At 51.6% G+C, this 68,133-nt stretch overlaps 3 protein-coding genes across 3 annotated transcripts; all 3 read left to right on the forward strand.

The window, feature by feature from the left end:
• Positions 1-21,285: 21,285 nt before the first annotated feature.
• Positions 21,286-39,982, forward strand: LOC125334972 (centrosome-associated protein CEP250-like). The gene is made up of 23 exons (XM_048322212.1): positions 21,286-21,709; positions 22,597-22,644; positions 22,791-23,038; positions 23,494-23,647; positions 25,094-25,287; positions 25,648-25,775; positions 25,966-26,135; positions 26,871-27,050; positions 27,660-27,794; positions 28,071-28,214; positions 28,671-28,951; positions 30,150-30,309; positions 30,886-31,189; positions 31,786-31,940; positions 32,883-33,149; positions 33,654-33,782; positions 35,188-35,360; positions 36,659-36,786; positions 36,977-37,146; positions 37,882-38,061; positions 38,671-38,805; positions 39,071-39,214; positions 39,671-39,982. Exons 1-23 carry the CDS (start codon positions 21,695-21,697, stop codon positions 39,953-39,955), a joined length of 3,927 nt encoding a protein of 1,308 aa, XP_048178169.1. The 5' UTR covers positions 21,286-21,694; the 3' UTR covers positions 39,956-39,982.
• A 1,150-nt stretch (positions 39,983-41,132) lies between these two features.
• On the forward strand, positions 41,133-50,968 carry LOC125334973 (centrosome-associated protein CEP250-like). The gene is made up of 12 exons (XM_048322213.1): positions 41,133-41,312; positions 41,889-42,192; positions 42,789-42,943; positions 43,886-44,152; positions 44,657-44,785; positions 46,201-46,373; positions 47,672-47,799; positions 47,990-48,159; positions 48,895-49,074; positions 49,684-49,818; positions 50,084-50,227; positions 50,684-50,968. Exons 2-12 carry the CDS (start codon positions 41,889-41,891, stop codon positions 50,966-50,968), a joined length of 2,070 nt encoding a protein of 689 aa, XP_048178170.1. The 5' UTR covers positions 41,133-41,312.
• Positions 50,969-52,146: 1,178 nt separating this feature from the next.
• LOC125334974 (golgin subfamily A member 6-like protein 2) lies at positions 52,147-56,791 on the forward strand. The gene is made up of 6 exons (XM_048322214.1): positions 52,147-52,325; positions 52,902-53,205; positions 53,802-53,956; positions 54,898-55,164; positions 55,669-55,797; positions 56,678-56,791. The coding sequence occupies exons 2-6, from the start codon at positions 52,902-52,904 to the stop codon at positions 56,789-56,791; spliced, it is 969 nt and encodes a 322-aa protein (XP_048178171.1). The 5' UTR covers positions 52,147-52,325.
• Positions 56,792-68,133: the final 11,342 nt, after the last annotated feature.

Genomic DNA, 68,133 nt, shown 5'->3' on the forward strand with positions numbered 1-68,133 from the left:
AGAGAGTGCGAAGAAGGATTTGGGTGGAAGCGAGATAAAACTAGGAGACGGAGATAGAAACAACAGTGGCTAAGCAGGGAGGGAGGTCGTTACCCCCATCCCTCAGTAGCTATATGGTAAAAGCATAGCCCCGACTCTTTCTGTTCATGTGTCCTATCTGCATGAGTGATAGGAGGGACTCCCTGCTTTGTGTGTGTGGGGGTAAGAAAACTCCAGCCCCACACCGGCTGTGGGTCTTAGCTCAGTGCGGATTTTGTGGAAGTCGGAGATGTTATAATTCTATTTATTTAGCAAGCAGAAATCTGTGCCCAGAGTGTTGGGAAGGCAAGGAACATTCTGTGTTGAAACTTTTGTGTGGCAAGGAGCATCACATTCCTAAAATAGTGTGCTAGAAACAGATTGGGAGGAGATAGTAAAGACTTTTGAAGAAATTTCAAGTTGCAGCAAAGCAGGCTTGGCAGAAGGCATAGGAGAATTTATAAAGAGTGTCTTAAACACTATACAGGTGACCCGAAAGGGGTGGCACGGTATTTGAGTAAACTCAAACTCTGAATAGGATGGGAACCAGACAAAGTAAGGAAATTCCCAGAGCAAGCCCGCTGGGCTGTATCTTGGCACATTGGAAAGAGATAGTAGGAGCTGGAGGCACAGAAAATAAAAAGAACCCTTATAAAATATTGTACCCAGTGGTGGTCACTGTATAAATTAGAAAAGGAAGCAAAATGGCCACCTAATGGAACTTTAGATGATAATACCTTGCTCCAGTTAATGCTGTTTCTGAGACGGGAAGGTAAATGGGAAGAAGTTTCTTACACTGATGCGTTTTTCTCCCTCCGAAATCACCCTGAATGGCAGAGAGATTGTGGAATCAAACCCCCCAGTGATCCTATGGTGCTAGCTCTGGAAAAAGAAAATAAAAAAGGCCGAGGAAGAATTAAGCAGTGTTGTTCGTCATGCAGTATAGATCAGAGATGTACAAGTTCAGACAAAGTCTATCAAGCAGCAGCCCAGGGACAAGATGATGATGAACTAACAGATTTGCTTAAGCCTCCCCTTAGGAGACAGGAAGAGGATGCAGACTCGGAAGGAACACCAACGCCAACCCCCTCTCCCCCGGGCAGTCCTGTCTCGTCCCGAACCAGGAAACAGGCACCTCTGAGAGAGGCAGTGGCACCTGATGGGAATACAATGTTGATTAGAGTACCTTTCTCTACTGCTGACCTAGATGCATGGTATAACGTTGCCAAAAGTTACCGAAGTGATCCAGCGGGTACCGCTGAGCGCTTGCGACTTACAATCAAACAGCATAATCCAGATTGGGCTGATATACAATTATTACTGGGTGGACTAACAGAGACAGAGAGACAGTTAGTTTTGAAAACAGCTCGAGACTTGGCAGAGGACTATTACAAAACGCAACAATTAGATATAAAAGATTACTTCCCACTCCAGGAACCACACTGGAGTCCTAATAGAACAGCCGAATTAGAGAAATTAAAAAGTTATCAAGAATGGATAGCAAAAGGGGTGGAAAGGGCCATTCCCAAAACCCTAAATTGGTCAGCTTTGTATGCAGTAAGACAGGGTCCTTTCGAGTCACCATCCGAATTCCTGGATCGTCTGAGGGACGCAATGCACTGTAACACATGGCTGGATTTTGAGACCGAGGTAGGGGTACAACAGCTGGTATCTTTGTTTCTCAGACAGGAGATATCAGACCTAAATTGCAAAAACCTCAGGGGCCAGAGGGGAGGGACCTGGAAACTCTATTAGATGCAGCTTGGAGGGTATTCAGTAATCGAGAAGAAAGTTACAAGAAGGGATGAAGAAATTGGCAGCAGTAGTAAAGGAAGGAAATAGGGAAAAACCCAGACAAGGACCCCCCAGACAGGGCCCACCCCGGCTAAGTAAAGACCAATGCACGATTTGCAGGAGATTCAGTCATTGGAAGAACCAGTGCCCAGAAAGAAGACAAGAAGACCACCAGAACAGGGGAAACCAAGGAAGCGATATGCCAAACCCCGAAACCCCAGACAGTGAAAGAGTTACGGACTTTTCTGGGGATGACAGGATGGTGCAGATTGTGGATTTACAATTAAGGGCTGCTCGTGAAACCACTATACGAGCTCATTACAAAGGAAAGCAGAGATCTCCAGTGGACAAAGGAGGCTGTTGGGGTCCCTCCCCTGCCATGGAGCCCTGGGAGAGGGGCCCTGAGGGCACAGACACGGGGTTTCCCTGCCCCTGCTCAGCCTCGTTCCCATTGGTTGGTTTGTGTTCTCTGTGCGGGCAGAAGGACCCTTGGTCCGGTGACTGGAACAGTTCCTGGGCAGAGCTCCGGCCATGCGGCTGGAGAAATAAACATCTCTCTGAAACAGCTATCAAGAATCTGTCTGTCCGTATATATTTCCTTTCCACGGGACTCCTGGTTTGATATATGCACGTTGCAGGATCCCCACTGCAACATAATGGTGGAGAATTGTGAGCAGAACGATCCCCGATCCCTAAGCGACTGATTTGTGTGAGTAAACCCTGGAAACTTTGGATTCCTCTTCTTGGTTTTGCTTTGCTATTCCATATCTAAACTATGGAGGAACGGTGGGAAGACTCTTGGCTCTCAGAGCCGCATATGGACATTTATCTTAAAATGATTCTTGAACAACGATTTGTAAATTTTAGCTTGATTCAAGCTCAAAAAGAACTGAAACACTTCCTGGCATGGTTGTTTAAGAACTTTTTCTATGTTTCTTGGGATTTAATTCTTACCAAGGGCTTTTGGAAAACCGTTTGGACACAGTTAATACTGGAGTCAAAATATATGCCGATGGAAGAATATTTTTGTGAATATTATTTAGTTACCGAGAGTGTTGAGCAATGTCAGCTGTGTCCTGGCGAAGGGAAGCCTGGTGCAGGGACCGTGCGGCCCAGGCCACGTGCACCGAGTGCTCTGCGAGCAGCAGCGAGGCAGTTCCCGCGCGCGGGCGGAGCCACGCGAGCCGCAGTGTCGGTGGTGGAGCGAGGCGTGGCAGGAGCGGCGGGACCCGGCGGTGCCCACCCGGACCCGCGCAGCGCGTGGTGGAGCGAGCCCCGTGAACGCCCGGCCGAGAGGGGCGGCGCGCGGGCAGCGGCTGGCGGAGGTGGCGGTGGAATGGAGCCGCGCCCAGCCTAAAGGCGCGCTGGAGCAGGGCGCGGGGGGGTCGTCGCTCGGGGGCCCGGCCGAGACGTGGGTACAGCGCCTGGCAGCGGCAGCGAAGCTGCGACCAGAGGAGGCGACGCACGGAGAACTGAGCGGCGCGGCCCGGCCCGGCCCGCGCAGCCCCGAACGCGACCCCGGGAAGAGCGCGCAGGCACCAGCAGCCCCGACAATTCCAACACGGGAGCGACCGAAAGAGAGAGCAAAGACGCAGCGAGACAGAAAACAGCAGCCACTCGGAAAAAGGAAAAGATCATAGTAGCTAAGATCTTAGGGATAGTAAAATGGTATAATGTTAAGCAAAACTATGGTTTTATAACAAGGTGTGACAACCAGCAAGACATATTCGTGCATAGAACTGCTATTAAAAAGAATAACCCTGAAAAATGCATCCCAAGCTTGGGAGATGGAGAAGTCGTGGAATTCAAAATTATACGAGGTAGAAAAGGGTTACAAGCATCGCAGGTCACTGGGCCTGATGGTGTTCCTGTAAAAGGCAGTATATATGCAAAAAATCGTAGTCATGTTAGACAATATCTCCATTATAAGCCCCCCCTACAGTCTCCCTTTCCTAATCCCACCTTTCCCTTTTACCCCATGTCCTATTACCCCCAGTGTATTCCTAATCCGTTTTTTCATCCATGGTTTCCCTCACAAAACCATGCTTTTGCCAATTGTTTCCCCAAAAATCCCTTTCCAATGCCGAGTGGGGGGTGAAAAGGGGGAGGGAAGAAGTTAAACCCTCTCCTGCCTCAGTTTCCCCACAAAGCATGCTCAGAGAGTTCTGTCCCCCTTCTGTCAGCCCTAAGATGTTCCACAGAATCTGATTGGACATTTAAAGACTCAGGAGGGTGGCTTGTTTTGTTTTGAAACTGTTCTTGTTATGTTTATCCAGTTGTTTTCATTCTCCTTTTATTAAAATAAAACGGGTGAGGTGTTGGGGTCCCTCCCCTGCCATGGAGCCCTGGGAGAGGGGCCCTGAGGGGACAGACACGGGGTTTCCCTGCCCCTGCTCAGCCTCGTTCCCATTGGTTGGTTTGTGTTCCCTGCGCGGGCAGAAGGACCCCTGGTCCGGTGACTGGAACAGTTCCTGGGCAGAGCTCCGGCCATGCGGCTGGAGAAATAAACATCTCTCTGAAACAGCTATCAAGAATCTGTCTGTCCGTATATATTTCCTTTCCACGGGACTCCTGGTTTGATATATGCGTGTTGCAGGATCCCCACTGCAACAGGAGGCCACGCGGGCCTTCAGCCAGCTAAAGAATGCCCTCATGTCAGCTCCAGCTCTAGGACTTCCAGACGTGAGTAAGCCATTCTTTCTATTTTCCCATGAGAAACAAGGGATCGCCCAGGGAATACTAGCACAGGACCTGGGCCCATACTGATGGGCAGTTGCCTATTTCTCTAAGCAGCTAGATGCAGCAGCCAAAGGATGGCCTGGGTGCCTCAGAGCTGTTGCAGCAGTCGTGCTAAACATCCAGGAAGCATGCAAATTCACCTTGGGTCAGAAAATGACTGTGCTGGTGTCCCACACGGTGTCCGCGGTGCTGGAAGTGAAAGGTGGGCACTGGCTCTCCCCACAAAGGCTCCTGAAATATCAAGCCATCATGGTAGAACAAGATGATGTAGAAATAGTGGTAACTAACATTGTCAACCCAGCTTCCTTTCTCAGCGGAAATCAAGGGGAACCGGTACGCCATGATTGCCTGGAGACTATCGAAGGCACCTCTTCCAGCCGCCCGGATCTACAGGATACCCCTTCAGACAACACAGAGACCTGGTTTACTGATGGGAGCAGCTACGTCATCAGTGGAAAGCGACATGCTGGGTATGCAGTTACCACCTGCTGGGAGGTGATAGAATCCGGACCCCTGCCAACAAACACCTCTGTGCAGAAGGCTGAAATAATCGCCCTAACCCGTGCCTTAGAGATGGCAAAAGGAAAGAAAATAAACATTTATGCAGACTCAAGGTATGCATTTGGAGTTGTACACGCACAAGGGGCCATTTGGAAAGAGAGAGGACTGTTAAATTCGCAGGGAAAGAACATCAAACGTGCACAAGAACTAATGTGGCTGTTGGAAGCAGTCCAGCTACCTGAGAAGGTAGCAATCATGCACACAAGGCACATCAAAAGGTGAGCTCAGAACTGGAAGAAGGAAATGATCTGGTGGACAGAGAGGCAAAAGAAGCAGCAAAAAGTGAGGTAACAACAACTGGAGCCTTGATCCCAGATGGACAACTTTCCCTAGAGGGTAAGCCAACATAGAACAAAAGGGACAAGAAATTGATTAAAGATGAAAGGGGAACATTTAACCAAGAAGGATGAGTTATCACTGCAGAAGGAAAATTGGTTATTCCCTCCCATTTGCTATGGTTACTAGTTAAAGAAGAGCGCCAGAAAACACGTTGGGAAACAAATGCCTTATATAACTGCTAAATTGGGAAAATTATTGCTAGATATTTATTTGAAACCATTGTGCAGGTAACCCAACAATGTAACCTTTGCCTTCAGACTAATCCCAAAAACACCCCCAAACTAAAAATGGGTCAAATTGGAAGGGGCCATGGGCCTGGACAGCAGTGGCAAATTGATTTTACAGAAATTCCAAGAAAAGGGGGGTATCGATATTTACTAGTGCTGACAGACACTTTTTCAAGATGGCCAGAAGCTTTTCCTACTAGGACCGCTAAAGCTCGGGAAGTAACCAAAGCGTTACTACAAGAAATAATACCACGCTTCGGAGTTCCAGCCACAGTATCCTCAGATAGGGAACCACATTTTATTTCAAGGGCGGTACAACAAACCAGCCGACATTTAGGCATAGATTGGGAACTCCACACTCCATACCACCCCCAGTTGAGTGGCCAAGTAGAGAAAATGAATCATTTGATTAAACAGCAAATTGTGAGACTAGGGCAAGAAGCTAACCTACCCTGGCCCCAATCTCTTCCACTTGCATTGTTATGAATTTGGACCAAGGCCAGAATTAAAAAAAAACCTAAGTGCCTTCGAAATACTTTATGGGAGACCATATGGGGTCCAGAAAGGAATATCTACCTAAATTGGGGAGGAGACCTTAACCACCTATATGATTGCTTTAGACAAACAGCTTAGAGAAACTGAAAAATGTGGCTGGAACCCGAAGTTGAGGCTTGGACAGTCCTGTACATGACATTCAGCCTGGAGATTATGTATATGTTAAGTCTCTTACAGAAAAACCTCTGGAACCACAGTGGGGAGGACGATTCCAGGTGCTTCTCATCACTTACACCGCGATTAAGATCAGAGAGCAGAGTGCATGGATTCACCGTACTTGGGTAAAGAAGGCTCCAGAGGCCCCTTGGAAAGTGACCCCTGGGGATGATGAACTGAATTTGAAGTTTACCCAAACAAAATGAAAATATTACGGTGGCACACAAGTATAACCCAGAAAATTGGGGTTTTTTCAGTCATAATTATAGCCTTAAGCTGAAAAGTTATTCATAGGAGAGAAGACATATGGTCCCAAGCCTTTATGCAGTTTACTGGACTCCTGGGGAAATATTCTGATTTAAAGGATTTTAACCTGCTGACTGTGGTCATGCATGGGAACCAAGTGTATATAAAGCAAGAATGGACAAAACAAAAAACTTGGCAACTTCAGGGAACTGTAAGAGAAGAAATCAAAATAAGATGCTGAATGATTAACGGAACTACTCATAAAAAAGCAACCCAAATCAGTGTCTCAACTACTCCTACAGACAAACATAATGAAATCTGTAGTCATTCAAGTGAAGTAGATTGTCGGTATAATTTTACGTTCGCACAGACCGTTGAAGTAGTTTGTCTTTGGGCCCAGGACAGTAATGGACTCTCATTCAAATTCCAGATAAATGCCATGGCTAGGCCTACTACGACCTACTCTGGCAATCAGATCCAAACCCAGGTCACATCACTTAAATCTGAGCCAAAGGTTTATGAGATTGGCCCTTATGTAGTGAGAAACACAGGCCAGCAATTACTGCTGTTTAATCCAGAGTGGTCTCTTAAGCGTGTAGAACTACTAATGCAAATTAACATTTCTGAGATCCAACCAGCCTGCTCCCCTTTAATTCAAACATCCTTTGAAGGGTGGACAGCCTGGCTGCAGGAGCAAAGCCCCCTCAAGGGCAGAATGCGGAGAGACCTGACTGGCATGCTGGGGACAGGACTGGGAGTCGTAAATGGGATTTGATTCAGAGATACTGATGAATAAATTGGCCACAGCAACCAGTGACCTGACCAAATTAAAACAGCCCCTACAATCTTCCCTATTAGCATTGGGAAACAGCCAGTGGCAAGTCTCAAAAATACTGCCAGACCTCGCAAAATTCAGCGACCTGGACCACGAATGATACTAAACACACTTGGCACGGCTCAGGACAATGTCTCATTAGCCCTTAGCTGCATACAAGCTCAATTATGGATGCAGTCCGCAGCTTCCTTAATCATAAGAGAAGGTAATGAAGGTGTTTTTCCTATTGAAATCCGAGGAGCTGTTTGGGACAATGCTACTAAATTAGAAAGAAAGCTCCAATCCTGGTGGACCTTGGTAAATTTCACCTATGACCCAATGACTAACATAGCTACTGCCTTCGTGCTTACGATACGGAATGCCACAGTTGATGTAATTCATCCTATTGTCGCATTGGGACTAAACCATAAAGGGACAGTTTTTTACCCCTCCGAACACAGAGTATGGGCTCGGATGGTGAGAGGAAAGTGGCAAACGGTAAATTTAGAATCTTGCATCACACGGGAACAACAAGGATTTATCTGAGCAAGTAATACACTTGATGCCAGAGACATATGTCTTGATGCAGAACAAGGCATGCGTCACTTTGAGATCCACCCAGACACTTCACCAAAACCAGTACTTGTATAGATTGGCCAAGGTTGTGTATGCTTAAGAACTATCTGCACTTTTATGATGATAGATGACAGTAAAATAAATGTAGCCACCAGGAATCACTCTAATTTTTGTATTTGTAATTTTACCAAGATTGTTGGGTGTGACTTACCGTATTTAGCATCGGTTGTGTCTCATCAATTGATAAGGTCTAACTACACCATATACCATAAATTGCTACCCACCCCTACTGGGATGGACCTCACATTAGTAAAGCAATTAGTGAAACATCAGGACCTAATTGAGATTTTAGAAGAAATCTGAAAGAATGGGAAAAAGACCTTAGTCACCATCCATCATGACACACAAGAAATAAGCAGAATCTTGCAAGGAGTAAAACAAGATGCAAGTCATAACTGGTTGTCCTAGTTTGAAAACAAACCAGTGGGAGACACCAAGTCAGAGTAACAATTTAATAGGGAAATAAAAGGAGGGAAAAAAAATAAAGGCAGAAATCACTGGGTTAAACTGACAGAGTCAGGATACAACCTGACACCCTGTTAATCAGGGTGGTGGTAGCAGTCCAGCAGAATGGTGGCTGCAGTCCTCTGAAGCGGTGATCCTGTAGAAAAAAGGGTCTGCTCTTCCTCAGAAGGTCCAGTGGTGGCTGTGTAGCTCCTGTCCTCTGGAAATGCAGTGGAAAGGTTGTCTCTGGTGTTCAGAATCTCAGATTATATCCAGGATGGGATGCTTGGTTCCTCCCTCTGGGTGGAGCATCTCACAATGGGGTCATGAGTCATGAGGCCAAGTGTTGATTGGGCTCATTAACAGAAGATAGTCTGGAGGGAGTTATCTCTGAGTCATTCGGCAGGACAATGATGGGCCATGAACAGAAAGATAGTCTGGGGGGAGGAGGCAAGGAAACACAGCCCCACCTGATTTCAACAGCTCATGAGGATGGTAATAGGATACACTGCAACCCAGGACAATATGGTATGTTCAAATATTTTTAATCTCAAATATTTCCAGGGTGCTTCTGTTTGGATTTTTCCAGGTGCAATCAGTAATCCATATTTGTGCAGAGCCTTTAAAAGCTCTGGCTGTATGTTTTGCAAATCCTGTTTGCAAGGAGATACTATCAATGTGTCATCTATATAGTGACGCAATAACTGTTAGGGAATTGTTCTCTGATAGGCAATAGAGCTCGGGCCACATACATTTGACAAATAGTTGGACTGTTTTTCATACCTTGTGGTAAAACTTTCCTTTGATATCGTTTTACAGGTGCAGCATTGTTAACAGCTGGTACTGAAAATGCAAATTTTGGTCTGTCATCAGGGTGTAAGGGAATTGTAAAGAAGCAATCTTTCAAATCAACAACCAAAATGTCCCACGTTGCAGGAATCATGGTAGGAGATGGCATGCCTGGTTGCAGTGCACCCGTGCTTTCCATGACTGCATTAATGCGTCTCAGATCGTGCACCAATCGCCATTTGCCTGATTTCTTTTGAATCACAAATACAGGAGTATTTCAAGGGCTGACAGACGGCTCTATGTGGCCTTGCAGTAACTGCTCATCAACTAAATTGTTCGGGGCGGCAAGTTTCTGTTGTGTTAGAGGCCATGGTGCCTGCCACACGGGACGGTCAGTTAACCATCGTAGAGGTGTTACTGGGTAGCAACCGCCCTGCTGCACAGTGACCACTATTAAAAATTTGTGCCAGTTGTAACTCCCCAAGTGGCCAAAACATCACATCTCATAAATTTAGAGGCGCAGCAGTCACATATGGGCGAACTGCAGCAACCTGGCTGTCTGGATTTTTTATGAGCACAAAATGCATACTTAAATAACTTTGTGTCATTCCCCCAAGACCCGCAATTGAATTTCCCACTGCAGTGACAGGCCACGAGTTTAGCCAGTCGTGATGTGAAATCACTGTGACATCTGCTCTCGTATCAATCAGCCCCTTAATCTTAACAGTCTGTGGCTGTGCCCCCTTCAGTGTTAGCTCACAAATCAGTTGCGGTCTCTGCTCGGAAAGTTGTTGAGTCCAAAAACCCTGAGGTGCGCCGGTAGAACCGAAGCCTTGGTCTCCTCTCTCGTTAAATCCGATCCTGGGAACACAAGACTTGAAAGGTACAAGTTAAGCAATACGAGTTTGAGCAGGTGTGACTGCAGGAGGGGTGGGTGTAGAAACCATTGCACAGATTTGTCCTGTAAAGTCTGCATCAATTACTCCCAGATGCACAAAAATCCCTTGCAAAGTAGCACTGGATCTTCCTATTAGCAAAGCACTTAAATTTTGTCCTATAGGTCCATGTGCATCCAAAGGCACTTTAAGAACTGCAGGAGAGTCTATAATCACTGTGCTGGCGGTGCAAACATCCATCCCTGCTGAGCCTTTTGTTCCACCGGCAAGCCGTTCACACAACCTCTGCTGGGCGCAGCGGTTCCTGGGGAAGCATTTTTGTCTGCACACACTGTCCCCTCGTGTTCGGTCGGCAGTTTCCCTGATTTTTGAGAGGCTGCCCATTGGCACGGAAACAGGATTTACATGGTTTTGTATAATGTCTTGGTTTACCACATCGATCACACAGAACTGCTCCCAGAGTTACTTTGTTATTGGCACCTTTGTTAGTTGCTCCAGAGGACAGAGTTCTGTGCGGGCACTGAGATTTAAAATGACCAGGCTGTCCGCAGCTGTAACAATTATGTGTCATTTTAATAGCTTCAGCAACAGCCGTAGTAACAGACTCAGTTAGCATAGCCATTTGATGTGGTGCAGTCCCTATTTTTGCACATGCATTAATCACATCATTCAGTGAGGGCTTTTTCATATGTAGCTTTCCTACATTCCTCATTTGCATTGTCTTGTGCCATTTGCAAAATTAAAGCTTCTTTTACATCTGCATTTGCGATTTGTTTTTCTATCGCATCCTGAAGGCGATCGAAAAAGGCCATAAAAGTCTCATTAGGGCTCTGTTTAATAGTTGTGTAGCTTTTCCCAGGAGCTGACATGCTTACTACTTTAAACAAAGCTTGCAAAGCATGGTCATGGGACTGCGCTAGGATTAAAGGGTGTAGGAGAGCCTGCAGCTGAGGCTCGTCCAAGGGGTGCAACCCCATTAATTGAGGCAAACTTGCACCAAACCGAGGATCAGTCATTGACAATTGCATATTATTTAAAGCAGTTTCTTCACAAAAAGCTCTCCACTCTGTCTCAAACATGGTATACTGAACAGGTGTACAAAGCAATCTAGCAATCTGCTTTAAATCAAAGGGAGTTAACTCTTCACTTCTTATGGATTTCAGCATTTTTGTCACAGCAGGGGACCCTAAACTGTAATTAGTAGCAAGTTGGCGTAGCTCAGATAATACCTGCCAGTTAAATGGAACATGCTGATCAGGCACTTGACCCCTGCCTCTGATAACTGGGAAAGCAGAAATTACAGAGTCTTGTGGCTCTTTTGACTCTGGTGATTGCTGAATGATCTTAAGTCTTTCTGCGGCTTCAAAATCTCTATCAGATAGCGCTTGGAGTCTGATATCTCTCAAACAGCAGCAGGATCTTGCATGCCCTGAGCTACAGATACAGGTTGCAACATTAAGGTATCTCTATAAAGCAAGCTATCATTTTGAACCCCTGGCACGGATTCCTTTGCACCTTGTACAAAAGGATTAGTAGCAGCAGACAGTGGAGGTGCAGCAGCAGGCAGCGGGGGTGCTGATGGCACGCTCTCATTTTCACCTTTTTCATCACTGTCACCCCTCCTGGCGGGTGGTACAGGTAGGTCAAAGGGATTTGTAGGGACGGGGGGGAGAAGGGGAGCGAGAAACAGGATCCGAAAAGGGAGGAGGCAAAACCCTCCGTGGCTTGGATACTGGAAACAATACAGGTTTTTCCTTGCCAGCCTGTGCCCTGCCACCCCCTCCCGCTGCAATGTTCCCAGTCCCACCAGCATTATCTGTCTCTGTTCTCTCTGATGTGCCAGCTGCTGCAGCGTCTTGCTCTTTTTTCAGTTCTTTCAAAGTGTCTAAAACTAACCTCCATGTCGTCATAAATTCTTTAACAGTATCATCTGCCCTAGAAGCAAGGTCGAGAATATGCCATCCCACTGCTTCCCATATATAATATATATTCCCGTATACTAAAAGTGTTGACACATGTGGTCTCAATCCCTTGACTTTTGCACCAAAGCTACAGTCTTTGCAATGTCAGCTTATCATATTTTATGCCACGTCGTTTTAACATCCACATTCATATATTAACTACTGAATTTTCCTCTTGGGATGTATTTGCTCCCATTCTGTTATCAACGGGGTCACCTTTAAAAGGTTGCAGTCCGATCTAGATCTTGGTAGCTCTCCTCGCTACTCTCCTTCCCGTCGAGTCCCCTGTTCTCCACGCAGGCTTCCTGCTCTCCAGGCAGGCTCTTTGGATCACGTCTCAGGGTCACCACATGTGGCTTTTGTCGAGGTGGACATAAAAGCACACACTAGTTGTAATCCATCGTCGAGAAAGGTAGAAGATTTTTTATTTTCTCTACTGCTATTCTTATACCTCTTCACAGTGCCTGTGGCCTAATTTAAGATTGGCTGCTTAGCTAACAATGACAAGGCTGTCTAACAAACAATGACCATTCAGGCAGTAAACAATCAGCTATACAAGCAAAAGTATAGTTGCTACATATTATCCACGAGCTCTTCCTTGTACACTCTCAATGTCCCATAACAAGAACATCCTCCCCTCGTGTCCAGAACATCTTCTCTCATTGATTACTTTCTTGTCCTTCTCTGTGGGTTTCACTAAAATTGCAAAATTTCACTGTAATATTCTCACAGGTAAATTCTGACTGGTTTCAGGTCTGATTCTGGGAGATTGTCAGTCCAGCTGTCAATCTCCTCAGGTCCCCCCTTTTTTTGTATTACAAAGGCAGCGTTTATTGACTTTCGCAGGGCCCTTTGCAAAAAAGACAATAAACACGGCACAATGAGCAGGATGCAAAAAATAACCAGTAGGATCAGGCATCCAATTTTGAGCAGATTTTTGACCCATCCCACAATTTGCCAATTGCCAAACAAACTATTGAGCCAATCAGATTCTGATTCTTCATGGAATTTGGACACACTTGTTTGTAATTTGTTAATGTGGGCATGAATAGATTTTGAATGATCAGACAAATTCATACAAGACATTCCATTGAAATCCTCACATCCATGTCCATGTGCTAATAACAAAAAGATCAACAGCAGCTCTATTTTGCAGTGTAGCGTGCCTTACTGAACCAACATCTGTTAATACTCCGGCTAAAGCAAGGGAAGTAGCGTTAGTCTGCCGAGCTAACCAACATCCTAACTTAACAGTCCCAGTGCTTTAGCAGCTGCTACTTGTGGAGAAAGGAAGGAGACAGTCCATCGAGTACCTGGTGGCCAAAATTTGGTGTTGTCATCGCAATCAGGGGCAAATGCATGGGTGCTGCGTTTTCTTCCCCATGGTTTATGCTGTAAAATCATAGATGTGTCAGGTGTTAACAGTGAGAGTCGTCCTAAGCTGCAAGGACCTCCCTTGATGTGTGATGGAATCGCAGCCCGTGCTCGGTCTCTGCAAATAAAAAACACCCCTGGTGGCAAAGCCAGAGGAATAGTAGTAGAGTGTGAAATATGTGGTGAACTGAAATTGCACCAGGCACTTTCACTGGCAAATATGGGTTGGTTAGGAGAAACATCTTGTCCTTTGGACTGATCAGATCCAGAGTAATTAAACTTAACCCAAAGGTCCATTTTCACAGATTCTAAAAGCTCTGTTTCGTGCGGCTCAAGAGTTGCAGGGGGAAGGTATGAAACCCACGGACCTTAAGCATCAGTGTGATTGTGTGATTGTAAAAGCTTGCGTTAACTGTCCTAGGCTTTGGCCAGTCACCTATCGGCAAGCCAACAAGGCCGGTAGAAAGAGGATTGTCAGGAGTAGCAGTGGCTAAGCACAGAGTATCTTGCCCCATCGCATTGGCCAGGGTAACTCACCTGTTGGTTCTCGGCTGACTGACAGGCCAAGCAGAAACAGCAGGCACTAAGCTCAGCAAAACTGACAAGGACCATATTGGCACCTGCATTTTTCTGTTACTCGTTGCCATTTGCACTCCAGTGCATCCCAGTGCAAGCCAATACCCTTGATCACAAGGATATACAGTGCAATACAGTCCTCCTTGGTCACCAGTGCTCGATGCTCTCTCTGGTCGGAGGTAGCTCGAACTACGCTGCCAAGGTCATCAGCCTGTGTTGCTGTTACCCTCAGGATCTGGCCGAGCAGGTGATGGGATGTTCTGCTGCAAATCAGGACGCACACACCTTGCTGGCACCCACCGTGCTCCAGTACCTGTGGAAACACGAGCGTATCCACGCCCCCAAGTGACAAGGTCCCAGGGGCCTTCCCACTGGCTGGTAAGCAAATTCCTTACCCAGACTTTAGCTCGAGGCAAATGTGTTTCACTGGTGGACTGCAAGGAATAAAAATGATTTAAAATTGAGGGATTGTTTGAATGAGCCGGTATGGTCAAGTGACTTATGGTATCTACAGCTTTCAAAAGTCTGGACTGTGGGGTTTCCCCTTGCATTCTCCCTTTTTGTTTTTCTAAAACAGTTTTAAGTGTGTGGTGAGCATGTTCAACAACAGGCTGACAGTGGGAGAATGAGGAATACCAAATTTGTGAGAGATGCCCCACAAACATAAAAGATTCCTAACTTTCTGAGAGGCGTAGGCTGGCCCATTGTCAGTTTTCACACAGGCAGGTGTGCCTAAAGCAGCAAAGGCTTGCTGCCGGTGCAAAATTACATCACAGGCCTTTTCTCCAGCATGAGCAGAAGCCCATATAACAGAGAAAAAGGTGTCAATGCATACATGTACATATTTAAAACGACCAGATTCTGAAATGTGTGTGACATCAGTCTGCCAAAGCTGTAGGGCCAAAAGACCACGGGGATTTACTCCTAAGGGTAAAGGTCCGTTAAAGTTATGACAATCTGGGCAGGCACTAACAACAGCACGAGCTTCTGTAGGCATAAGTGAAAACTTTACACAATGTGCGCGCATTTAGATGAAAAAAGGTGTGAGATGTTTTAGCCTGGGCTAGTTTATCTGGCTGAGGAACTGCCCAAATAGGATTAGCTAATGCATCAGCACAGGCATTACCTTCTGCAAGAAATCCTGGTAGGTTTGTATGGATTCTAATATGCAAAACATAAAAAGGATACATGCCTTGCAAAACAGCTGTCCACAAAGTGTTTAGCAAAAGAAACAATCCAGCATTATTAACTTCTTTCAAAAGGGAACAATCTACTCGTTGTACAACATCTGCAACGTAAGCTGAGTCAACAATTAGGTTAAAAGGTTCATTAAAATTATGAAAGGCCATAGTAACTGCTTTTAATTTGACCAATTGTGTGGATCCAGTACCCTGACCCTGCAAAGTCTGCCATCCCTCCTAATTTTTCCAGGTGACAATTGCTGATTTGTTTTTCCTGACCCATCTGTAAATACTGTAGGCCCATCTACAGGAGTACAACTTAATTTAGGTTTTGCTGATAATGGGGTGATATTCAGTGATTGTAATAATCTATGTCTGGGAAAACGGTAATCAACTTGTCCTGTGTAGCTCTGCAGTGCAGAACTATTGGCCAAGGACCATTCAAAATAATCTTGCTGAATAGGAACAGTAAATTTAGCAGGATCTTTGGCAGCAATTTGCAGGCATTGGTATCTACACTTAATAATTAACTGAGCAATCAATTCAAAAATTGTAGTGACTGGTTTTTTAGGTTTATGAGATAAAAACATCCATTCTAGAATATGCAATGGGTCAGGGGACCAATGATCAGACCATTGTGCAATAATACCTGCTGGATGAAATTCTGGAATTACAACAAAAACAACGACATCAATGTCAGGGTCCACATGGTACACATGGTGATTGGAAATAGTTTGTTGCACCTTATCTAAGGCTTGTTGAGCTTCAGGGGTAATCTGTCTTGGTGAGTTTAAATCTGGATCTCCTGCTAATATATTGAACAAAGGAGAAAGTTGTGCAGTGGTGAGTCCTAAATAGGGTCGCAGCCAATTAATGGTTCCTAACAATTTCTGTGCATCATTTAGAGTGTGCACTGAAGTGTCAAATTGAACAGACTGAGGGCATATGTGTACTAGTTTGAAAACAAACTAGTGGGAGACACCAAGTCAGAATAACAATTTAATATGGAAATAAAAGGAGGGGGGAAAAAAATAAAGGCAGAAATCACTGGGTTAAACCGACAGAGTCAGGATACAACCTAGCACCCTGTTAGTCAGGGTGGTGGTAGCAGTCCAGCAGAATGGTGGCTGCAGTCCTCTGAAGCGGTGATCCTGTAGAAAAAAGGGTCTGCTCTTCCTCAGAAGGTCCAGTGGTGGCTGTGTAGCTCCTGTCCTCTGGAAATGCAGTGGAAAGGTTGTCTCTGGTGTTCAGAATCTCAGATTATATCCAGGATGGGATGCTTGGTTCCTCCCTCTGGGTGGAGCATCTCACAATGGGGTCATGAGTCATGAGGCCAAGTGTTGATTTGGCTCATTAACAGTAGATAGTCCAGAGGGAGTTATCTTTGAGTCATTCGGCAGGACAATGATGGGCCATGAACAGAAAGATAGTCTGGGGGGAGGAGGCAAGGAAACACTGCCCCACCTGATTTCAACAGCTCATGAGGATGGTACTAGAATACAGTGCAACCCAGGACACTGGTGGGACGTGCTTTTTGGGTGGTCACCTACCGCAACTGGCATTCTGAATACGTTATGTCACCCCATAATTGTTTTATTAATTTTGGTGAGTGCTTGCCTTGTGCTGTCTATTATGTTGCTTGCTTGGAAATACAGAGTGCTAAAGAAGTTATCAGTTTTAACTACCTTGTCAAATGCACACGGAAGAGCATTAAGGGATGCTTATTGTAAAATATTATTAGAAAAAGAATTTGTGTATTCGTAAAAGAATTTACTAACTCTATAGAAAAGGGGGAACTGAATCAGGGGGAGGAGGGGGAAGCAGAGGTTAAATGAGTTGCTAAGAAGCTGTTTGTTAAAAACAATGGATACAGCTTGCTCAACACTTATTGTGCCTACCAAAGCAGGATGAGAAGATAGAAGACTATTGATAATGGGAAGGAATCTTGACCAAAGATCCTGTTTTTGAACCTAAAACTAACTTAAACCAGCCTTGAAGTTTGGACTTGGGCCAGGAACACAAAGAGCATGCGCAGGGAAGCAAGGTGAAAAGTTCAGAAGGAGGAAGACCCTTTATTTTGTCCCAGAGACCCCTGCCCACAACTACCAGACGACACTGCGCAAGCGCAACGCGGATGTAAATGACTTTTGGGCTCATTGTAATAGGAGGCGAGGCTAAGGGGAGCTAGGTAACGAATATGTATAGGTGTACTGGGAAACTTAATGACTATGGAGCTTGTAACCTGATAAATACCAAGCTGAATGCAGCTGTCGGCACGCATGGTTTTGGAGGAGCTATCCCCCGTGTGTCCCAGCGCTGGAATAAACATACCTACTTTCCTACATATTCCAGCAGCAGAGTCTTTTCTGTATATCACTGGAGACATTGTGGGAGTCTGTGGGAGGTGAGATGGGAGTTTGGGGGGACTCTAATTAGCTTTTTGTCCACACTAGGCAAATACATTAATATTCATAATCCTATAAAGTCTTTGTTCTTCTTCCCAAAGTTCAGGACTAGCATGACTTTGGCTGAGCAGCAGTGCATGCCAATTAGTAAAGCTTACTAAAATAAATCAATTGATTTAGCTAATTGTAATGATCATGGATCATGTGTTTTACAGGGGCACATGGATAGGCAGATCAGGAAGTCCCAAGTACCTTCCAAGTACCTCCCAACAGGGAAAGGGAAGGAGGGGAAAATGCGGCCGGGAAATGAGGAGAAAAGAAGGCTACTTGCTCCAACTAATTGGGAGAGACCCCCTTGGACACACGCCTGACGGACTCTCTCCCTTTCTCCAAATCAAGGGACTTTTACAGGACTCCTCTGTCTCCTTTGTGGACACGAACTTCTAGTGACGTGAATTTTACCCACTGGGGGGTGGGGGGCGCAGGAGCTCCTCTGCCTGGGGAGGGGGGAGGAAAAACCAGTATAAACCAGTCCAGACTGGGGCAGGTGGGGAAAATTCAGAGTCACAAGGGGCCAGTGGCAGCGAGGCAGGGAGGGGCGGGAGTGATTGGCCGGGGAGGGGGAGAGGGGGAAATGCCAGCCTCAGCCGGACCCCCCTCATTGATTGACAAGTGGGGAGCGGCTCCCGCCCAACCGGCGGGCGGGGAAAAGCGCCCTCAGTCATTGGCTGGGTGGGACAGGGGGCGGGGCAAGAGCTGTTCCCGCCTCAGCCGAACTCCCCTCAGTCATTGGCTGGGTGGGACAGGGGGCGGGGCGAGAGCTGTTCCCGCCTCAGCCGAACTCCCCTCAGTCATTGGCTGGGTGGGACAGGGGGCGGGGCGAGAGCTGTTCCCGCCTCAGCCGAACTCCCCTCAGTCATTGGCTGGGTGGGACAGGGGGTGGGGCGAGAGCTGTTCCCGCCTCAGCCAGACTTCATTCTGAGATTGGCTGGGCGGGTACCGGAAATGACCCAAAGAAGCGTCAAAACCTCCTCGAAATATCAGCAAAGCTGAGGAAAATGGAAGAAATTTAAATAAGTATGAAAAATATAAGGCTTTATTTTAGTTACATTTAAGCAATGGAGGGTTCAAAAGGTGGATTGTGCACTGAAACGTAGCAAAACCAAGAAAACTCCCAAAACCCCTTTAAGAATCCCTCGAAATTAAGTAAAATTGAGTGGAAGCGTAATAAATATGAAGAAATATGAAGAAGTTAAAGCCCTTTTTAACGTATAATGAAAAAACAGGGAGGTGTGAAAGGGGCTTTGGGTGCTAAAATGCCTCAAGAAAGCACCAAAACACGCCAAGCACCAAATTCCCCTCATGCCAGGGCTGGCTGTCCAGCAGCTCAAGTAGGAGAGTCCTCCAGTAGCTCAGGGGAGCCGCAGCCCTCGTGCTGAGGCACAGCCCGTGGAGAAAGGGGTCAATGGCCCGAATGCATGCTTTGGGAATCAGAGCTGGGTTCCTAAATCCTGTCGGAACTCTCTCTCCCAGACCTCTGGTGTCTGAGGGTTGTATGAGGGAAGGGTTTGCCAGCCATGAACTGCACTTGTCGATCATCTGAGCTCCGTTCAGGGGCAGTGTGGGAACCTGTTCCTTTCCCCTTCCCCAGGGGCAGAGTGTTGGTGAGGGCTGGAGTTGGAGGCTGTGTCTGCCCCCACAGCCGGTACCGTGGGGCTGCGGATGCTCCTGCCCGCGTGGGCTTGACTGAGCTGGGCTTTCTGCCTCTTTCAGGTGTCCTTGCTGCAGTCACAGCTGGCCCGAGACCAACAGCACTGGCAGAACTACACTGAGAGGTGTGCAAGGACCAGCCAGGAGCTCAGACCTTCACGGGAGCTGTCCTGCTCCTTTGCAGCTGTGCTCAAGGAGCCCAAAGCTGCTGTTCTGGAAGCAGAGACTCGAAGCTGCATCGGTCTCTGAAGCTTAACTTGGCAGTGACATCCCTGGGCCGTCAGTCTCTGGAGAGACGGGCCCTGGAGAAGGCAGGTGACGCTCTTCTCTTCCCCAGACCATTTGTACCCTGCCAGAAACCAATTCCTGTCAACTGAGGCACAAAAATCCTCCCTAGGACACAGACGAATGTTCTCAAAGATGAGGGAGAAAAATATCTACCAAAGCTTTTCCAAGCATTTGGTTCTGGAAGGTCTGTTCTAGCGAGGTGTTCCGGTTTGGCCAAATTTAGAAATATATCCTCGGAGAGAAGGCACAACCACCCCTCCCCCACCAGGTTCGGGAAAAAATAAATTTTCCTCGAAGGAAAGTGAAGGAGATAAAACTATTTCTTTAACAAACACACGGGAAAAGGAAAATAATGCTAAATAATAAAATCTCTCACTGTGGAGAAAAAACCTGGGAAACTGTTAGAGTCCTCCTGTTGGTCTCCTCGGAGCTGGGGCTTGGCACAGGGCCAGGCCCTCTGCACTCGGTGGAAGGTCCTCCTGATGTGTTCTAATATTGTAGCAGTCCAGTGGAAAAGGGAGAAAGTCCGAAATTCCAGGGAAGGAAAAAATAATTCAACTCTCTCTCCGGAGAAAAAGCAGCTGAGCAACTGGCCAAAAGCTGACCGGGAAGCCGCAAGCCGGGTGCCTCCTCCCTCCCCTGCTGCAGCTGGAAAAAAACCCGCTATCTGTGTGTGACCTTGAACAAGCTGCAAACTGCTTTGAAAAAGTTGTGCTCAGTTTAGAGGCATAGAAATTAATTTCTGGGCATAGGCAGCGATATGGGATACACATCATAAGGTCACCCCAAGACACGAGGAATCTTTGAAATAAGCAGCAAGACTTTTCTTCTGCCTAGAAGACCTAGTGATATATTGCCAAACAGAGAGCAGAGAAAAAAATGCACTTGTGTCTGTCTTGGGATTCTTAATCTCTTTTATGAGCCTTAAACACTGCAACTCTTGGCGTTTCTCTGTAGGAATTTGAAAAGACCCTGAAACACCATTTTTCCTCCTCATGTGGCTGTTCTAGATGCAAAGCTTTACTTTCCATGAATATTTGTAAGCACCAAGAACCTTTTTAGGCTTTTTCTTACACCTCCCCTTTGTCAGGGGAGACAGACGAATTCCTGTGACTCAGGAACTAAGCGCATCCCTAAAGAGCATGCGGGTCTCAGGAATGCTGAGCCTTAAAACTGATGCTGTCTGGGCCAGCAACTTTGAACTCATGTTACGAGGCAGGTCCCTGCCCAGCTGCCCAGCTGGGCTGTGGGGATGTGGGGGTGATGGTGCAGGTGCCGGGGCAGCAGTGAGCTGGGATGGGTGGAGAGCCAGGGGAGGGCCTCTCCAACAGCCCCTGGAATGTTGGGGTTTGCACCGTGGCAACCATCAACAGCCCCTGCAATGTTGGGCTTTGGAGCCTGGCAACCATCAACAGCCCATGGAATGCTGGGCTTTGCACCTTGGCAACCATCAACAGCCCATGGAATGTTGGGGTTTGGAGCCAGGCAACCATCAACAGCCCATGGAATGCTGGGGTTTGCACCGTGGCAACCATCAACAGCCCAAGGAATGTTGGGGTGTGCAGCCTGGCAACTGTCAACAGCTCCTGAACATTGGGGCTTTGACCTTGCAACGGCCAACAGCACTTTGATCTTGTGCTCTTGACCCAGCAAAGGCCAACGACCCTTGGATATTGGGGTTTGACCCTGCAAAGGCCAACGGCCTTTGGAGATTGGGGTTTGACCCTGTGAAGTCAAACAACCTTTGGAGATTGGGGTTTAGACCCTGCAAAGGCCAAAAGCCTTTGGAGATTGGGGTTTAGACCCTGCAAAGGCCAAAAGCCTTTGGACACTGGGGTTTAGACCCTGCAAAGGCCAACAGCCTTTGGACACTGGGGTTTAGACCCTGCAAAGGCCAAAAGCCTTTGGACACTGGGGTTTAGACCCTGCAAAGGCCAACGGCCTTTGGACACTGACATTTGGTCACTGCTCGTGCCAAGGGGCAGATGGAGACCCGGCGGGTGAGTGAGAGAGCTGCTGCCCTCTTTGTGCCAAGCCCAGCAGGGGCCTGGGTGGGCCTGGGCTGTGCCACTGGGAACAGTTCCCTTTGGGAATAGCAAGGGATTAACAGTTGGCTGTTCCGGAGCTGGCAGCAGCTTTGGTGCTGGCCGTGGGGACAGGCCTGGGAGGGAATGGGGGGGCTCCTGGCCATCCCAGAGCACACCCACATCTCCTCCTCCGTCCTTGTCCCACTGGAGGGTGTGGGCACAAACAAGGGAGCAGCTTTCATTGCCTTCCCCTCAGCCCAATTCACAGCGCAGCCTGAGCGCTTCCCGGAGACAAGAATGGGTTTCTCCCAGACATCTCCAAGATGATCCCTGGTGGGGCAGAGGAGGCCACGAGGATGACAGGAAGATGCTCCAAGGGCTGCAGCACCTGTGCCAAGGGAAAGGGATGCAAGAGTTGGGGTTGTCCAGCCTGGAGAAGGTTCCAGGGTGACCTTCCAATGCATGAAGGGGCTGGAAGAGAGCTGGAGAGAGACTTAAGCCAGGGGCCTGCAGGGACAGGACAGGGTTTAATGGGATATTGGGAGAGAATTCTTCCCTGTGAGGCTGCTTGAGGCCCTGGCACAGGTTGCCCAGAGAAGCTGTGGCTGCCCCTGGATCCCTGGCAGTGTTCAAGACCAGGTTGGATGGGGCTCTGGGCAATTCCCCTTGTGGTGCTCTAAGAAGTGATGGGACACCTTCCAGCATGTTTGTTTGTGCTGCTGTCAACCTACTGGGCTGAAAATATTCCCAAGGAGGGGAGGAAGGAGCTGAGCTGGAATTCCAGGCTGGGAAGCATTTAGAGGCAACTGCCTCAGGGGCAGCCATGCAGTCTGAGTGTGCTCTTCCCTGTGCTCTTCCAGGGAGCTCGAGGCCTTTCTCACCAGGGACGTTTCTCCAGAGCCCCTGAGGTGAGTAAACTGCGCTGAGCTGGCTCGGATTTGAAACTGGTCCTCCACGAATGGACACTGGTTCTTGTGGAATCAGAAGAGGCATCTCAGTGGTACTTTGGAATAGGAGCAGAGTACCTGACTAACAGCTGGATGTGGGCTTTCAGGTGCTGTTAGACGGCAGTGGCAGCATGGCCAGTTCCATCACCGGCACTGACCGTTCCCAGCATGCAGCCTCCAGGAACAGCCTCTCAACTCTGACATCCACTGATGCACAGCATCCCTTTAAATTGGTTTGGGAAGCCACAGAGAATTGTGAGCGCTTGCAGCGAGGTTTTGAGAAAATGGAGGAGCAATGCAAGAAGCTCCGAAGCCACCAGGAGCAAATAGACTCTCTGATGGAAGAAATCAGAAGGTGAGTGTTTCTTCCTCCTCCTCCTGCGTTCCAGAGGCAATCTGCGTCCAGGTCTGGGCGTTCAGAGGTGTTCTGGGCGAAGAACTCACCTGCCCTACCATGTGTAGGCCTCAGTGTGGCTCTCGAGCATCGTCCTGTCAGGGCTTTTCATGCTCTACTGTGACTCCCAAGGCTGCCTGGGAGATGCACAGCGATGTTGGAGTCGAATACTCCTTCCTCTCACTGTGCTGCTTCCCTGAATTCTGTTCTTTGGGTGCCCCTGTCCAGCCACTGCTTCTCACTGAAGGAAGGCAAAATCCTGCCTTCCTTTCCCTTTGCCTCTGAGGATTTCCTTGGGAGGGAAAGAGCAAGGTCTTCCTTAGCCCACTGCCCCCAGCTCCATCGTGGAGGGTTGAAAATGGGATCGATGGCTCTTCAGGCCTCTTCCTTCTTCTGACTGAGCCTTGTCTCTGCAGTGACTGTGAAAACCTTGAGAAGTCCAAGGAAAATGTGCAGCAATGCACTGGAATCCCGGCAGCAGGAGCCTTGAGTCTGCGCCAGAAGAACAGCAAGCAGCTGAAGGAAGCGTCAGCCCAGGCGGAAAAGGCGGTGCAGCAGGACAGGATGGAGGTTGGTTTTGCAAATGAGGCTGGTTTTCCATTGAAAACTTGTCTTGCCCCTTCTTGTACAGTGGAGGACTTGGTGCACTCGAGGGAGAAGACCCATCACTGCAGAGGGAGCTGGAAGTCAACAGGCAGGCACTGGAGGAATTGCAGCTTCAGAGGGAGCTGCTGGAGCAAGAGGGGCGTGATGTTACCGTGGCTCTGGACACCTTATTCCTAGGCAGCACCTGTGAGAGTGGCAGTTGTGCCAGCCAGATCAGGCCAGATGCTGTTTCTGGCAGGAGAAGAGAGGGACACTGCTGTGCACACCTGGCTCAAGATGGCACACGCATTTATTAGCCAGGCATATGCATGTTCATCAGCAAAGGGTTACATGCTTCTGCAAAATTTGTTAGTTTGGGCAGCCCCAGAGCCTCTAAAACAGGGAACGGAGCTGGGGAAGGGTCTGGAGCACAGGTGTGACAAGGAGCGGCTGAGGGAGCTGGGGGGGGGCTGAGCCTGGAGAAAAGGAGGCTCAGGGGGCACCTTCTCGCTCTCTCCAAATCCCTGTGACAGGAAGGTGCAGCCAGGTGAGGGTTGGTCTGTGCTCTCAGGGAGCAAGGGACAGGACAAGAGGAAACGGCCCCAAGTGTGCCAGGGGAGGTTTGGATTGGGTGTTACAGGAGAGCTGTGAGAGAAGGGTTTGTTTCTGATGGTCTCTGTCAGACAGTCTCAGTTCTGGAGTATGTGGTAGGTTTGGCAAATACACAGCAGAGGTTTTGCTTTTGAAGACAAAAGCTCAAAACCACAGTGTAGTCTTCAGGCTTGAATACCAGCAAGGGCCATGAGACACCTTCTTTGTGTAAGACAAGTAAATGGTATTGTTGGTGTGAACTGCTGCACAAATAGAGTCTGCTTTGGCCACATCAGCCAGACTGCCATCAGTCACTAAAGGACTGCTCACCACAAGAGCCGTTTCCCTGCCAGGCATGCCCTCGTTGCAGAGAGCTGCTTTGCACACTGGAGGAGGGGACACTTTGCTGTGGGTTTTGTCCGAGAAGGAGAAACCCTGTGAATTTTCACTTGCTTCAGCAAGCAAAATTGCTTTCCTCAACCACCCTGGAAATGTCCAACACTGGAATAGATCCTGATAGACATTTTGTTCGCCAAGTGGCAGTTGTGGAAGATGCAGTATTTTTGGGTGACAACACGGAATTTGGGGCAGGGATGTTTTTTGGGAAGGAGCAATCTGGTGCCAGGCAAGCCAGCAGGGCCTGACACAGCACTTCCAAGGAAACAGTGCCAGAGGCTTTTGGCAGCCCAGGGTATGGGAGCTGCAGAGGGCAGATGCTGTGAAACTTTGAGCCCAGAGCACAGGAGCTCCCTGTCCTCTGGCTGCCTGCGAGGTGGCACTGGCTGGCTCTGCACAGGGCTCCTGAGGAAGGGCTTGAGCTGTACCTTGTCCTGCTTCCAGGTTTCCCAGGAGCAAGAGTCGTCGAGCAGGGCTCTGGAGCAGCTGCACCAGGAATCCTCTGGCCAAGGGCACGCCCTGGCCCAGGTGTGCAGAGAGAAGGAGCTGCTGGGCCAGGAGAAGGCTGCCCTTGAGGGCCAACTGGCAGCCATGGAGCGTCACAAACAAGACCTTTCCAAGCAGCTGGCAGAGACCAGGTAAAGGCAGGGAGGAGACCCTGGGCGGGACAGGGCTGAAGGGCTGTAATGATAAAGGTGGTAAGCACTGTGCAGGGATTTATTTTATCGTCTGTGCTTTTCAGATGTAGACTTGGCTGTTGAGGTCACGTTGGGCTGGGCTGTCTGTGCTGTGCCAGGCCATAAGGAAGGCCTGGGCACTCCCTCAGAGGGCCCTGCTTTGCTATTGAAATGGCACAAATGGGCCTTCTCTGTACAAGTTTCCATGCGAGCCATTTTGCATTCTCAGGCCTGGGGACCTTGAGCCACGTTGTCCTGGAATAACTGCCTGGGAGTGTCAGGAGCGAGCAGCTCATGTCTCTCCGTATTTGCAACCTGTAGGTCAGCGAAGGAGAGCCTGGAATCCAGCCTGTTTGCTGCTCAGCAGCAGATATCTCAGCTGGAGATCACCAGCAACCATCTGGAGGCTCAAGTGCTCACAGTCACACAGGCCAAGGAGGCGCTCCAAGGTGAGAACCTCGTGTGCTTTGTTTGTGGTGCCGCCCCTGCCTAGAGAAGCTGCTGTAAAGCCTCCTCTGTCTGCAGGGCTTCTGAGGAGCGGTGGGGCTGGAGGCAGGGCCCTCCTACGCTGACACTGGAAGGGCCTGAGTCAGTAAAGGCAGTAAAGACTCTGAATCTTGCTGTTGGTCATGTTTTCAGGAGAAGTGCAGTGCCTCCAACGTGAGCTGGAAGCAGAGAGAGCTCTCAGGAAGCAGGAGCAGGAAGACACAGCGCAACAGCTCTTGCAGGCAGAGCAGCAGCGTCAGGAAAGCCTCAGGCTTCAGGGAACTGCTCAGCAGGTGGAAATAAACAAGCTCCTGCAAGACCTGGTAGGTGACAATAGGCTTCTGAATTGTCCAAGCCGGCCCTGGGGGCTGGTTTAGCACCAGCAGAGCCTGAGGGTGTGAAAGGGCAGCAATCCTCTGCCAGAGGCCTCCCACTGCTGGGCCGGGCAGGAGAGGCGGCGGCTCGGACTCGGAGGCGCGTGAAGACCCCCAGGATGGTGCTGGGCCAGTAAATGCAGCCACGGCTTCCGTGAGGGCGTAAGACGAGTTCCAGAGCAGCTTGGGCAGTGCCCACCCAAAGCGTGGCAGCCCAGGGCAGGATCTTCCCCGAGTCCCACCTGCCACGGAGCAGATGCCAGCGTGGAGCAGATGCCAACAGTGCTGCTGGCTGCAGGCGTGGGAACTCGGTTCCTGTCTTGCTGTGCTCCCACGGTGGACAGAGGGATTAGCTTTGGGCTGGAAGCAAATGGAACAGGCCCCGGTCCTTCAGTGCTTGTGACTGGGGCATCAGGGTGCCAGAAGGTGACACCTCCTTTTCTGAATGGTTGGACTCAATGCTGGTGCAGGTCTTTCCCAACAGAAATGATTCCATGGTTCTGTGATTCTTGCACCTGCTGAGCCTCCTTTTAAATTCCCTGACAGGACACGGTTTCTGGAGAGCAGAGAGCCAGTGCTGTTGTCTTTTCAGGTTGGGGTTTGTGGGAGGGATGAAGCTTCACGTTTTTCAGCGAGGAGCTTGCCTGGGGACTGCAACCTGAAGATTTTTCCTCCCCTCCGCAGGCAAGTGAGCGGGAAAGGCACCATGCAGAGATGCAGGAGACGCTGCAGCAATGGGGAAAAGAGAAGGCAGAGAGAGAGCAGGAGCACGAGAAGGTGCTGTTTGAGATGAGGCAGAAAGTTGCCACCCTGCAGGCTCAAAGAGAAGAGGAACGAACTAGATTTGAAAATGCCAAGCGAGAGGTAATGATTGTGCAAGGAGAATTGGTGTGATTTTTTGCAAGGCTGGAGCTGTGGGAGATGGCAGGCTATGGGGCTGTGTGGAGCATGCCCTCCATGTCTTCTACATTGAATTTGGGGAGGTGAAAGGTGAACAGGGCTATCTTTGGGCCCAGGAATGAGCCCTCTCCTAGGAAGCCAGGCAGAAACATCAGCTTTCCGTTGGGATTTTTGTGCTGCTCTTGTGCTCTGTTTTTCCAAGACTTACCTCGGAGGATCTGCACTGTTCTCTTACGGGTCCTCTTTTGGTGTGTACTGGTCGGTGTCCATAGCCAAACGGAGTTTGTAGGACTTTTCTTTTGTGGGCACAGGGAGGGCGCAGCAGGAACGCTGACAAGAGAAAAATCTTTTTAAAGACTCGCCTGGAGTATTTCTGAACAGCAACCCAGAGATGTCTCCTGGGCTGTGTTCTAAGTCACTTCGTGGGAAGCTGTGTCCCCCCCAGGGCAGACAGTGGCCCAGGGGAGCAGCAGCCGAGTGCTCTGAGAGCGCGTGAGCCCATCAGTCTTTGCCTCTTGGCACACAGAGTTTGCAGGGCAAGTGTCAAGCCCTCTGCTCTTTCCTTCTGTGCAGGTCCTGCTGGAAAAGCAGAAGGAGAAGAATTCTTTATCAGAGACACTGCTCCAAACTCGGGGACAGCTAAGCCGAGCCTGCCAGCAGGTGCAGCAGCTCAGGCAGGAGGTGAAAGAGCAGCAAGAGAAGGGGCAGGTAAGTCTGAGCAGGCAGGGAACAGAGTGCAGGGCAGTGGCAGGGGCACAAAAGGCAGGTGCTGGGAGTGAGGAGGCAAGGGCTGCTTCAGGCCCTGGCAGCAGAGAGCCTGGCAAGCTCCAGAGCTCAGGCCCGGGAAGGAAGGCTTGCAATGGAAGCAGAGCTGGGTAGAGAAGCCAAAAGAAGTCGCTGAAGGAATGGGATTTTGAGACAGCAAGTGGGAAAAGCTGAGCCTGAGGGCAGGTCCCAGGAAGTTGCTCTGCATTTTGTTGCCAGACCATCGAGGCAAAGCTGCAAGCTGAGCTGCAGGAAGCTCGGAGGGAAATCCAGGCAGCGCAGAAGAGGCACGAGGAAGAACTACGAGGCATCAAAGAGGAAATGAATCTCCTCCTTGTGGAGAGGGAGGCTCTACAAAAGCAGGTGAGTGAAACAGCAGTGGCACTGCAGCATCCAGCAGGGGGTCTGTGCCCTTCTTGCTTTTCCATGGCAGAGCAGCAGCTGCTGGGGTGGTCCCTGGGGCTGCCTCGTGCTCTGGGCTCCTTGGCAGCTGCTCTGCAGGACCCTCAGTGCTCTGCTGAATCTCAGCTGCTGCCCTGGACAGCTGGGCTAGTCCTCTGGGCTGTTGGCCAGCAACCATCAGCATGGATTCCTGCTGGCCTCTTCTTGCTAGCCTTGGTGTGGGAGGTGCTTTTTCAGGTGCCCTTGGTGGGCCACGTAGAGATTGAAACAAGTTGTGTGTATGCATTGTGAATCTGGTGCTCTGAGGACAGGGAGAAATGGAAAGTTGGCCTTTGCCTTTTCTCACAGCCTCTGCTGTGGCTGACAGTGACAGGCTGTGGCTGTAGCCTCTGACTGCTTTGTTCTGTTTGACTGGAGGTGGGAGAGTTGACATCTCAGCTGGCAGCCTCCAGAGAGTCCCAGGCAACGATTGTTCAGAGAGCCCAGCAAGATGTGAGCTGGGCCCAGGAGCAGTCAAGGCAGAAGCTGTTGGAGGTTGAGCACCTCCAGAAGATGCTGGAGGAGGCAGAACATCAGAACAAGGAGCTGCAAGTGCACCTGAAGAACTTGGAGCTGGAAGGGAGTCAATGGGAAGAAGTGGCACGCCAAAATTCAGGATTTCGGGCTTCCTTGGACGCCCTAGAGAAGGAAAAAGCCAGGTAAATGAAAGCCTGTGGGACTCTGCCTTGTGGGAATGGATTCCCTCTTTGCCATCTTTGCACCTGCCAGGGGCTCTGGCAGCATCTCCTACGTGGCAGAGTTCTGAACTCTCCGTGCAGACGCGTCTCGTTGTCTGGATGTTGTGTTTCATTTTCTTTTCTTTCAAGCCTTCAGTTAGAGTTTTTCTGAAGACAAAGGCTTTTGGAGTAGCTCTTTCCCTCTGGGGGTGTGTTCTGTTGTGAGGTGGGTGTGCTAACACTGCCCAAGCTGCAGTGTAAGGAGCTGGACACATCCAGCAGCTCCGCCTTGGGTCCTGTAACTTGAAGCCTTTGGCATCTGGATCAGCCTGGCAGCCTGATGCCTTTGCTTGGCAGAACCATCTCAAGGCCCTGATTGCTGACCTAGGCCAGATTCCCCTCAAAGGCACCCAAGAACCAAGAATGTCTCTGTTGCATCGTTCCTCAGAAAATGCCCCCAGGTGCCTGGAGGGGCTCAAGCAGGGTCCCTGCCACCCTCCAGAGTCACAGGCAATACTGACTGTGCAAAGAATGCAAGAAACAAGACCAAGGTTGGCGGGGCTCCTCCAGCTGACCAAGTCCTGCCGGTCTTCAGTGCCGCAGGATTCTTCTTCCAAGAAGAAGACAAAGAAAAGGCAGGGCACTCTTGCTTGCCTGCAGGTTGCTGCATCTTCCATCAGGTTGTGCTCCAAGGCTCTGTTGCCGCTTCTGCTATTGGCCTTTGTTTCTCCAGCTGGAAGTAGGATGGGTGCTGGTAAATCTTAGGGATCTTCCCCGAGATCCGCTGGCTGTAGGGTGCTGCTCCTCCTACCTGGACATACAAGATGGGGCAAGGAAATGTCTCTTCCATGTTGACCAAACCTTTCCCCCTTGGAGCCTGGGTAGTCAGAAGAAAACTCTTCCTCTCCCCTAATCTCTTCATTGCAAGACTTTGTTAGGTCTGCATTCACATTCCCATCTCAAGAAGAAGGTGGGACATGTAGGCAGGAACTCCCCATTCTTTCATGAATAAAAGCAGAGTGGGCACATGCTGGGCTGTGACTGCAGGGGGAACAAGCAAACAGCCACGTTGTTTAGACAAACCTCATCAGACAGAGCAGTTTTCCCCGAGGTGGTGCGAGTCCTAAGAGTTCCTAAAATGTGATACCGTGTAGTAATGAGTTGCATGCTTCCCTTTTAGGCTGGTTCTGTCTCTGGAGGAAAAGAACCTGTGCCTCAGAACACTGGAAGAAAAGAACCAGGCACTGAACAATCAGGTGTCTCAGTTTCGTTCTGCTCTTCACGAGGCCGAGCAGCTCTGTTCAAACCGCACAGGACAACTGCTGGCGCTCAACATCCAGGTAATCTGTGCCCTGACATCCTCTTCTCCAGGGACACACATCATCATTTTTGGCTTGGAGGCCCCAACTGCTTTCCCCTCCCAGCAGCATCCACTGCTGCCGTGTTCTGCCCCGGGGTGCTGCTGCACCCACAGGCCAAGGCTGGATCTGGTGTCTGCTGCCGATGTTTTCCCCCGTTCTCTCCCGGGTCCCAGCAGGAAATGTGGGAGGAGAAGCAGCAGCAGACTCCTCTGGAGCTTCTCCATCCCTCTGTTAGCAGTGTTGTCCCAGATGGAGTTGGTGCCTGTGCTGGGCACCGAGCAATGTGGGCACACAGACGTGGCTATGGCAGGCTGGGGAGGGCACTTCCACCACAGCCAGTTCAGCTGGTGTTCGGAGCTGCAGCCTCAAGGATGCGCATTGGCTCCCTTTCCCTGTTTTCAGGACATTTGTTTCCATTGGAATCCTTGGCTCTGTGCCTTCTGTTTTGGGCGTGGTTTTGCCTGAAGTCATTTCTCCTTTGTTGCTTGCTCTACTGCCTGCTCTGCTGCCTCAGGAGCAGCACTGTCCCTGAGGCTCTGTGCATCCATCTTCCAGATGTGGACCCTGCAGGATGCCATGCTGGAGATGGAGGCTACCCAGGCAACTCGAGAGAAGCAGCTGCTGCAGGAGCTGGAGGAGTCCCGAGCAGGAGAACGGAGCTTGAGGGACTCTGTGCAGGTGCTGGAGGCTGAGGTGTCTGAGCTGCGTAGGAAGCTCCAGAGCTCTGATGACAAAGCACTTTCATTGGCCATAAAGTTTAACACCTCAGAGCTGGAGCTGAGGAAGACACAGGCTCAGTGGGACAATCTCAGAGCCTGCAACCAGGAGCTGCAGCAGGAGTTGGAGGAAAGTGAGCAAGGTAGAGCTTCTCCTCTCGCACCCACTGCCCCATCCTGTCTCGCCAGCAGGGATCTCTGATCCCATGCAGAGCAAAAGTGCCCAGAGATGGCAGAGGGGAAGAACAACCAGCAGGAGATTTATCCATCCAGTGCCAGTGAAAGCGTTTTCTCGAGAAAGATGCCGTGGCTGGCAGTGCCATCTGGCTGTGCTATGGCTGATCCCGTGCACAGGTGGTGCCTTTCAGGTGCTGTGTCTGTGCTGAGGAGCTGTAGCTGGATGCCTCAGCTCGATTCCCCCCAACTCCAGGCCCTGCCAGAGCCTCCAGGCTATTGGCCTCTCTGGAGCAGGGCTGCACAGGCATCCCCGCTCCTTTGTCTCTCTTGGATTGCTCACTCTGCACAAGCCCAAGAGCAAAGACACTTTCCTATTCCTCTGAACCTTACCCCTTTGATTCCTGCTTTTTTCTCCTTCATTTCTGTCAGCTTTGGAAGCCCTTGTGGCCTTAGGGCCTGCAAACACAGGCAGGCCAAGAAGACAGTGCTGTTGTCCCTGCAGGATGCACATCAGTTTGCCTTTGCTTTGCTGTTCTCATTCTCCTTCTCCTTCCTGCTGCAGCGATGTGGAGGGCAGAACACCAGAAGACCTGTCAAGAAACTGCCCTGGAGAAAGAGGCCATTGCCCTGAAGGAAGAGGCTGTGACTCTTCATCAGGAGGTGGCATCTCTGCAGAGGAAACTGGAGAGCCTGGAGAAGGAAAGGAAGGATGTGCTGGTGAGAACGGCAGATGCCATGAAGGGCCATTTCCTAGCTATGTTTGGCCCTTGTGTTAATAGTTCTAAGGAGCACCTCTTTGCAGTTGAACTTGTCAAATTGCATTCTTCTGAATAAGGAGGAAAAGATGTCGTAGTCATGTCAAAGCCAGTTAGTGCTGAGGCTGCTGGTTCTCCTCCATGCTGGAGTTTTGTGCCCTACAAGCTGTAGTTCTCAATGTCCACACTGTCTCTATGGACATTGCATGGGTTGGGCAATTCCTCATGTCCAAACCCACGTTCAGATTTCAAATACCTGGACCTGGAACGAGGGGTGAGAAGGCCAAGTTTGCTGTTAATAGAAAGGTGTTTGGCCTTGGCCATCAGAGAGCAGCCAGTGGGGAGAAAAGAGAGAAAAGCAAAGTGCTGATGCAGATAAGGACGTGTGCCTGCAAGGGGAGAACTCGTCCTGAGTGGCAGCAGAGAATGACAGACTGATGTGGCCGTTGCTGCTCCAAGAGAGGGCAGTGGGGCTCTCGGGGATGGTGCCATGGAAACTCTACACAGGAGAGCTCAAAACCCACTCCTGTCAGCCCAACTGCAGGGAATGAATTGCTGGGGGTGTTTGCTCTTCCCTTTCTCCCTGATGGAGAGCACATCCTCATTTAGGCACTGCCTAAATCCTGCTTAGCATGGGCTTGGAATCCTGGCTGCAGTTCTGGCAGCTGCTCCCCAAAGGAACACTCGAGTGGAGCTGCAAGAGGTCGGGGAAGGGCAGAAAGGGAGCTGGGACGGGCTGAGTGAGCTGGGAAAGACTCAGCGTCAAGGGTGGCCCCAGCAAAGGTCTGAGGCATCCCGAGAGGCAGAGAGAGAGGGGCAGCCTTTGCCTGCCTGTGGCAGGAGTCCCGATCTGGTATGAAAAGCAAACCCAGAGAGGGAATGAGTGACCTCCCTGTTTTGGCAGCGTGAACGGGAACTGTATGAGGAGCAGATGAGAGATCTGAAAAAGAAGAATGAAATGAAAACACCTGAAATTCCAAGAAAGGAAACAATGCAACAATTGGACACTGAAAATGAAGGAAAACAGGAAGAGTTGGAGCATATGGCTGCTGCTTTGAAAGAAGGCAGTGGGAACACTCAAATCCTGTGTGCTCCACTGGCCAAGGGTAAAATTGCCAAAGAGGCTCTGAAGAAACGCTTGGCCTTCCTGAAGGGAAAGAGTCATCCCCAGGTAGGCACTGGCATTGATCTTCAGTCCACGTCAACGTCTCTCAGTGATTCCAGTGAAGTTTCCCATGAAGAGGTGGGATTCTAGATCCCTGTCCGTCTAGGCCTGCTTGGGCAAAGCAGCCCGGGCTGCAGCAGGCAGCCTTGTGTGTCTGCCTGGCTCCAGCCAGAGACCATTGGCTGCCAGATTGTTTGCTGGCACGCCTGGAACGACTGATGCAGCTCTGGAGCTGCTGTTCAAATCAGCTCCAGGCCAAAAGCTGGGCATGGGGAATTGCTTCTCCCGTGCCCAGGCAAGGGGAGGCAACAGGTGGGGGTTGGATTTGGTGTGGAAAGGAATGGAGCAGGTGAGCAGAGTGATGGACTGAAGTGAGCAGAGTTCTGTAGCGAGGGCTGAAGAGCAGCTGCACTGCTGGAGCTTTGAGGATGCTTCCCAAGGTGGAGATATCTGAGGGACAGCTCTTGTGGTGTTTGAAATAAGGGAATCATCTCCTCTCTGAATACCCAGCAGGCTGTTGGAGCAGAAGGGAAGCGGCTGTCAGAGCGCTCCAGGAAGGGTGTGGAATGTGTGCGGGACCAGGTTGCAGCAGCAGCAAAAGACAAGCCAGAGAAGCGTGAGCTCAGGAGAACTTTTGAGGTAAAGTGGGCTTTCGCTGCCTCTGCAGAGCCTCAGGCTCCTCTGGAGCATGACACGTGTGCCCAGGCAGTGCTCTGGAGTCCTCTGCTTGTTTCCTTGCCTCTCCCTGTCCCTGCTGTGGGTGCACCCTTTTGTTTGTTCTCTCTGTTGTGGCAGCCCATGGCTTTCACAAAGGCACCTTCACTCCGCTGCCTCCCTCCCTGGCCCCGTGTCCCCGCACACACACTGGCTTCTCCTGCACAGCCCCCAGCGAGAGCTCTTTGCCCCCAGTGTTGTCTGGTGCAATTGAGGGTCTCTGAGCAGAGATCTCCTCGCCTTGATGTCCAGAGGTCCTTTTGCCCCATGTTTGCTGACAGGTTTCTGTGTCCCCTTCTCCCATCCAACATGCAGGTGGAACCTGAAGGGAGGAGTGTCCAGAGAATCTTTAGGAAAGTCTATCTCTCGGGTACCATTAGAGTGGATGCTCCCCAGTCTGCCCAGCACAGCAGGTCGACTTCTGGACAGGTGAGAACAGCGTCTTCCTTGGTGGGAGGAACACAGCCCTTGGCAAAGCACATGTCCCTCAGAAAGCAGAGGAGCAGCTGTGAGCTGAGCTGTTTTCCCCAAGCCAGGCAAGCCCTGAGCGCTGCTCCCAGGGCTGGCATCTCCTCTGCTCCAGAGCAGACAGAGGGCACCGTGCTGGAGCTGCTGTGGCTGCAGCCGCTGCAGAGCCAGCAGGAGGTGGCTCTCTGCTGCCAGCCAGCCCAGCAGCGACAAGCCCGTGGTGTCAGGAAAGAAGAGTTGGAGTTTCAAGGCCTCAGCAGTGCTTGAAGGCTCATTCTCCCCCTGGGCTTCGTTGCTCACATTGTGCCCTGCTCCCGTTTGGAATGCTCTGAAGTTTGGGAGAGGGAGAGTTTGCTCCCTGTCCCTGGGCTGGCTGTGCAGGAGCTTGCTGTTCAGATCAGCTCCAGGCCAAAAGCTGGGCATGGGGATCTGCTTCTCCCGTGCCCAGGCAAGGGGAGGCAACACGTGGGGGTGAGCAGAGTGATGGACTGAAGTGAGCAGAGTTTTGTAGCGAGGGCTGAACAGCAGCTGCACTGCTGGTGCTTAGAGTAAAGTGTATTGGCAGTTGTGGAAGATGCAGTATTTTTGGGTTAGCACACAGAATTTGGGGCAGGGATGTTTTTCGGGAAGGAGCAATCCGGTGCCAGGCAAGCCAGCAGGGCCTGACACAGCACTTCCAAGGAAACAGTGCCAGAGGCTTTTGGCAGCCCAGGGTATGGGAGCTGCAGAGGGCAGATGCTGTGAAACTTTGAGCCCAGAGCACAGGAGCTCCCTGTCCTCTGGCTGCCTGCAAGGTGGCACTGGCTGGCTCTGCACAGGGCTCCTGAGGAAGGGCTTGAGCTGTACCTTGTCCTGCTTCCAGGTTTCCCAGGAGCAAGAGTCGTCGAGCAGGGCTCTGGAGCAGCTGCACCAGGAACTGGCCCAGGTGCGCAGAGAGAAGGAGCTGCTGGGCCGGGAGAAGGCTGCCCTTGAAGGCCGACTGGCAGCCATGGAGTGTCGCCAACAAGACCTTTCCAAGCAGCTGGCAGAGACCAGGTAAAGGCAGGGAGGAGACCCTTTCCGGATGCTTTTACTTTGCATGGACAGAAGATGGAAGTCTCAAGAAAAAGAAATATGCCACAATGTGAAGGTTATTTTTCTGACATCTAAAGCCAGCAAAGCTGTCATGAGCCTTGGGCTTCTGTTTGTGCCGCCCAGCACACTCGTGTGGGAAGTCAAAAGCAAGCCACCCGGCCCTGAATTGAGTAGTAGTTAAACCATGCAGCTGTTGAGTGAAACCTCATGTTTTTCTTGGGTTTAGTTCCTTGTTCTGGGCATTGAACATCCCTCTTTCCTTCCTAAGTAGCTTGACACAATCCTGATCTTCAGAACTGAAGCTTCATCTTCAGAATTCCAGGCTCTGACCTTGGGATGTTGGCAGTAGCACGCTGCCATTCAGGGGGAAGCCAGAGGCTCCTGCTGAAAATGCTGAGGGCCTTCAGCTTCCAAGCACACTCTTGAGAAGTGTGAGGCAGGACCTAGAGCTGGTTAGAGAGCGGCAGGGAAACCTCTTTGGAATTGTTGACAGCCCCTGGTGATTCTTGCTGAGGGTTGATGGGCACCCACCTGTCAAACCTGCCAAGGTCCCTTTGGATGGTCCCTCTCACTCTCCAAAGAAGGACAAGACTTGGGCTACTGCCTGCTTAGCTGGCAACACTAAAATAAAGGTGGCAAGTCTATTCCTTGACCATGCAGGAGTTTAAACTGCAGTCTCTGCATTCAGGTAGTTGTTGTTCAGACAACATAGTGTTCTGAATTTTTACAAGTGCTGCCACGACCACGAGATTTTACTGTATCATGCAAAGTAGTTCTTGAAGTCTCTTAAATACAGGGTGTCTGGAAAATTATGTACCTTTATGTCCATGATGAAGAGAGTTAACAAGTCAGGGGTGAGCCAGGACGAGAGTCTGTTCTGTCCCCCTGCAGAGCAGCTTGGAAGTGCTGATGAGAGAAGGGCTGTGAGCAGAGGCTGGGCTTTTGCTCGTCGGCCCAGCCTGTGTGGGCACAGCTAGCCAGGGTCATAGGTCAGGAACAGCAGCTGAAGGTTCGGCTGTTGAGGTCACGTTGGGCTGGGCTGTCTGTGCTGTGCCAGGCCATAAGGAAGGCCTGGGCACTCCCTCAGAGGGCCCTGCTTTGCTATTGAAATGGCACAAATGGGCCTTCTCTGTACAAGTTTCCATGCGAGCCATTTTGCATTCTCAGGCCTGGGGACCTTGAGCCACGTTGTCCTGGAATAACTGCCTGGGAGTGTCAGGAGCGAGCAGCTCATGTCTCTCCGTATTTGCAACCTGTAGGTCAGCGAAGGAGAGCCTGGAATCCAGCCTGTTTGCTGCTCAGCAGCAGATATCTCAGCTGGAGATCACCAGCAACCATCTGGAGGCTCAAGTGCTCACAGTCACACAGGCCAAGGAGGCGCTCCAAGGTGAGAACCTCGTGTGCTTTGTTTGTGGTGCCGCCCCTGCCTAGAGAAGCTGCTGTAAAGCCTCCTCTGTCTGCAGGGCTTCTGAGGAGCGGTGGGGCTGGAGGCAGGGCCCTCCTACGCCGACACTGGAAGGGCCTGAGTCAGTAAAGGCAGTAAAGACTCTGAATCTTGCTGTTGGTCATGTTTGCAGGAGAAGTGCAGTGCCTCCAACGTGAGCTGGAAGCAGAGAGAGCTCTCAGGAAGCAGGAGCAGGAAGACACAGCGCAACAGCTCTTGCAGGCAGAGCAGCAGCGTCAGGAAAGCCTCAGGCTTCAGGGAACTGCTCAGCAGGTGGAAATAAACAAGCTCCTGCAAGACCTGGTAGGTGACAATAGGCTTCTGAATTGTCCAAGCCGGCCCTGGGGGCTGGTTTAGCACCAGCAGAGCCTGAGGGTGTGAAAGGGCAGCAATCCTCTGCCAGAGGCCTCCCACTGCTGGGCCGGGCAGGAGAGGCGGCGGCTCAGACTCGGAGGCGCGTGAAGACCCCCAGGATGGTGCTGGGCCAGTAAATGCAGCCACGGCTTCCGTGAGGGCGTAAGACGAGTTCCAGAGCAGCTTGGGCAGTGCCCACCCAAAGCGTGGCAGCCCAGGGCAGGATCTTCCCCGAGTCCCACCTGCCACGGAGCAGATGCCAGCGTGGAGCAGATGCCAACAGTGCTGCTGGCTGCAGGCGTGGGAACTCGGTTCCTGTCTTGCTGTGCTCCCACGGTGGACAGAGGGATTAGCTTTGGGCTGGAAGCAAATGGAACAGGCCCCGGTCCTTCAGTGCTTGTGACTGGGGCATCAGGGTGCCAGAAGGTGACACCTCCTTTTCTGAATGGTTGGACTCAATGCTGGTGCAGGTCTTTCCCAACAGAAATGATTCCATGGTTCTGTGATTCTTGCACCTGCTGAGCCTCCTTTTAAATTCCCTGACAGGACACGGTTTCTGGAGAGCAGAGAGCCAGTGCTGTTGTCTTTTCAGGTTGGGGTTTGTGGGAGGGATGAAGCTTCACGTTTTTCAGCGAGGAGCTTGCCTGGGGACTGCAACTTGAAGATTTTTCCTCCCCTCCGCAGGCAAGTGAGCGGGAAAGGCACCATGCAGAGATGCAGGAGACGCTGCAGCAATGGGGAAAAGAGAAGGCAGAGAGAGAGCAGGAGCACGAGAAGGTGCTGTTTGAGATGAGGCAGAAAGTTGCCACCCTGCAGGCTCAAAGAGAAGAGGAACGAACTAGATTTGAAAATGCCAAGCGAGAGGTAATGATTGTGCAAGGAGAATTGGTGTGATTTTTTGCAAGGCTGGAGCTGTGGGAGATGGCAGGCTATGGGGCTGTGTGGAGCATGCCCTCCATGTCTTCTACATTGAATTTGGGGAGGTGAAAGGTGAACAGGGCTATCTTTGGGCCCAGGAATGAGCCCTCTCCTAGGAAGCCAGGCAGAAACATCAGCTTTCCGTTGGGATTTTTGTGCTGCTCTTGTGCTCTGTTTTTCCAAGACTTACCTCGGAGGATCTGCACTGTTCTCTTACGGGTCCTCTTTTGGTGTGCACTGGTCGGTGTCCATAGCCAAACGGAGTTTGTAGGACTTTTCTTTTGTGGGCACAGGGAGGGCGCAGCAGGAACGCTGACAAGAGAAAAATCTTTTTAAAGACTCGCCTGGAGTATTTCTGAACAGCAACCCAGAGATGTCTCCTGGGCTGTGTTCTAAGTCACTTCGTGGGAAGCTGTGTCCCCCCCAGGGCAGACAGTGGCCCAGGGGAGCAGCAGCCGAGTGCTCTGAGAGCGCGTGAGCCCATCAGTCTTTGCCTCTTGGCACACAGAGTTTGCAGGGCAAGTGTCAAGCCCTCTGCTCTTTCCTTCTGTGCAGGTCCTGCTGGAAAAGCAGAAGGAGAAGAATTCTTTATCAGAGACACTGCTCCAAACTCGGGGACAGCTAAGCCGAGCCTGCCAGCAGGTGCAGCAGCTCAGGCAGGAGGTGAAAAAGCAGCAAGAGAAGGGGCAGGTAAGTCTGAGCAGGCAGGGAACAGAGTGCAGGGGCACAAAAGGCAGGTGCTGGGAGTGAGGAGGCAAGGGCTGCTTCAGGCCCTGGCAGCAGAGAGCCTGGCAAGCTCCAGAGCTCAGGCCCGGGAAGGAAGGCTTGCAATGGAAGCAGAGCTGGGTAGAGAAGCCAAAAGAAGTCGCTGAAGGAATGGGATTTTGAGACAGCAAGTGGGAAAAGCTGAGCCTGAGGGCAGGTCCCAGGAAGTTGCTCTGCATTTTGTTGCCAGACCATCGAGGCAAAGCTGCAAGCTGAGCTGCAGGAAGCTCGGAGGGAAATCCAGGCAGCGCAGAAGAGGCACGAGGAAGAACTACGAGGCATCAAAGAGGAAATGAATCTCTTCCTTGTGGAGAGGGAGGCTCTACAAAAGCAGGTGAGTGAAACAGCAGTGGCACTGCAGCATCCAGCAGGGGGTCTGTGCCCTTCTTGCTTTTCCATGGCAGAGCAGCAGCTGCTGGGGTGGTCCCTGGGGCTGCCTCGTGCTCTGGGCTCCTTGGCAGCTGCTCTGCAGGACCCTCAGTGCTCTGCTGAATCTCAGCTGCTGCCCTGGACAGCTGGGCTAGTCCTCTGGGCTGTTGGCCAGCAACCATCAGCATGGATTCCTGCTGGCCTCTTCTTGCTAGCCTTGGTGTGGGAGGTGCTTTTTCAGGTGCCCTTGGTGGGCCACGTAGAGATTGAAACAAGTTGTGTGTATGCATTGTGAATCTGGTGCTCTGAGGACAGGGAGAAATGGAAAGTTGGCCTTTGCCTTTTCTCACAGCCTCTGCTGTGGCTGGCAGTGACAGGCTGTGGCTGTAGCCTCTGACTGCTTTGTTCTGTTTGACTGGAGGTGGGAGAGTTGACATCTCAGCTGGCAGCCTCCAGAGAGTCCCAGGCAACGATTGTTCAGAGAGCCCAGCAAGATGTGAGCTGGGCCCAGGAGCAGTCAAGGCAGAAGCTGTTGGAGGTTGAGCACCTCCAGAAGATGCTGGAGGAGGCAGAACATCAGAACAAGGAGCTGCAAGTGCACCTGAAGAACTTGGAGCTGGAAGGGAGTCAATGGGAAGAAGTGGCACGCCAAAATTCAGGATTTCGGGCTTCCTTGGACGCCCTGGAGAAGGAAAAAGCCAGGTAAATGAAAGCCTGTGGGGCTCTGCCTTGTGGGAATGGATTCCCTCTTTGCCATCTTTGCACCTGCCAGGGGCTCTGGCAGCATCTCCTACGTGGCAGAGTTCTGAACTCTCCGTGCAGACGCGTCTCGTTGTCTGGATGTTGTGTTTCATTTTCTTTTCTTTCAAGCCTTCAGTTAGAGTTTTTCTGAAGACAAAGGCTTTTGGAGTAGCTCTTTCCCTCTGGGGGTGTGTTCTGTTGTGAGGTGGGTGTGCTAACACTGCCCAAGCTGCAGTGTAAGGAGCTGGACACATCCAGCAGCTCCACCTTGGGTCCTGTAACTTGAAGCCTTTGGCATCTGGATCAGCCTGGCAGCCTGATGCCTTTGCTTGGCAGAACCATCTCAAGGCCCTGATTGCTGACCTAGGCCAGATTCCCCTCAAAGGCACCCAAGAACCAAGAATGTCTCTGTTGCATCGTTCCTCAGAAAATGCCCCCAGGTGCCTGGAGGGGCTCAAGCAGGGTCCCTCCAGAGTCCCTCCAGAGTCACAGGCAATACTGACTGTGCAAAGAATGCAAGAAACAAGACCAAGGTTGGCGGGGCTCCTCCAGCTGACCAAGTCCTGCCGGTCTTCAGTGCCGCAGGATTCTTCTTCCAAGAAGAAGACAAAGAAAAGGCAGGGCACTCTTGCTTGCCTGCAGGTTGCTGCATCTTCCATCAGGTTGTGCTCCAAGGCTCTGTTGCCGCTTCTGCTATTGGCCTTTGTTTCTCCAGCTGGAAGTAGGATGGGTGCTGGTAAATCTTAGGGAACTTCCCCGAGATCCGCTGGCTGTAGGGTGCTGCTCCTCCTACCTGGACATACAAGATGGGGCAAGGAAATGTCTCTTCCATGTTGACCAAACCTTTCCCCCTTGGAGCCTGGGTAGTCAGAAGAAAACTCTTCCTCTCCCCTAATCTCTTCATTGCAAGACTTTGTTAGGTCTGCATTCACATTCCCATCTCAAGAAGAAGGTAGGACATGTAGGCAGGAACTCCCCATTCTTTCATGAATAAAAGCAGAGTGGGCACATGCTGGGCTGTGACTGCAGGGGGAACAAGCAAACAGCCACGTTGTTTAGACAAACCTCATCAGACAGAGCAGTTTTCCCCGAGGTGGTGCGAGTCCTAAGAGTTCCTAAAATGTGATACCGTGTAGTAATGAGTTGCATGCTTCCCTTTTAGGCTGGTTCTGTCTCTGGAGGAAAAGAACCTGTGCCTCAGAACACTGGAAGAAAAGAACCAGGCACTGAACAATCAGGTGTCTCAGTTTCGTTCTGCTCTTCACGAGGCCGAGCAGCTCTGTTCAAACCGCACAGGACAACTGCTGGCGCTCAACATCCAGGTAATCTGTGCCCTGACATCCTCTTCTCCAGGGACACACATCATCATTTTTGGCTTGGAGGCCCCAACTGCTTTCCCCTCCCAGCAGCATCCACTGCTGCCGTGTTCTGCCCCGGGGTGCTGCTGCACCCACAGGCCAAGGCTGGATCTGGTGTCTGCTGCCGATGTTTTCCCCCGTTCTCTCCCGGGTCCCAGCAGGAAATGTGGGAGGAGAAGCAGCAGCAGACTCCTCTGGAGCTTCTCCATCCCTCTGTTAGCAGTGTTGTCCCAGATGGAGTTGGTGCCTGTGCTGGGCACCGAGCAATGTGGGCACACAGACGTGGCTATGGCAGGCTGGGGAGGGCACTTCCACCACAGCCAGTTCAGCTGGTGTTCGGAGCTGCAGCCTCAAGGATGCGCATTGGCTCCCTTTCCCTGTTTTCAGGACATTTGTTTCCATTGGAATCCTTGGCTCTGTGCCTTCTGTTTTGGGCGTGGTTTTGCCTGAAGTCATTTCTCCTTTGTTGCTTGCTCTACTGCCTGCTCTGCTGCCTCAGGAGCAGCACTGTCCCTGAGGCTCTGTGCATCCATCTTCCAGATGTGGACCCTGCAGGATGCCATGCTGGAGATGGAGGCTACCCAGGCAACTCGAGAGAAGCAGCTGCTGCAGGAGCTGGAGGAGTCCCGAGCAGGAGAACGGAGCTTGAGGGACTCTGTGCAGGTGCTGGAGGCTGAGGTGTCTGAGCTGCGTAGGAAGCTCCAGAGCTCTGATGACAAAGCACTTTCATTGGCCATAAAGTTTAACACCTCAGAGCTGGAGCTGAGGAAGACACAGGCTCAGTGGGACAATCTCAGAGCCTGCAACCAGGAGCTGCAGCAGGAGTTGGAGGAAAGTGAGCAAGGTAGAGCTTCTCCTCTCGCACCCACTGCCCCATCCTGTCTCGCCAGCAGGGATCTCTGATCCCATGCAGAGCAAAAGTGCCCAGAGATGGCAGAGGGGAAGAACAACCAGCAGGAGATTTATCCATCCAGTGCCAGTGAAAGCGTTTTCTCGAGAAAGATGCCGTGGCTGGCAGTGCCATCTGGCTGTGCTATGGCTGATCCCGTGCACAGGTGGTGCCTTTCAGGTGCTGTGTCTGTGCTGAGGAGCTGTAGCTGGATGCCTCAGCTCGATTCCCCCCAACTCCAGGCCCTGCCAGAGCCTCCAGGCTATTGGCCTCTCTGGAGCAGGGCTGCACAGGCATCCCCGCTCCTTTGTCTCTCTTGGATTGCTCACTCTGCACAAGCCCAAGAGCAAAGACACTTTCCTATTCCTCTGAACCTTACCCCTTTGATTCCTGCTTTTTTCTCCTTCATTTCTGTCAGCTTTGGAAGCCCTTGTGGCCTTAGGGCCTGCAAACACAGGCAGGCCAAGAAGACAGTGCTGTTGTCCCTGCAGGATGCACATCAGTTTGCCTTTGCTTTGCTGTTCTCATTCTCCTTCTCCTTCCTGCTGCAGCGATGTGGAGGGCAGAACACCAGAAGACCTGTCAAGAAACTGCCCTGGAGAAAGAGGCCATTGCCCTGAAGGAAGAGGCTGTGACTCTTCATCAGGAGGTGGCATCTCTGCAGAGGAAACTGGAGAGCCTGGAGAAGGAAAGGAAGGATGTGCTGGTGAGAACGGCAGATGCCATGAAGGGCCATTTCCTAGCTATGTTTGGCCCTTGTGTTAATAGTTCTAAGGAGCACCTCTTTGCAGTTGAACTTGTCAAATTGCATTCTTCTGAATAAGGAGGAAAAGATGTCGTAGTCATGTCAAAGCCAGTTAGTGCTGAGGCTGCTGGTTCTCCTCCATGCTGGAGTTTTGTGCCCTACAAGCTGTAGTTCTCAATGTCCACACTGTCTCTATGGACATTGCATGGGTTGGGCAATTCCTCATGTCCAAACCCACGTTCAGATTTCAAATACCTGGACCTGGAACGAGGGGTGAGAAGGCCAAGTTTGCTGTTAATAGAAAGGTGTTTGGCCTTGGCCATCAGAGAGCAGCCAGTGGGGAGAAAAGAGAGAAAAGCAAAGTGCTGATGCAGATAAGGACGTGTGCCTGCAAGGGGAGAACTCGTCCTGAGTGGCAGCAGAGAATGACAGACTGATGTGGCCATTGCTGCTCCAAGAGAGGGCAGTGGGGCTCTCGGGGATGGTGCCATGGAAACTCTACACAGGAGAGCTCAAAACCCACTCCTGTCAGCCCAACTGCAGGGAATGAATTGCTGGGGGTGTTTGCTCTTCCCTTTCTCCCTGATGGAGAGCACATCCTCATTTAGGCACTGCCTAAATCCTGCTTAGCATGGGCTTGGAATCCTGGCTGCAGTTCTGGCAGCTGCTCCCCAAAGGAACACTCGAGTGGAGCTGCAAGAGGTCGGGGAAGGGCAGAAAGGGAGCTGGGACGGGCTGAGTGAGCTGGGAAAGACTCAGCATCAAGGGTGGCCCCAGCAAAGGTCTGAGGCATCCCGAGAGGCAGAGAGAGAGGGGCAGCCTTTGCCTGCCTGTGGCAGGAGTCCCGATCTGGTATGAAAAGCAAACCCAGAGAGGGAATGAGTGACCTCCCTGTTTTGGCAGCGTGAACGGGAACTGTATGAGGAGCAGATGAGAGATCTGAAAAAGAAGAATGAAATGAAAACACCTGAAATTCCAAGAAAGGAAACAATGCAACAATTGGACACTGAAAATGAAGGAAAACAGGAAGAGTTGGAGCATATGGCTGCTGCTTTGAAAGAAGGCAGTGGGAACACTCAAATCCTGTGTGCTCCACTGGCCAAGGGTAAAATTGCCAAAGAGGCTCTGAAGAAACGCTTGGCCTTCCTGAAGGGAAAGAGTCATCCCCAGGTAGGCACTGGCATTGATCTTCAGTCCACGTCAACGTCTCTCAGTGATTCCAATGAAGTTTCCCATGAAGAGGTGGGATTCTAGATCCCTGTCCGTCTAGGCCTGCTTGGGCAAAGCAGCCCGGGCTGCAGCAGGCAGCCTTGTGTGTCTGCCTGGCTCCAGCCAGAGACCATTGGCTGCCAGATTGTTTGCTGGCACGCCTGGAACGACTGATGCAGCTCTGGAGCTGCTGTTCAAATCAGCTCCAGGCCAAAAGCTGGGCATGGGGAATTGCTTCTCCCGTGCCCAGGCAAGGGGAGGCAACAGGTGGGGGTTGGATTTGGTGTGGAAAGGAATGGAGCAGGTGAGCAGAGTGATGGACTGAAGTGAGCAGAGTTCTGTAGCGAGGGCTGAAGAGCAGCTGCACTGCTGGAGCTTTGAGGATGCTTCCCAAGGTGGAGATATCTGAGGGACAGCTCTTGTGGTGTTTGAAATAAGGGAATCATCTCCTCTCTGAATACCCAGCAGGCTGTTGGAGCAGAAGGGAAGCGGCTGTCAGAGCGCTCCAGGAAGGGTGTGGAATGTGTGCGGGACCAGGTTGCAGCAGCAGCAAAAGACAAGCCAGAGAAGCGTGAGCTCAGGAGAACTTTTGAGGTAAAGTGGGCTTTCGCTGCCTCTGCAGAGCCTCAGGCTCCTCTGGAGCATGACACGTGTGCCCAGGCAGTGCTCTGGAGTCCTCTGCTTGTTTCCTTGCCTCTCCCTGTCCCTGCTGTGGGTGCACCCTTTTGTTTGTTCTCTCTGTTGTGGCAGCCCATGGCTTTCACAAAGGCACCTTCACTCCGCTGCCTCCCTCCCTGGCCCCGTGTCCCCGCACACACACTGGCTTCTCCTGCACAGCCCCCAGCGAGAGCTCTTTGCCCCCAGTGTTGTCTGGTGCAATTGAGGGTCTCTGAGCAGAGATCTCCTCGCCTTGATGTCCAGAGGTCCTTTTGCCCCATGTTTGCTGACAGGTTTCTGTGTCCCCTTCTCCCATCCAACATGCAGGTGGAACCTGAAGGGAGGAGTGTCCAGAGAATCTTTAGGAAAGTCTATCTCTCGGGTACCATTAGAGTGGATGCTCCCCAGTCTGCCCAGCACAGCAGGTCGACTTCTGGACAGGTGAGAACAGCGTCTTCCTTGGTGGGAGGAACACAGCCCTTGGCAAAGCACATGTCCCTCAGAAAGCAGAGGAGCAGCTGTGAGCTGAGCCGTTTTCCCCAAGCCAGGCAAGCCCTGAGCGCTGCTCCCAGGGCTGGCATCTCCTCTGCTCCAGAGCAGACAGAGGGCACCGTGCTGGAGCTGCTGTGGCTGCAGCCGCTGCAGAGCCAGCAGGAGGTGGGAGCAGCTGGCTCTCTGCTGCCAGCCAGCCCAGCAGCGACAAGCCCGTGGTGTCAGGAAAGAAGAGTTGGAGTTTCAAGGCCTCAGCAGTGCTTGAAGGCTCATTCTCCCCCTGGGCTTCGTTGCTCACATTGTGCCCTGCTCCCGTTTGGAATGCTCTGAAGTTTGGGAGAGGGAGAGTTTGCTCCCTGTCCCTGGGCTGGCTGTGCAGGAGCTTGCTGTTCAGATCAGCTCCAGGCCAAAAGCTGGGCATGGGGATCTGCTTCTCCCGTGCCCAGGCAAGGGGAGGCAACACGTGGGGGTGAGCAGAGTGATGGACTGAAGTGAGCAGAGTTTTGTAGCGAGGGCTGAACAGCAGCTGCACTGCTGGTGCTTAGAGTAAAGTGTATTGGCAGTTGTGGAAGATGCAGTATTTTTGGGTTAGCACACAGAATTTGGGGCAGGGATGTTTTTCGGGAAGGAGCAATCCGGTGCCAGGCAAGCCAGCAGGGCCTGACACAGCACTTCCAAGGAAACAGTGCCAGAGGCTTTTGGCAGCCCAGGGTATGGGAGCTGCAGAGGGCAGATGCTGTGAAACTTTGAGCCCAGAGCACAGGAGCTCCCTGTCCTCTGGCTGCCTGCAAGGTGGCACTGGCTGGCTCTGCACAGGGCTCCTGAGGAAGGGCTTGAGCTGTACCTTGTCCTGCTTCCAGGTTTCCCAGGAGCAAGAGTCGTCGAGCAGGGCTCTGGAGCAGCTGCACCAGGAACTGGCCCAGGTGCGCAGAGAGAAGGAGCTGCTGGGCCGGGAGAAGGCTGCCCTTGAAGGCCGACTGGCAGCCATGGAGTGTCGCCAACAAGACCTTTCCAAGCAGCTGGCAGAGACCAGGTAAAGGCAGGGAGGAGACCCTTTCCGGATGCTTTTACTTTGCATGGACAGAAGATGGAAGTCTCAAGAAAAAGAAATATGCCACAATGTGAAGGTTATTCTTCTGACATCTAAAGCCAGCAAAGCTGTCATGAGCCTTGGGCTTCTGTTTGTGCCGCCCAGCACACTCGTGTGGGAAGTCAAAAGCAAGCCACCCGGCCCTGAATTGAGTAGTAGTTAAACCATGCAGCTGTTGAGTGAAACCTCATGTTTTTCTTGGGTTTAGTTCCTTGTTCTGGGCATTGAACATCCCTCTTTCCTTCCTAAGTAGCTTGACACAATCCTGATCTTCAGAACTGAAGCTTCATCTTCAGAATTCCAGGCTCTGACCTTGGGATGTTGGCAGTAGCACGCTGCCATTCAGGGGGAAGCCAGAGGCTCCTGCTGAAAATGCTGAGGGCCTTCAGCTTCCAAGCACACTCTTGAGAAGTGTGAGGCAGGACCTAGAGCTGGTTAGAGAGCGGCAGGGAAACCTCTTTGGAATTGTTGACAGCCCCTGGTGATTCTTGCTGAGGGTTGATGGGCACCCACCTGTCAAACCTGCCAAGGTCCCTTTGGATGGTCCCTCTCACTCTCCAAAGAAGGACAAGACTTGGGCTACTGCCTGCTTAGCTGGCAACACTAAAATAAAGGTGGCAAGTCTATTCCTTGACCATGCAGGAGTTTAAACTGCAGTCTCTGCATTCAGGTAGTTGTTGTTCAGACAACATAGTGTTCTGAATTTTTACAAGTGCTGCCACGACCACGAGATTTTACTGTATCATGCAAAGTAGTTCTTGAAGTCTCTTAAATACAGGGTGTCTGGAAAATTATGTACCTTTATGTCCATGATGAAGAGAGTTAACAAGTCAGGGGTGAGCCAGGACGAGAGTCTGTTCTGTCCCCCTGCAGAGCAGCTTGGAAGTGCTGATGAGAGAAGGGCTGTGAGCAGAGGCTGGGCTTTTGCTCGTCGGCCCAGCCTGTGTGGGCACAGCTAGCCAGGGTCATAGGTCAGGAACAGCAGCTGAAGGTTCGGCTGTTGAGGTCACGTTGGGCTGGGCTGTCTGTGCTGTGCCAGGCCATAAGGAAGGCCTGGGCACTCCCTCAGAGGGCCCTGCTTTGCTATTGAAATGGCACAAATGGGCCTTCTCTGTACAAGTTTCCATGCGAGCCATTTTGCATTCTCAGGCCTGGGGACCTTGAGCCACGTTGTCCTGGAATAACTGCCTGGGAGTGTCAGGAGCGAGCAGCTCATGTCTCTCCGTATTTGCAACCTGTAGGTCAGCGAAGGAGAGCCTGGAATCCAGCCTGTTTGCTGCTCAGCAGCAGATATCTCAGCTGGAGATCACCAGCAACCATCTGGAGGCTCAAGTGCTCACAGTCACACAGGCCAAGGAGGCGCTCCAAGGTGAGAACCTCGTGTGCTTTGTTTGTGGTGCCGCCCCTGCCTAGAGAAGCTGCTGTAAAGCCTCCTCTGTCTGCAGGGCTTCTGAGGAGCGGTGGGGCTGGAGGCAGGGCCCTCCTACGCCGACACTGGAAGGGCCTGAGTCAGTAAAGGCAGTAAAGACTCTGAATCTTGCTGTTGGTCATGTTTGCAGGAGAAGTGCAGTGCCTCCAACGTGAGCTGGAAGCAGAGAGAGCTCTCAGGAAGCAGGAGCAGGAAGACACAGCGCAACAGCTCTTGCAGGCAGAGCAGCAGCGTCAGGAAAGCCTCAGGCTTCAGGGAACTGCTCAGCAGGTGGAAATAAACAAGCTCCTGCAAGACCTGGTAGGTGACAATAGGCTTCTGAATTGTCCAAGCCGGCCCTGGGGGCTGGTTTAGCACCAGCAGAGCCTGAGGGTGTGAAAGGGCAGCAATCCTCTGCCAGAGGCCTCCCACTGCTGGGCCGGGCAGGAGAGGCGGCGGCTCAGACTCGGAGGCGCGTGAAGACCCCCAGGATGGTGCTGGGCCAGTAAATGCAGCCACGGCTTCCGTGAGGGCGTAAGACGAGTTCCAGAGCAGCTTGGGCAGTGCCCACCCAAAGCGTGGCAGCCCAGGGCAGGATCTTCCCCGAGTCCCACCTGCCACGGAGCAGATGCCAGCGTGGAGCAGATGCCAACAGTGCTGCTGGCTGCAGGCGTGGGAACTCGGTTCCTGTCTTGCTGTGCTCCCACGGTGGACAGAGGGATTAGCTTTGGGCTGGAAGCAAATGGAACAGGCCCCGGTCCTTCAGTGCTTGTGACTGGGGCATCAGGGTGCCAGAAGGTGACACCTCCTTTTCTGAATGGTTGGACTCAATGCTGGTGCAGGTCTTTCCCAACAGAAATGATTCCATGGTTCTGTGATTCTTGCACCTGCTGAGCCTCCTTTTAAATTCCCTGACAGGACACGGTTTCTGGAGAGCAGAGAGCCAGTGCTGTTGTCTTTTCAGGTTGGGGTTTGTGGGAGGGATGAAGCTTCACGTTTTTCAGCGAGGAGCTTGCCTGGGGACTGCAACTTGAAGATTTTTCCTCCCCTCCGCAGGCAAGTGAGCGGGAAAGGCACCATGCAGAGATGCAGGAGACGCTGCAGCAATGGGGAAAAGAGAAGGCAGAGAGAGAGCAGGAGCACGAGAAGGTGCTGTTTGAGATGAGGCAGAAAGTTGCCACCCTGCAGGCTCAAAGAGAAGAGGAACGAACTAGATTTGAAAATGCCAAGCGAGAGGTAATGATTGTGCAAGGAGAATTGGTGTGATTTTTTGCAAGGCTGGAGCTGTGGGAGATGGCAGGCTATGGGGCTGTGTGGAGCATGCCCTCCATGTCTTCTACATTGAATTTGGGGAGGTGAAAGGTGAACAGGGCTATCTTTGGGCCCAGGAATGAGCCCTCTCCTAGGAAGCCAGGCAGAAACATCAGCTTTCCGTTGGGATTTTTGTGCTGCTCTTGTGCTCTGTTTTTCCAAGACTTACCTCGGAGGATCTGCACTGTTCTCTTACGGGTCCTCTTTTGGTGTGCACTGGTCGGTGTCCATAGCCAAACGGAGTTTGTAGGACTTTTCTTTTGTGGGCACAGGGAGGGCGCAGCAGGAACGCTGACAAGAGAAAAATCTTTTTAAAGACTCGCCTGGAGTATTTCTGAACAGCAACCCAGAGATGTCTCCTGGGCTGTGTTCTAAGTCACTTCGTGGGAAGCTGTGTCCTCCCCAGGGCAGACAGTGGCCCAGGGGAGCAGCAGCCGAGTGCTCTGAGAGCGCGTGAGCCCATCAGTCTTTGCCTCTTGGCACACAGAGTTTGCAGGGCAAGTGTCAAGCCCTCTGCTCTTTCCTTCTGTGCAGGTCCTGCTGGAAAAGCAGAAGGAGAAGAATTCTTTATCAGAGACACTGCTCCAAACTCGGGGACAGCTAAGCCGAGCCTGCCAGCAGGTGCAGCAGCTCAGGCAGGAGGTGAAAAAGCAGCAAGAGAAGGGGCAGGTAAGTCTGAGCAGGCAGGGAACAGAGTGCAGGGGCACAAAAGGCAGGTGCTGGGAGTGAGGAGGCAAGGGCTGCTTCAGGCCCTGGCAGCAGAGAGCCTGGCAAGCTCCAGAGCTCAGGCCCGGGAAGGAAGGCTTGCAATGGAAGCAGAGCTGGGTAGAGAAGCCAAAAGAAGTCGCTGAAGGAATGGGATTTTGAGACAGCAAGTGGGAAAAGCTGAGCCTGAGGGCAGGTCCCAGGAAGTTGCTCTGCATTTTGTTGCCAGACCATCGAGGCAAAGCTGCAAGCTGAGCTGCAGGAAGCTCGGAGGGAAATCCAGGCAGCGCAGAAGAGGCACGAGGAAGAACTACGAGGCATCAAAGAGGAAATGAATCTCCTCCTTGTGGAGAGGGAGGCTCTACAAAAGCAGGTGAGTGAAACAGCAGTGGCACTGCAGCATCCAGCAGGGGGTCTGTGCCCTTCTTGCTTTTCCATGGCAGAGCAGCAGCTGCTGGGGTGGTCCCTGGGGCTGCCTCGTGCTCTGGGCTCCTTGGCAGCTGCTCTGCAGGACCCTCAGTGCTCTGCTGAATCTCAGCTGCTGCCCTGGACAGCTGGGCTAGTCCTCTGGGCTGTTGGCCAGCAACCATCAGCATGGATTCCTGCTGGCCTCTTCTTGCTAGCCTTGGTGTGGGAGGTGCTTTTTCAGGTGCCCTTGGTGGGCCACGTAGAGATTGAAACAAGTTGTGTGTATGCATTGTGAATCTGGTGCTCTGAGGACAGGGAGAAATGGAAAGTTGGCCTTTGCCTTTTCTCACAGCCTCTGCTGTGGCTGGCAGTGACAGGCTGTGGCTGTAGCCTCTGACTGCTTTGTTCTGTTTGACTGGAGGTGGGAGAGTTGACATCTCAGCTGGCAGCCTCCAGAGAGTCCCAAGCAACGATTGTTCAGAGAGCCCAGCAAGATGTGAGCTGGGCCCAGGAGCAGTCAAGGCAGAAGCTGTTGGAGGTTGAGCACCTCCAGAAGATGCTGGAGGAGGCAGAACATCAGAACAAGGAGCTGCAAGTGCACCTGAAGAACTTGGAGCTGGAAGGGAGTCAATGGGAAGAAGTGGCACGCCAAAATTCAGGATTTCGGGCTTCCTTGGACGCCCTGGAGAAGGAAAAAGCCAGGTAAATGAAAGCCTGTGGGGCTCTGCCTTGTGGGAATGGATTCCCTCTTTGCCATCTTTGCACCTGCCAGGGGCTCTGGCAGCATCTCCTACGTGGCAGAGTTCTGAACTCTCCGTGCAGACGCGTCTCGTTGTCTGGATGTTGTGTTTCATTTTCTTTTCTTTCAAGCCTTCAGTTAGAGTTTTTCTGAAGACAAAGGCTTTTGGAGTAGCTCTTTCCCTCTGGGGGTGTGTTCTGTTGTGAGGTGGGTGTGCTAACACTGCCCAAGCTGCAGTGTAAGGAGCTGGACACATCCAGCAGCTCCACCTTGGGTCCTGTAACTTGAAGCCTTTGGCATCTGGATCAGCCTGGCAGCCTGATGCCTTTGCTTGGCAGAACCATCTCAAGGCCCTGATTGCTGACCTAGGCCAGATTCCCCTCAAAGGCACCCAAGAACCAAGAATGTCTCTGTTGCATCGTTCCTCAGAAAATGCCCCCAGGTGCCTGGAGGGGCTCAAGCAGGGTCCCTCCAGAGTCCCTCCAGAGTCACAGGCAATACTGACTGTGCAAAGAATGCAAGAAACAAGACCAAGGTTGGCGGGGCTCCTCCAGCTGACCAAGTCCTGCCGGTCTTCAGTGCCGCAGGATTCTTCTTCCAAGAAGAAGACAAAGAAAAGGCAGGGCACTCTTGCTTGCCTGCAGGTTGCTGCATCTTCCATCAGGTTGTGCTCCAAGGCTCTGTTGCCGCTTCTGCTATTGGCCTTTGTTTCTCCAGCTGGAAGTAGGATGGGTGCTGGTAAATCTTAGGGATCTTCCCCGAGATCCGCTGGCTGTAGGGTGCTGCTCCTCCTACCTGGACATACAAGATGGGGCAAGGAAATGTCTCTTCCATGTTGACCAAACCTTTCCCCCTTGGAGCCTGGGTAGTCAGAAGAAAACTCTTCCTCTCCCCTAATCTCTTCATTGCAAGACTTTGTTAGGTCTGCATTCACATTCCCATCTCAAGAAGAAGGTAGGACATGTAGGCAGGAACTCCCCATTCTTTCATGAATAAAAGCAGAGTGGGCACATGCTGGGCTGTGACTGCAGGGGGAACAAGCAAACAGCCACGTTGTTTAGACAAACCTCATCAGACAGAGCAGTTTTCCCCGAGGTGGTGCGAGTCCTAAGAGTTCCTAAAATGTGATACCGTGTAGTAATGAGTTGCATGCTTCCCTTTTAGGCTGGTTCTGTCTCTGGAGGAAAAGAACCTGTGCCTCAGAACACTGGAAGAAAAGAACCAGGCACTGAACAATCAGGTGTCTCAGTTTCGTTCTGCTCTTCACGAGGCCGAGCAGCTCTGTTCAAACCGCACAGGACAACTGCTGGCGCTCAACATCCAGGTAATCTGTGCCCTGACATCCTCTTCTCCAGGGACACACATCATCATTTTTGGCTTGGAGGCCCCAACTGCTTTCCCCTCCCAGCAGCATCCACTGCTGCCGTGTTCTGCCCCGGGGTGCTGCTGCACCCACAGGCCAAGGCTGGATCTGGTGTCTGCTGCCGATGTTTTCCCCCGTTCTCTCCCGGGTCCCAGCAGGAAATGTGGGAGGAGAAGCAGCAGCAGACTCCTCTGGAGCTTCTCCATCCCTCTGTTAGCAGTGTTGTCCCAGATGGAGTTGGTGCCTGTGCTGGGCACCGAGCAATGTGGGCACACAGACGTGGCTATGGCAGGCTGGGGAGGGCACTTCCACCACAGCCAGTTCAGCTGGTGTTCGGAGCTGCAGCCTCAAGGATGCGCATTGGCTCCCTTTCCCTGTTTTCAGGACATTTGTTTCCATTGGAATCCTTGGCTCTGTGCCTTCTGTTTTGGGCGTGGTTTTGCCTGAAGTCATTTCTCCTTTGTTGCTTGCTCTACTGCCTGCTCTGCTGCCTCAGGAGCAGCACTGTCCCTGAGGCTCTGTGCATCCATCTTCCAGATGTGGACCCTGCAGGATGCCATGCTGGAGATGGAGGCTACCCAGGCAACTCGAGAGAAGCAGCTGCTGCAGGAGCTGGAGGAGTCCCGAGCAGGAGAACGGAGCTTGAGGGACTCTGTGCAGGTGCTGGAGGCTGAGGTGTCTGAGCTGCGTAGGAAGCTCCAGAGCTCTGATGACAAAGCACTTTCATTGGCCATAAAGTTTAACACCTCAGAGCTGGAGCTGAGGAAGACACAGGCTCAGTGGGACAATCTCAGAGCCTGCAACCAGGAGCTGCAGCAGGAGTTGGAGGAAAGTGAGCAAGGTAGAGCTTCTCCTCTCGCACCCACTGCCCCATCCTGTCTCGCCAGCAGGGATCTCTGATCCCATGCAGAGCAAAAGTGCCCAGAGATGGCAGAGGGGAAGAACAACCAGCAGGAGATTTATCCATCCAGTGCCAGTGAAAGCGTTTTCTCGAGAAAGATGCCGTGGCTGGCAGTGCCATCTGGCTGTGCTATGGCTGATCCCGTGCACAGGTGGTGCCTTTCAGGTGCTGTGTCTGTGCTGAGGAGCTGTAGCTGGATGCCTCAGCTCGATTCCCCCCAACTCCAGGCCCTGCCAGAGCCTCCAGGCTATTGGCCTCTCTGGAGCAGGGCTGCACAGGCATCCCCGCTCCTTTGTCTCTCTTGGATTGCTCACTCTGCACAAGCCCAAGAGCAAAGACACTTTCCTATTCCTCTGAACCTTACCCCTTTGATTCCTGCTTTTTTCTCCTTCATTTCTGTCAGCTTTGGAAGCCCTTGTGGCCTTAGGGCCTGCAAACACAGGCAGGCCAAGAAGACAGTGCTGTTGTCCCTGCAGGATGCACATCAGTTTGCCTTTGCTTTGCTGTTCTCATTCTCCTTCTCCTTCCTGCTGCAGCGATGTGGAGGGCAGAACACCAGAAGACCTGTCAAGAAACTGCCCTGGAGAAAGAGGCCATTGCCCTGAAGGAAGAGGCTGTGACTCTTCATCAGGAGGTGGCATCTCTGCAGAGGAAACTGGAGAGCCTGGAGAAGGAAAGGAAGGATGTGCTGGTGAGAACGGCAGATGCCATGAAGGGCCATTTCCTAGCTATGTTTGGCCCTTGTGTTAATAGTTCTAAGGAGCACCTCTTTGCAGTTGAACTTGTCAAATTGCATTCTTCTGAATAAGGAGGAAAAGATGTCGTAGTCATGTCAAAGCCAGTTAGTGCTGAGGCTGCTGGTTTTCCTCCATGCTGGAGTTTTGTGCCCTACAAGCTGTAGTTCTCAATGTCCACACTGTCTCTATGGACATTGCATGGGTTGGGCAATTCCTCATGTCCAAACCCACGTTCAGATTTCAAATACCTGGACCTGGAACGAGGGGTGAGAAGGCCAAGTTTGCTGTTAATAGAAAGGTGTTTGGCCTTGGCCATCAGAGAGCAGCCAGTGGGGAGAAAAGAGAGAAAAGCAAAGTGCTGATGCAGATAAGGACGTGTGCCTGCAAGGGGAGAACTCGTCCTGAGTGGCAGCAGAGAATGACAGACTGATGTGGCCATTGCTGCTCCAAGAGAGGGCAGTGGGGCTCTCGGGGATGGTGCCATGGAAACTCTACACAGGAGAGCTCAAAACCCACTCCTGTCAGCCCAACTGCAGGGAATGAATTGCTGGGGGTGTTTGCTCTTCCCTTTCTCCCTGATGGAGAGCACATCCTCATTTAGGCACTGCCTAAATCCTGCTTAGCATGGGCTTGGAATCCTGGCTGCAGTTCTGGCAGCTGCTCCCCAAAGGAACACTCGAGTGGAGCTGCAAGAGGTCGGGGAAGGGCAGAAAGGGAGCTGGGACGGGCTGAGTGAGCTGGGAAAGACTCAGCATCAAGGGCGGCCCCAGCAAAGTCTGAGGCATCCCGAGAGGCAGAGAGAGAGGGGCAGCCTTTGCCTGCCTGTGGCAGGAGTCCCGATCTGGTATGAAAAGCAAACCCAGAGAGGGAATGAGTGACCTCCCTGTTTTGGCAGCGTGAACGGGAATTGTACGAGGAGCAGATGAGAGATCTGAAAAAGAAGAATGAAATGAAAACACCTGAAATTCCAAGAAAGGAAACAATGCAACAATTGGACACTGAAAATGAAGGAAAACAGGAAGAGTTGGAGCATATGGCTGCTGCTTTGAAAGAAGGCAGTGGGAACACTCAAATCCTGTGTGCTCCACTGGCCAAGGGTAAAATTGCCAAAGAGGCTCTGAAGAAACGCTTGGCCTTCCTGAAGGGAAAGAGTCATCCCCAGGTAGGCACTGGCATTGATCTTCAGTCCACGTCAACGTCTCTCAGTGATTCCAATGAAGTTTCCCATGAAGAGGTGGGATTCTAGATCCCTGTCCGTCTAGGCCTGCTTGGGCAAAGCAGCCCGGGCTGCAGCAGGCAGCCTTGTGTGTCTGCCTGGCTCCAGCCAGAGACCATTGGCTGCCAGATTGTTTGCTGGCACGCCTGGAACGACTGATGCAGCTCTGGAGCTGCTGTTCAAATCAGCTCCAGGCCAAAAGCTGGGCATGGGGAATTGCTTCTCCCGTGCCCAGGCAAGGGGAGGCAACAGGTGGGGGTTGGATTTGGTGTGGAAAGGAATGGAGCAGGTGAGCAGAGTGATGGACTGAAGTGAGCAGAGTTCTGTAGCGAGGGCTGAAGAGCAGCTGCACTGCTGGAGCTTTGAGGATGCTTCCTGAGATGGAGATTTCTGAGGGACAGCTCTTGTGGTGTTTGAAATAAGGGAATCATCTCCTCTCTGAATACCCAGCAGGCTGTTGGAGCAGAAGGGAAGCGGCTGTCAGAGCGCTCCAGGAAGGGTGTGGAATGTGTGCGGGACCAGGTTGCAGCAGCAGCAAAAGACAAGCCAGAGAAGCGTGAGCTCAGGAGAACTTTTGAGGTAAAGTGGGCTTTCGCTGCCTCTGCAGAGCCTCAGGCTCCTCTGGAGCATGACACGTGTGCCCAGGCAGTGCTCTGGGGTCCTCTGCTTGTTTCCTTGCCTCTCCCTGTCCCTGCTGTGGGTGCACCCTTTTGTTTGTTCTCTCTGTTGTGGCAGCCCATGGCTTTCACAAAGGCACCTTCACTCCGCTGCCTCCCTCCCTGGCCCCGTGTCCCCGCACACACACTGGCTTCTCCTGCACAGCCCCCAGCGAGAGCTCTTTGCCCCCAGTGTTGTCTGGTGCAATTGAGGGTCTCTGAGCAGAGATCTCCTCGCCTTGATGTCCAGAGGTCCTTTTGCCCCATGTTTGCTGACAGGTTTCTGTGACCCTTTCTCCCATCCAACGTGCAGGTGGAACCTGAAGGGAGGAGAATCAGAACTTTTAGGAGAGTGTTCACCCCAGACTACTTTACACTGCCTGTCTCCCAGTCTGACCAGCAAAATGCATCAACCTCTGAAAGACAAGAGTCCTCCAGTAGCTCAGGGGAGCCGCAGCCCTCGTGCTGAGGCACAGCCCGTGGAGAAAGGGGTCAGTGGCCCGAATGTGTGCTTTGGGAATCAGAGCTGGGTTCCTAAATCCTGTCGGAACTCTCTCTCCCAGACCTGTGGTGGCTGAGGGTTGTATGAGGGAAGGGTTTGCCAGCCGTGAACTGGACTTGTTGATCATCTGAGCTCTGTTCAGGGGCAGTGTGGGAGCCTGTTCCTTTCCCCTTCCCCAGGGGCAGAGTGTTGGTGAGGGCTGGAGTTGGAGGCTGTGTCTGCCCCCACAGCCGGTACCGTGGGGCTGCGGATGCTCCTGCCCGCGTGGGCTTGACTGAGCTGGGCTTTCTGCCTCTTTCAGGTGTCCTTGCTGCAGTCACAGCTGGCCCGAGACCGGCAGGACAACCTGGAGAGCTGTGCAGGGAGCAGGCAGGAGATGCTCCCGTTGAGTCACAAGGACCTCCTTACTTCCTAGGCTTGTCAGCGAGGAGCCAGGGTGCAGCTGGATGCAGTCGTAGCCTCAGATTTTGTCCATAGTTTATGTTTAAAGGATTGCAGGTGTAACTGTAGGATTGTAGGACAATAGGTGTAATTGAACCTTTCTACAACTGTGTTCCATAGGATGAAGGATATATTTATAGAAAATAAAGTGATTTATAGAAAAATAAAATGATCATGATTAAATGAAAAGATCTTTATCAGAGTTCTTGACTACCCAGTACAGAGAACTATAACTTCCACTATAGTGCATTACATTTGAAGCAACATGGAAGCAGTTATATTCAAGCCAGCAAAACCTATTATTAATTAAAGATTGATGCTTCTCACCCAAACCAGTGACCGTGGGCAAATATTTCTGTCAGCCTCAAGGAGTGACCTTGAGGGGCATCCTCACTCCAGGGAGGAATCTGCAGATGGGAGACACGTGACATGAACCACTTTGGTGAGGGCAGGAGAATCCTGTCATGTGTGGAGCTTTTCCATTTGTCCTTAGGAAACTGCAACCTGTTTTTTCTCCGAGTCACAGAATCTCAGGCTGGGGGAGGCTGGAGGCACCTCTGGAGGTCACCTTGCCCAGCCCCCTGCTCCGTCAGGGCCACCCAGAGCCGGCTGCCCAGGATGTGTCCAGGTGGCTTTTGAGTCTCTCCAGGGATGGAGACTCCACCACCTCCCCGGGCACCTGCACCAGTGCTCGGCCACCCTCCCAGTGCAGAAGTGTGTCCTGAGCTCGGAGGGCCCCTCCTATGTGTCAGTCTGTGCCCGTGGCTCCTGGGGCTGTCCCTGGCCCCATCCCCTCTGCAGCCTCCTCCCGGGTATTTGTCCACAGGGAGGAGATGCCCTGAGCCTGCTCTGCTCCAGGCTGGGCAGTCGCAGCTCTCTCAGCCTCTCCTCATGGCAGAGATGCTGCAGTCCCTCCATCACCTTGATGGCCCTGTGCTGGACTGTCTCCAGTCTGTCCCTGTCTCCTGTACTGGGCAGCCCAGCTCTGGGCCCAGCACTCCAGGGCTGCCCTCACTGGTGTGGAGCAGAGCGGAAGGATCCCCTCCCTCCGCCGGCTGTGACACAGCTCCCAGTGCAGCCCAGGACGCTGTTCTGCATTGCTGCAGGAGCACATTTCTGGCTCATGGGCATCCTGGTGTCCAGCAGGACCCTGCCAAACTTTAGTTTTCCAACTGGGTGGCCCCCAGCAGATACGGGTGCCTGTGGTTGTTCCTCCCCAAGGACAGGACTCAGCACTTGTCATTGAACTGTCACCCTCGTTGAACTGTCGTCCCTCTGGATGGCAGCACTTCTCTCTGGCGTATCAGCCACTCCCCCGCTTTTGTGGGAGGGCACAGCCTGCCCCATCACCCAGATGACTAACAAAGGTGTCAGAAAGGACTGCACTCAGCACTGTCCTCCGGGGTACAGCACTAGACTTCATGCCCCTGATCACCAGGGATCCAAGAAGGTAGATTTGGTGCAAGGTGTCTTTGCTTGTATGTACGTATTCAGAAAGACTTGGCACGATTTACAGGGATTTCTGTTCCATATCTCATGTGGGAAAAAATGTAATGATCCATGCTCACTCTGACTAGTGGCAAAAGTGGTCCTGTTGTTGGTGACAGTGGATGTCACCTGCATGGCAACTGTGCCAGGCTGGTGTGACATACTGTGGGAAGGAGCACTCTGAGGGAGGTAAAAGCTGGGGTGTAGAGATCATTTGAAGGCTGTTCTTCAAGCCATGTAAGTCCCTGGTTTGTGGGCTTCTATGGCTTGATCAGGGACAATTCCTAGGCAAGGGCTGAAACTGTGATTCTGTGAGCTCCTTTCCCTTCCAGATCAGTTTTTCCATTAATGATGAGTGATCGAAGTTGAAACTTGCCCAGCTGATAATGCACTCATCTTCCTATGACCTTTGACAGGAGGGAGGAAGGAGTTCTTGATCCTGGAAATGCTCAAGAACTGCCTGAGGATGAGAAGGTCAGGGGTTGAGGCTGTGAAAAGTACATTTGATAGTGTTGGCTTTCGCAGATGGGTTGTGCATTGTAATGTTGGCTCCGTGAGAGTGGTTCTGTTGTTATGAGGGGAGGAGACTGGGTGTTGACTTTCACTGAGGTTTAGAGCTATTTTTAACAGGAAGGTTGTACTGAGGTAGGAGGATGGTTGTAATTGGATAACATCTAAGCAGTGAGGGAATCGAAACCTCTTGAATGTATGGAAAAGTAACAACTGCCCTAGACAAAGACAACTGCACACGCTCTAAAAAGGTGGGACAGGCGAGGAGCCATGTTAATTAGTTCAGAAAAGGTTTTAATATGAAAAATTATTTGTAAATATGTAACTAGCTGATGCAATACCCAGGGGTATATAAGGGGGGTTGCTGCTGTTGACTGCGTGCCTCTGGCTGTGGCTCTGCACCCAGCGCTGTTACCTTTTGCCTTTGTTGACTTTGTCCCTTATTAAATCTTTCCAACTTTGAAAAGTGAGTTCTATTTCTCACAAGGGCCTAATTTAGAATAAGATAACTTAGCAAGGTGAAAAGCAGAATCACAGCCCTGGCTGACAGGAGATCAATTGAGCAGGGAACTTGTGATCAACCTCATCTCAGAAAGGAGGAATGTGGAAGAAAAAATTGTGGAAGAAGAATCAAGTTATCCAGAAGGAGTGAACAGACATTGCTGTGGAAGCAGTAGGGGAGGGGGAGAATAGTCAGGGAGCTCTTGAGCCAGGCATCCACCAGGTGTGAGGACCAGAGGAAGCTACAGGAGCTGTCTGTCATCTTCAAAAAAGCCTGGCCATTGAAGGTGGCTCCTGAGAACAGCAAAGAGTGTTACACCAGTCTTAAAGATGGGCACAAAAAAAGGAGGGTCTGAAGAACTACAGGCTAATCAGCTCCTTTGGAATCCCTGGGAAGGTGATGGAGCAAATGGTCCTGGACACCCTTTCAAGCAACTGCGAGGGAAGGGCACTGGGAACGGCCAGCACAGATTTACCACGGGGAAATCATGGCTGGCCGACCTGATGGACTCTGTGAATAATGGGGGACCAGGGATGGTGCTGCCTGACATTGCAAAACATTCAACAGCCACACAGTCTCCTTACAGCCGGGCTGGCGAGGTATGGACCGAGTGAGCGGCGAAGTGAATGGCAAACTGCCCGAGCCAGCGGGCTCAGTACTGCTGGACCAGGTGCAGGAAGTGGCCAGGCTGTGGTGACAGCACGCACTGATCCTCCCTGGAGCCGGTATTACTGTTGATTAACGACTAATATTTACATGCAGAGGCTGTCTCCTCTAAGCAGATGTGTGTCATGAAACTTTACACCGGCTGTTTATTCCGTCAGGATCATACACATTCATTACAAGGTACTTCCTGGCTAATACATAAACCTTACGTTCCTAGAACTAATTTACCCACCTCTGCCCCTTACTGGAAGTCCTTTTATGGTCTTAGAGGGTTGTCTAAAGGGGTCTCTGGTGGTCGTATTTGCTGAGGGCCCCCAAAATTGTAAGTGACCTTGCCTTGAACTTCTCTTAGGGCGTGCACTGGTGTTCCTTGTTACATAACTTTGTCACAAATCCCACTTAGGTTCCATATTATCTGTTTCTCCACTGCTTTCAGCGCTGTTTAGCATCCTGTGTGTGTACTTTTACATTCTTTTATCTAATTTGCTAGTTAGTCTTTAAGCTCTATTTTGCAACCGAAAATTTCTATTCTCCATGTTGTCTGTCACAGTGAGTGGCAGCGATGCATCTTCCTGGCGGGAGCCACCCCCCATTTCTACGGTCCCTGAGGCTGACGGATGTGCCACGCACTGATGTCACGTCCAGCCTCAGCTCAGCTTGCATCCCTTGCCCAGACAGGGGAGACCCACAGGCAGGAGAGACAGAAGCCGTGTGCTCAGGCTACCCTGCCTTGAAGGCACGTAAGCCTCCGCTTTCTACAGCTGCTCAAGGGTCAGGGCACCTGGCAGTGAGCCTTCAGCACCGAGTGATGGCATCCCACTTTTGCAGTCTTGGCCCAACTGGATGACCTGGTCTCGTCAGGAGCTGCCCTTTGACCTTGTCAGGGACCACCCAATGGACATGATGCCATGGCAGCTTGGCACCCCCTGGATTCGCCATCCCTAGAGTGATGTTTCACCTCAGCATAGAATCCCCGACTGGTCTGGGATGGAGGGACCTCAAAGCTCATCCTATGCCCCCCCCGGCCATGGGCAGGGACATCTGCCACCAGACCAGGTTGCTCCAAGGCCCCTCCAACCTGGCCTTGGACACTTCCAGGCATGGGGCAGCCACGGCTTCTCTGGGCACCCTGTGCCAGGGCCTCCCCACCCTCCCAGGGAAGAATTTCTTCTAACCCTGCCCTCTGGAATGGAAAGCCATTCCCCTTGTCCTGGCATTCCAGGCCCACTCCCAGCTCCCCTGGAGCCCCTTTAGGCACTGGAAATGGCTCTAAGGTCTCCCCGGAGCCTTCTCTTCTCCAGGCTGAACACCCCCAGCTCTCCCAGCCTGGCTCGGAGCAGAGGGGCTCCGGCCCTTGGAGCATCTCTGCAGCCTCTCTGAACTCACTCCAGCAGCTCCACATCCTTCTGATGTTGGACCCCAGGGCTGGAGGCAGCTCTGCAGGTGGGATCTCAGCCAAGCAGGGCAGAGGGGCAGAATCCCCCTGTCCCCTGCTGCCCACGCTGTGAGGTCAGCCCAGGACATAGGGGGTTTCTGGGTGACAGTGCAAGGGGCTGGGGCACGTTGAGCTTTTTATCCACCAACACCCCCAAGTCCTTCTCCCCAGGGCGACTCTCGATCCATTCTCTGCCCAGCCCGAGTCTGTGCTTGGGACTGCCCTGATCGCTCTGCGCCGCCCCTTTCTTCACCCGCCGGCCAATCAGCGCGTGGCTCCGGAGGCGCGGGAAGGGCTGAACCAATGGGAGCGCAGCGCGCCTCACGGCGACGGCCAATCAGAGTGCGGTGGCTGTGAGGGACGGGCTGGGGCGGGGGGGAAATGGCGGCAAGAGAGGGAGAGGGGAGGAACATTGGGCGGCCTGGGGGGACCCGCCCGCCGTTTCGGAGGCTCCCAAGCGCTTCAGCTGCCGTTGCGCAGTCCCCCCTCCGCACCGCTTTGCTTGAGAAGGGAGGGGCGGCTCCTGCCGAAACCGCGCTCGGGGAAAACTCCCCACAGGGGTTGGCTGGGCCAGGGGAGGGGGTGGGTGTGCGCCAGCGGTTCCCGCCTCAGCAAAACGTCCCCTCAGGGGTTGGCTGGGCGGAGTCACGACAGGACGGGACGCTCCAGAAGGACCCAAAAAAGACCCCAAACCCCTTCGGAATGTCAGGAAAACTAATCCAAAGCCACCAGAGGTTTATGTCCAAAAAGGAGACAAAGAAACCCTGTTACTTTATTTGCATAAAGGCAGAGATCATGGCCATTTCCTGTGGGATCTCTCAAGTTGTTGGAGGATCCAGCCTCCTTTTTATCCTAATTTCCTGGCCACATTTCCCTCTGTCTTTCCCCGTTGGCTGAGGTACTTGAGAGGTACAGACTTCCCGAATTGCCTAGGAACAGACTCCCTTCCAATGTGTACTCTCCCCTTCCCTCTCCCCCCCTCCCCCCTGTTTTCTTTTGCCTTGTGTTTCTGTTCTTTTTCTCTAAGTCCAGGGATTTAAGGCAGTCTTGAGTGAGTAACACTCCGTGTCAATTAGTGGAATTCCTATGGAATTTTTGGTTCCTCCCATTGCTTCTTTTACCTCTCAGTATCTGGCTTTATGTACAGCAGGCCCACAGTTTGTTTGTAAAGACGACTTCTCATTCCTGTCAGGAATTTAAACAAAACTGACGAAAATGGAGTAAATTTGAATAAATATGAGTAATTTTGAATCAGGGGGATGGGAAGCAGAAGAATTAGTTTGTTAGGAACAATGCATCTAGCTTGGTCAGCATACCAGAGCAGGAAGAAAAGATAAGAGACCACTGATAAGGGCAGCGGGAGTCTCGGACAGACATCCTGTGCTCAGCCCAAAACTAGCTCAAACCAGTCTCGAAGCTTAAACTCAGGCCAGGGGTATAAAGAGCATGCACAGGGAGGAAAGGTGAAAAGTTCAGGATGAGGAAGACTCCTGACTTCATCGAAACAAGACCCTCGGAGACCCTTACCAAAGCCAACAGACAACACTGCGCACGCAAAACGTAGATGTAAATGACTTTTGGGTTCATTATAATACGAAGTGAGGCTGGGCGGGGTTAGGTGATGAGTATGTATAGGCGTATTGGGAAACTTAATGAATATGGAACTTGTAACCCGATAAATACCAAGCTGAATGCAGCTGTCGGCACGCATGGTTTTGGAGGAGCTATCCCCCATGCGTTCCAGTGCTGGAATAAACATACCTACTTTACTACTTATTTAGTAGTGGAGTCTTTCCCGCTCATCATTTTGGCGAGCAGCCAGGAGAAACTCTGTCCAGCTGCAGGATCGGCTTAGGAGCGGATGTCCTAGGCACGCCCCAGGGCTTTCCTGGAGGATCTCCGCCCCTCGGCTCGCTCACTGCGGCGGACAGACAACAACCTGCTGAAACTGCGGATAAACGGTATGCTTTGCATTTAGGGTGCCTGTGAGTCGTACGCGTGGCCAGGGCTGCTGGTAAGCCGCGAGGAGACGTCCCGCGCACAGTGTAGTCCCTGTGAGGGTAAAGGTGGGGCTTACGAGCAACCGGCTACCGGAGCCGGCAAGGGGGAATCACTGACCGACAGAGCGGCTGCCGGTGATCCTGAGAGCGGATCGGGTGATTCCAAAAAGGGGGGGCCCAGCCGGAACTTGTCACCATGTCGGGAAAATGTAAGCGGGACCCTGAAGCTATTACAAGTGAGTGTTGTGAGCATTTTTGGTACTAGTAGCTGGTTTGAATGTTGTTGTGTCGCTTATATGTCTGTGTGGATATTGGTTGTTGTTGGATTGCTTTCATGTGTATGTGGCTGTATATTAGCTCGCCTATTTGTTTGTAAATCTTGGGTGGGCGTGTTGCCGTGTGTTGTTTGAGAGTGTGATATTGAAGCATTTGTTTGGGGAGGTGCTTGCTTGTTGGATTTGGAATCATGGCTGGGAGAACCCCTTCCCCTCAGTGGTTCGGTTTGGATTTGTGGGAATTTATAAATCCAATAAGACACTGGATAGAGAGGAGAGGCGAACGAGTCCCTTTAGAGGGAATATACAGAACCTCTGCAGGAAGATTAGTGACTCTTGATTGGGAACAACCAGCAGCAGAGAATTTAGGGCTTGAAAGAGTATGTGGAATAGCTTGTTTTTGTGCATGCATCAGAACTTTTCATTCAACAAGAGGGTGGCATGTTGCATGGGTATTAATACAGTGTAAAGTGTGTAAGAGAAGGTGGCACTAATCTTCTGCCAGGCGGCAGAGCCTGTGTTCTCAGTGCTATCAGGGGTACTCTAATGAAGTTGATTTTGAGCCTGAGATTTTAAAGATTGTGTGTGGAAAGTCACATTTGGTACCTGAGATTTGGGAAGTTCGGGAAGAAAACTGGGAAAGAACTGTGAGAGAGTGCGAAGAAGGATTTGGGTGGAAGCGAGATAAAACTAGGAGACGGAGATAGAAACAACAGTGGCTAAGCAGGGAGGGAGGTCGTTACCCCCATCCCTCAGTAGCTATATGGTAAAAGCATAGCCCCGACTCTTTCTGTTCATGTGTCCTATCTGCATGAGTGATAGGAGGGACTCCCTGCTTTGTGTGTGTGGGGGTAAGAAAACTCCAGCCCCACACCGGCTGTGGGTCTTAGCTCAGTGCGGATTTTGTGGAAGTCGGAGATGTTATAATTCTATTTATTTAGCAAGCAGAAATCTGTGCCCAGAGTGTTGGGAAGGCAAGGAACATTCTGTGTTGAAACTTTTGTGTGGCAAGGAGCATCACATTCCTAAAATAGTGTGCTAGAAACAGATTGGGAGGAGATAGTAAAGACTTTTGAAGAAATTTCAAGTTGCAGCAAAGCAGGCTTGGCAGAAGGCATAGGAGAATTTATAAAGAGTGTCTTAAACACTATACAGGTGACCCGAAAGGGGTGGCACGGTATTTGAGTAAACTCAAACTCTGAATAGGATGGGAACCAGACAAAGTAAGGAAATTCCCAGAGCAAGCCCGCTGGGCTGTATCTTGGCACATTGGAAAGAGATAGTAGGAGCTGGAGGCACAGAAAATAAAAAGAACCCTTATAAAATATTGTACCCAGTGGTGGTCACTGTATAAATTAGAAAAGGAAGCAAAATGGCCACCTAATGGAACTTTAGATGATAATACCTTGCTCCAGTTAATGCTGTTTCTGAGACGGGAAGGTAAATGGGAAGAAGTTTCTTACACTGATGCGTTTTTCTCCCTCCGAAATCACCCTGAATGGCAGAGAGATTGTGGAATCAAACCCCCCAGTGATCCTATGGTGCTAGCTCTGGAAAAAGAAAATAAAAAAGGCCGAGGAAGAATTAAGCAGTGTTGTTCGTCATGCAGTATCGATCAGAGATGTACAAGTTCAGACAAAGTCTATCAAGCAGCAGCCCAGGGACAAGATGATGATGAACTAACAGATTTGCTTAAGCCTCCCCTTAGGAGACAGGAAGAGGATGCAGACTCGGAAGGAACACCAACGCCAACCCCCTCTCCCCCGGGCAGTCCTGTCTCGTCCCGAACCAGGAAACAGGCACCTCTGAGAGAGGCAGTGGCACCTGATGGGAATACAATGTTGATTAGAGTACCTTTCTCTACTGCTGACCTAGATGCATGGTATAACGTTGCCAAAAGTTACCGAAGTGATCCAGCGGGTACCGCTGAGCGCTTGCGACTTACAATCAAACAGCATAATCCAGATTGGGCTGATATACAATTATTACTGGGTGGACTAACAGAGACAGAGAGACAGTTAGTTTTGAAAACAGCTCGAGACTTGGCAGAGGACTATTACAAAACGCAACAATTAGATATAAAAGATTACTTCCCACTCCAGGAACCACACTGGAGTCCTAATAGAACAGCCGAATTAGAGAAATTAAAAAGTTATCAAGAATGGATAGCAAAAGGGGTGGAAAGGGCCATTCCCAAAACCCTAAATTGGTCAGCTTTGTATGCAGTAAGACAGGGTCCTTTCGAGTCACCATCCGAATTCCTGGATCGTCTGAGGGACGCAATGCACTGTAACACATGGCTGGATTTTGAGACCGAGGTAGGGGTACAACAGCTGGTATCTTTGTTTCTCAGACAGGAGATATCAGACCTAAATTGCAAAAACCTCAGGGGCCAGAGGGGAGGGACCTGGAAACTCTATTAGATGCAGCTTGGAGGGTATTCAGTAATCGAGAAGAAAGTTACAAGAAGGGATGAAGAAATTGGCAGCAGTAGTAAAGGAAGGAAATAGGGAAAAACCCAGACAAGGACCCCCCAGACAGGGCCCACCCCGGCTAAGTAAAGACCAATGCACGATTTGCAGGAGATTCAGTCATTGGAAGAACCAGTGCCCAGAAAGAAGACAAGAAGACCACCAGAACAGGGGAAACCAAGGAAGCGATATGCCAAACCCCGAAACCCCAGACAGTGAAAGAGTTACGGACTTTTCTGGGGATGACAGGATGGTGCAGATTGTGGATTTACAATTAAGGGCTGCTCGTGAAACCACTATACGAGCTCATTACAAAGGAAAGCAGAGATCTCCAGTGGACAAAGGAGGCTGTTGGGGTCCCTCCCCTGCCATGGAGCCCTGGGAGAGGGGCCCTGAGGGCACAGACACGGGGTTTCCCTGCCCCTGCTCAGCCTCGTTCCCATTGGTTGGTTTGTGTTCTCTGTGCGGGCAGAAGGACCCTTGGTCCGGTGACTGGAACAGTTCCTGGGCAGAGCTCCGGCCATGCGGCTGGAGAAATAAACATCTCTCTGAAACAGCTATCAAGAATCTGTCTGTCCGTATATATTTCCTTTCCACGGGACTCCTGGTTTGATATATGCACGTTGCAGGATCCCCACTGCAACATAATGGTGGAGAATTGTGAGCAGAACGATCCCCGATCCCTAAGCGACTGATTTGTGTGAGTAAACCCTGGAAACTTTGGATTCCTCTTCTTGGTTTTGCTTTGCTATTCCATATCTAAACTATGGAGGAACCGTGGGAAGACTCTTGGCTCTCAGAGCCGCATATGGACATTTATCTTAAAATGATTCTTGAACAACGATTTGTAAATTTTAGCTTGATTCAAGCTCAAAAAGAACTGAAACACTTCCTGGCATGGTTGTTTAAGAACTTTTTCTATGTTTCTTGGGATTTAATTCTTACCAAGGGCTTTTGGAAAACCGTTTGGACACAGTTAATACTGGAGTCAAAATATATGCCGATGGAAGAATATTTTTGTGAATATTATTTAGTTACCGAGAGTGTTGAGCAATGTCAGCTGTGTCCTGGCGAAGGGAAGCCTGGTGCAGGGACCGTGCGGCCCAGGCCACGTGCACCGAGTGCTCTGCGAGCAGCAGCGAGGCAGTTCCCGCGCGCGGGCGGAGCCACGCGAGCCGCAGTGTCGGTGGTGGAGCGAGGCGTGGCAGGAGCGGCGGGACCCGGCGGTGCCCACCCGGACCCGCGCAGCGCGTGGTGGAGCGAGCCCCGTGAACGCCCGGCCGAGAGGGGCGGCGCGCGGGCAGCGGCTGGCGGAGGTGGCGGTGGAATGGAGCCGCGCCCAGCCTAAAGGCGCGCTGGAGCAGGGCGCGGGGGGGTCGTCGCTCGGGGGCCCGGCCGAGACGTGGGTACAGCGCCTGGCAGCGGCAGCGAAGCTGCGACCAGAGGAGGCGACGCACGGAGAACTGAGCGGCGCGGCCCGGCCCGGCCCGCGCAGCCCCGAACGCGACCCCGGGAAGAGCGCGCAGGCACCAGCAGCCCCGACAATTCCAACACGGGAGCGACCGAAAGAGAGAGCAAAGACGCAGCGAGACAGAAAACAGCAGCCACTCGGAAAAAGGAAAAGATCATAGTAGCTAAGATCTTAGGGATAGTAAAATGGTATAATGTTAAGCAAAACTATGGTTTTATAACAAGGTGTGACAACCAGCAAGACATATTCGTGCATAGAACTGCTATTAAAAAGAATAACCCTGAAAAATGCATCCCAAGCTTGGGAGATGGAGAAGTCGTGGAATTCAAAATTATACGAGGTAGAAAAGGGTTACAAGCATCGCAGGTCACTGGGCCTGATGGTGTTCCTGTAAAAGGCAGTATATATGCAAAAAATCGTAGTCATGTTAGACAATATCTCCATTATAAGCCCCCCCTACAGTCTCCCTTTCCTAATCCCACCTTTCCCTTTTACCCC

This window comes from Corvus hawaiiensis, chromosome 17 (assembly GCF_020740725.1).
Source record: "Corvus hawaiiensis isolate bCorHaw1 chromosome 17, bCorHaw1.pri.cur, whole genome shotgun sequence".
In the NCBI taxonomy this organism is placed as follows: domain Eukaryota; kingdom Metazoa; phylum Chordata; class Aves; order Passeriformes; family Corvidae; genus Corvus; species Corvus hawaiiensis.

Bases quoted from the DNA above. Each gene is read 5' to 3' on its own strand.
- LOC125334972 (XM_048322212.1), top strand. The intron at 25,288-25,647 runs GTAAAGGCAGGG...TGCAACCTGTAG, and splicing joins AAGCAGCTGGCAGAGACCAG to GTCAGCGAAGGAGAGCCTGG. The intron at 28,215-28,670 runs GTGAGTGAAACA...GTTTGACTGGAG, and splicing joins GGGAGGCTCTACAAAAGCAG to GTGGGAGAGTTGACATCTCA.
- LOC125334973 (XM_048322213.1), top strand. From the start codon at position 41,889: ATGTGGACCCTGCAGGATGCCATGCTGGAGATGGAGGCTACCCAGGCA. The intron at 44,153-44,656 runs GTAGGCACTGGC...CTGAATACCCAG, and splicing joins AGGGAAAGAGTCATCCCCAG to CAGGCTGTTGGAGCAGAAGG. The intron at 44,786-46,200 runs GTAAAGTGGGCT...TCCTGCTTCCAG, and splicing joins AGCTCAGGAGAACTTTTGAG to GTTTCCCAGGAGCAAGAGTC.
- LOC125334974 (XM_048322214.1), top strand. From the start codon at position 52,902: ATGTGGACCCTGCAGGATGCCATGCTGGAGATGGAGGCTACCCAGGCA. The intron at 53,957-54,897 runs GTGAGAACGGCA...CTGTTTTGGCAG, and splicing joins AGGAAAGGAAGGATGTGCTG to CGTGAACGGGAATTGTACGA. The intron at 55,798-56,677 runs GTAAAGTGGGCT...TGCCTCTTTCAG, and splicing joins AGCTCAGGAGAACTTTTGAG to GTGTCCTTGCTGCAGTCACA.